Here is a 62,232-nt window from a genome sequence, read left to right on the forward strand (position 1 = left end):
AGTTGATAGCTCTTCCTTGGTATACATAAGACCTTGCTCCATATCTTTTTTTTAAATTTATTTATTTTATTTATTTATTTTTGGCTGCATTGGGTCTTTGTTGCTGTGCTCAGGCTTTCTCTAGTTGCGGCGAGTGGGGGTACTCTTCGTTGCAGTGTGCGGGCTTCTCATTGCTATGGCTTCTCTTGTTGCGGAGCATGGGCTCTAGGTGTGTGGGCTTCAGTAGTGGTGGTGTGTGAGCTCAGTAGTTGTGGCTCACAGGCTTTAGAGTGCAGGCTCAGTAGTTGTGGTGCACAGGCTTAGTTGCTCTGCAGCATGTGGGATCTTCCCAGACCAGGGCTTGAACCCGTGTCCCCTGCGTTGGATTCTTAACCACTGTGCCACCAGGAAAGCCCTCCATATCTTTTTTTTTTTTTTTTTTTTTCGGTACGCGGGCCTCTCACTGTTGTGGCCTCTCCCATTGGGGAGCACAGGCTCCGGGCGCGCAGGCTCAGTGGCCGTGGCTCATGGGCCTAGCCGCTCCGCGGCATGTGGGATCTTCCCTGGACCGGGGCATGAACCCGTGTCCCCTGCATCGGCAGGCGGACTCTCAGCCGCTGCACCACCGGGGAAGCCCCATATCTTTTTTATATGAAATAATTTGAATTTATTAATCCCATCCTCCTAATTAATCCCTGACCCCTTCTGTCCACTTTGGTAACCATATATTTTCTTTTTAAATCCCTGAGTGTGTTTATATTTTCTCAGTTATTTCAATGGTGTTTATTTTTAGATTCCATTTATAAGTGATATCATGATATTTATCTTTCTGATTCTGACTTACTTTATATAATATGATTACCTCTAGGTTTATCTATGTTCCAGCAAATGGCATTATCTCATTCTTTTACATGGCGGAACGATACCATTGTGTACATGTATCACATCTTTTTTATCTGTTCATCTGTCCGTGGACATTTTGTATGTCTCCACATGTTTGGTATTGTAAATGGTGTTGCAGTGCATGCTTGGGTGCATGTGTCTTTTTGATTTCCAGTATTCTCTGCATATAGTCTTAGAGGCAGCACTGCCAGATCATATGGTAGCACTATTTTTACTTTTTAAACGCAGTTCCATAATGTTCTCTGTAGTGACTGTTACCATTTACGTCCCACCATCACCATAAAAGGCTTTCCTTTTCTCCATACCCTCTACACCATTGATTCATTGTCAGTTTTTGATAATGGTTATTTACACCGGTGCCAGTGATCCCTCGTGTAGTTTTGATTTGCATGTCTCTGCTAATTGCTATGTAGAGCATGTTCTGATGGGCTGTTTTGATTCATAATCAGTGTTGAGTAGAATTTACCTGTCGAAATTGCCTTCTGGAAAGAGTGCCATGTCTTCAATTATTTTCGAACTTTTAGGCCTGGATCTTTTAGGAGGGCAAGTATCATTTAGAGCCCAGCAGTCGCTGTGAATATTAAGTGCCCATAAGCAGTCATTCTGAGGTTGCTTTTGAGGGAAACGGCCACAAGGCAGCAGAATTTCTGGGGCCCAACTCTGGTTGCCCTTGCAACCAGAGCCTTAGCGGAAACCCTGTTTGTGGCTTGTAAATTGGAGAGGAATGTGCCAGAACAAACACCCAAATCTTGTGTCTCATTACCAATTCTTTAATTTGATTAATCTTTACTTTTTATTGGAGTAACAATGATATACACTGTTGTGTACGTTGCAGGTTGACAGAATCATTTTCATTTATACATATACGTGTATCAATGTATGTTCGGCTTCTTTTCCCATATAGGTTATTAGAGAATGTTGATGACCCTTACTTGGTATACATAGATCCTTGTAGAATATCTGTTTTATATGTAATAGTTTGTATTTGTTAATCCCGTCCTCCGAATTTATCCCTTGTCCCCTTCTGTCCCCTTTGGTAACCATATGTTTGCTTTTTAAGTCCCTGAGTCTGTTTATGTTTTCTAAATTATTTCAGTGATATGTATTTTTAGATTCCAACTATAAGTGGTATCATATAATATGTCTTTCTGATTCTGACTGACTTCACTTAGTATGATTATCTCTAGTTTTCTCTATGTTCCTGCAAAAGGTGTTATTTCACTCTTTTACATGGCAGAGTCATATACCATTGTGTGCATGTATCATGTCTTTTTTATCTGTGCATGTGTCCATGGACATTTTGTATGTCTCCACATCTTGGGTATTGTAACTGGTGCTGCAGTGCACGCTTGCGTGCACGTGTCTTTTGGAATTCCGTTTCTTTCTGTGTATATTCTTAGGGGTAGCAATACTGGATCATATGGTAGATTTTTTTTTTTTACATTTTAAAGGCACTTCCATAATGTTCTCTACAGTGGCTGTTACCGTTTACATCCCACCAGCACCATAAAATGATTTCCTATTCTCCATGACCTCTCCACCATTTATTCATTGGAAAGTTTGGTGATGGTGTTTTAGACCAGTGGAAGCAGAGCCCTCGTTGTAGTTTTGATTTGCATGTGTCTGCTAACTGCTATGTTGAGCATATTTTCATGGGCTTTTTTTCTTCAAAAACAGTGCGAGGGCTTCCCTGGTGGTGCAGTGGTTGAGAGTCCGCCTGCCGATGCAGGGGACACGGGTTCGTGCCCCGGTCCGGGAAGATCCCACATGCCGTGGAGCGGCTGGGCCCGTAAGCCATGGCCACTGAGCCTGCGCGTCCAGAGCCTGTGCTCCGCAACGGGAGAGACCACAACAGTGAGAGGCCCACGTACCGCAAAAGAAAAAAAACAGTGTGAGTAGAATTTACCTTTTGAAATTGCCTTTTTGATAGTCTGCCCTGTTTTCAATCATTTTGAACACTTACCCCTGGACATTTCTTAGGGAAGGTATCATTTAGAGCCCAGCAGTCCTTGTGAATATCATTACCCATAAACAATCTTTTTGAGGTTGCTTTTGTGGGAAACGGCCACAAATAGCAGGATTTCCTCAGGCCCAACTGTGTTTATCCCGGCAACCAGAGCCTTAGGAAACATCCTCTTTGGCCCTTGTAAGTTAGAGTGGAATGTACCAGAACATGCACCCAAATCGTCTCTCTCATTATCATTTTTAAATTAGATTAATTTTTATTTTATTTGGAGTAACATTGATATACAATGTTGTGTATTTTGTAGGAAAGAGAATCTTCTCTGTTATGCACGTACATATATCTATGCATCTTTTGCTTCTTTTCCCATGTAGGTTATTAGAGAGCATTGATAGCCCTTACTTTGTGTATATAGATACTTGTTGAATATCTGTTTTATATGAAATAGTTTGTATTTGTTAATCCCATCATCCTAATTTATCCCTTGGCTTCTTTTTTTTTTTACGGTTTTCTTGGAAAGGTTTTTTACTGTATTTTTATTTAAGGTATGTATAACTCTAAATTATATAATTATAAATTTCACCTATTCTATTACATGGTTCTACCTATTTTGACAAATGTATATAGTTATGTAAAAACCACCACAATCAAGATATAGAACAATTGCATTATGCTAGGAAATTCTCCCATACTCACTTGTAGTCAGTCCCTCCCCCACTTCTTAGCCACTGATCTATTTTCTGTCCCTATAGTCTTATCTTTACAAGAATATTATATAAATGGAGTCATACAGTATGCATCCTTTTGAGCCTGGCTTCTTTCACTTAGGATACTATGTTAGAGAATCATTGTGTGCCCTTTGGTAACCATATGTTTGGTTTTTTTTTTTTTTTATTCAAGACCCATTTATTTTCTAGTTCTGCCACAGGGAGACACCCTCCTTGAAAAGGCGTTAAATCCTTCCGTTCACTTTAACACCTTGTGCTGAAAACACGTGTTCCAAGTTTTCAACTATGAGATCCACATTCTTAAAGCACTAATTCTTAAACCTCATCTAGATTTCTCCCCTTGGATGGGGGGAGATGACCCAAACACAGCAAAGAACAGCTCAGAACTGTGAGCCCTGCTCGCCCAGAAGACTTTGCAGCTCCCCTGACCACCCGGCTGGAGCCAGGATTAGGGCCTTGAGACGAGGAGCACCTGCTGGGCTGCCGCCACTGGCACCAGCCCCCTAACTCCTGTCCTCTTCACTGGCTTGCTGTCACCTCTAGTTTCCCTGGAGCTTGGGGATTCCAGACGGTCTCTGCTCACACTTCTGCATCACACCTGCTGCCTCAGCACTGCTGATCCACACCAAGGGGGAAAAGCACACAGAACTGCTTTTCAGCACACCAACGTTCCACATAAAAGTTATTTTATAAGCCTGCAGGTTCTTTTTCATCAGAGGACATTCCCAAGGCCATGACTTCCCCCAGCTCCCCACTGCCCTTGCCGGCAGACTGGGCATGCTTGCTGAGTCGGGCACACACCCCGGCTCCACTCAGGCGCACTCTCCTGGAGAACTGAGGGCAGTGCCCTGGGCTCATCAGCAGGATCTGTCCTGAAGCCAGTCCGAGAGTGACAAGAGCCACACCTGCAGGTCTGTTCCACTGACCAGCCGCACAGGACCGAGCTGGGACCACGGACCTTGGTCTGGATTATGTTGACTGGTCATTCTTGCCTAGGTTCACAGACCAACAGCCAGTGTCCTTCCTTTCCTGCTCATCACTGCACCAGCGGCTCACTCCTACCTGCTGCCGTCACACGCCTGGCAACCTCGTGTTCCGGGGCCAGCCAAGAACTGAGACCCCAGCAGGCCCCTAGTTCCCAGCAGGCAAATTCCCCACTAAACTACTGCTGCCTAGCCGTGTTCTCGAGGCTTCAGAGCCGGGAAAGTGCGGAGAGCGTAGCAAGCCGCGGCGCCCCCATCCCCGGACCTGCGATGCACCGCGCAGGCGCCGGAACCTCGTCGCACCGCACTCCCCGCCCCAACACAAGCGACATCAGCGCCCACCTGTCCCGGGGACCTGGGCGCACCTCCGGCCACCGCGACCCTGGACGGAGACGCGGGCGCAGCGCTCGGTCGGCGGCGGGCGCTGGGGCGGGCGCTGGGGCCGGCGGGGATCCCGGCTCTGGCCCCGGCCCCAAGGCTTTGCGGACCCGCCAAGCCCACCTCCGTCCCCGCCGCCCGGGAAGCTATATGTAACTTTTTAATACCATTTTCTAGTAAAAGGAACCAGAGCTCTTCGAAGAAATGGCTGACACTAGGACTGAGACAGTAAATATATGAGCCAGGCCAATCTTGAATCTTGTATCAGAAAAGAATTACCAAGAAAACAAATCCACAGGATGAAATGATGTCAAAGGAAAACAATGGAAAGAGCTCTCAATAGCCAAAGTGGGAATGAACTTAGCAACCAAATCTGGATTGCTGGATAATAACACAAAGTTTAAAAAATAAAAATAAAAAAACTATCCATAGGTGTCCATGTTGGTAAAAATAAGTAACTGCATAGGGTTTTTTATGAATGGGGTTGAATAGAAATCTCCTATGTAGAAGAATTCCAAATAATTGATGTAGACACTCAGCCATCCACGGAGTGTGGAGGTGGAGCTAACTCCTGCCTCCATAGGTGCTGGTTCCCAGTGTGACTTCCTCCTAAGGAAGACACACAGTATGGAAATGGGAAAAAAATTAACTTCATTGTGGGGAAATCTGACAAGCACTACCTCAGGCAGGTAACCAAAGTTAATATTAACAGTGATAAGTTGCCTTGAGAGCCTGTTCCCTTGATATAAAGTGATGAGAAATCACTTTACCTCTGTGATCTGCTTACTCAAAACCCATAACTCAAGCCTAATCATGAGAAAAACACCAAGTAAATCCCAGCACAGGACAGTCTACAAAATACCTGACCAGACCTCCTTACCAATGTCAGTGTCATAGAAACAAGGAGAGTCTGAGAAACTGTGAAAGCCCAGAAGGGCCTAAACAGACATGATGAGTAAATGTCACGTGATACCCTGGATGGCATCCCGGAAGACAAAAAGTTAGAATGAAGGAAACCTAAATGAAATATGGACTTCAGTTAATAATAAGGTATCGATATTTGTTCATTAATTGTGACAATTCTGTAGAAAACACTCTCTTGCAGTGTGATCTGGTCTCTCGCCAATCCTTTGTCCTGCTTTGGGGTGGCCCCATTCACAGGAACAGTCTCTCTCACTGCATCCAGGGCCTCCTGGAGCAACTCCAGGCTGATACCACTCAATGTCCATTTTACCAGAAAGGGTCTCTCCTTCCCATGAAAAGCCATGGTCTAAAATGCCTTTGGCTTGGGTCACATTCTCATTCTTGAACCCATCAGAGCACCAAGAGGATAGAACATAGGATTGGCTAGATGTGGATCAGAAGCCCATCTTCAATGTGGGTGGAATGTGGGGTCTGCCCTCTGGAAATGTTTGGATTGAAAGCGGGTAACAAGCAGTTCCCCCAAGGAAAGCTGAGCTGCTGGACTTGGCCATGAGAACAAATACCCCGTCGGGGAAAGCAGCTGCTTCTGTATCACTGACAGATCACTGCACAGCTGTGGAATCTGAAGCCCAAAGAAGGAAGGGGTTCAGTTAGGGTCAGGGGCTGCAGCCACCCATCCACGGCTCTTGCTGTCCTCCCTTGATGGCAAGAAGCTCTTCTACTTGCTAAAATAGCAACTTTGCTGTTGGTGGTAAACTCCAGGCTCTTGCTTTGGGCATCGGGTCCTCACATCAGAGACTGGCCCTGATTGCCCGTGTGCCTCAAAAGGCACACAGACTTCATTCACGTCCCTGGTGGTGGGAGCCCAGGAGTCACACCTGCCTCCTGGCCACATTAGTCACCCATTCCTGAAGAACAAAATTGCTAATGTTCCAGTCTCTTCTCTCTCCTTTACAAAGAGCTGAGACCAAATGCTGGGTGGTAAGTAAACTCTTGCTCAGTGAAGCAGTGGGAGCTTCAAGGGTTATTCCATGCCACACAATCCACAGTTGGCAAGCTTTCTGGAGGACACAGGGGCTGAGCCCTAAACTTACATGGCTCACTGAGACCATGTGGCCTCAGTGAGAAACTGCCCATTGGGAGGCCCAGTGGCCCTCATATCTTTGAGTCTTAACGAGTATGAGTGTCAAAGTTTATTACAACTGGAAAGCCAAATAATTTTAGGGTAATAGTCTGCTGTTTGGATGTTGTGACCAGGGCCACACTCCATGTTCGGAGGGTTATTACCTCTCTTGGCCGGCTACGAGGCTGTGAGGGAAGAGACACTTCTCTCAATCACATGCATGTAGGGAACGGAAACATCCAGGGGGATGTCTACGCTGCCCAGGTAGCTGTTCAGTTGCACAGCTGCATGGTCAGCTCAGTAATTGGCAACAAGAGCTTGACAGGGCCCAGGCTGGCCTGAGCTGGAGAACCACAGATGCCTGCCTGGATGCTCAGAGGTCAAGGGCTATCCTGTCTGAGACTTGATTTTCTACTGATGCCCACTCAGATGGGACAAAAGATTCATCAAGTCCCAGGAGGGCCTCAGTAGCCCTCAAAAAGGCAGCACCTGAGGGCCAGCCAGTCACTGCACCCAGTCCTGAATAAATCCACACATGTCTTCTGAGTGCCCTCACGTCAGAGCTGTGCTGGAACCTAGGTCTGCCCAGGCAGAGTGGGGCCAGCACCATCCTTTCCAGGCAGGAGGGAAGGCTGACAGAAACTGCTTGATTTCTGATGCCCTCCACAACCCTTGACTGAGGTTGAGTTGGATTCGAAACAGAGACAAGTACAGACATTCATTCTTCTCTCAGAGCCCAAGACTGGGGGGCAGAAACACAATGATACAGCTCACCTACCTGACTAATGTGTGACCTTGGGTGAATAATGTCCATCCTGGAAGCCTCAGAGAAGGAGAAGGGGGATGAGGGTGGGTTATGCTTAAACCTAAATCTAACCCTAACACCACAGCCTATAACCCTAACCCCTAACCTATAACCCTAAACCTAACAACCCTAACCTTGGACTCTAGACCCTCGATCCTGATACCTAAACTCTAATCTCTGACCCTGACCCTTTAACCATCACCCTCTATCCTGATTCTCCAACTCTGACCATAATCCTAACCCTAACCCTGACCCCTAAGCCCTGACACTGACTCTGACCACAGACCTAAACCCTAGCAAAGTGGATACCGAGGGATGTCTCTATAATCTCTCAAATAAACCAAGGGAATAAATCTTTATCATCTTACATTTAGTAATAGTTTCTTAGATCTGACACGAAAGTACAAGCAATGAAAGAAAAAAATAGATACATAGGATTTCCTCAAAGTTAAAAACTTTATCATATCAAAAATGCTATCCAGAAAGTGAAGACAGCCCACAGAATGGAAGGAAATGTTTGCACATTTTATATCTAATAAAAGTCTATTTTTAGAATGTATCAAGAAACTTACCAGGGACTTCCCTCCTGGCACAGTTGTTAAGAATCTGCCTGCCAATGCAGCGGACACAGGTTCGAACCCTGGTCCGGGAAGATCCCGCATGCTGCAGAGCAACTAAACCCGCGTGCCACAACTACTGAAGCCCTCGCGCCTAGAGCCTGGGTTCCGCAGTAACAGAAGCCACCACAATGAGAAGCCCGCACACTGCAACGAAGAGTAGCCCCCGCTCACGGCAACTAGAGAGAGCTTGCGTGCAGCAACAAAGACCCAACACAAGCCAAAAGAACCTAATTAATTAATTAATTAACTTTTTAAAAAGAAACTTAACAACAAAAACACAAAGAACTCAATTTTTACAACGCACAAAGGACTTGACCTGACTCTTCTCCAGACAAGATATACAAATGGTCAGCAAGGACATGAAAAGATGTCAAACATCAGTAGTCATGATGGAAATGCAAATGAGTACCACGATGTAATACCCCTTCAAACACACTAGAATTGTTATTGTCAAGAAAAATAAAAAATAATGAATATTGGCAACAAGGTAGAGCAAATGGAATTTTTTTTTTTTTTTTTGCTGTACGCGGGCCTCTCACTGTTGTGGCCTCTCCCGTTGCGGAGCACAGGCTCCGGACGCGTAGGCTCAGTGGCCATGGCTCACGGGCCCAGCCGCTCCACGGCACGTGGGATCTTCCCGGAACGGCGCACAAACCCGTGTCCCCTGCATCGGCAGGAGGACTCTCAACCACTGCGCCACCAGGGAAGCCCATTTTTTTTTTTTGCAAATGGAAGTTTTAACCATTACTTGTGGAAATGTAAAATGGTGCAGGCTATATGTATAATATTTTGATATTTCCCCAAAAAGGTAAATGTACAGTACGATATGGTGCAACAATGTAACTCCTAGTTATAGACACCAAGGTATTGAAAACAAGGGTTCAAACAAAAACTTGCACATCCATGTTAAGGGAGTGGAATATGACACCCCATATATGCCTCTTTGGCATAAGGATTATTTTGAACCAATTAATTTTAAAAAACAGACACAGGAGAATCTCTGAAATTCGAGTAGAAGTTACCCTTTTGGGGAGGGAAATTTACATTTATAATGGAAATCTACATTTATAAAGGTGTCTCCCTCTCAGTACCAGGAATAGAAGGGTGACTATCTCAAGAAACTCTTATCAGTGGAGAAGGCCCGGACTTAAATCTGCATAACAACCATACTCTTTTTTTACTGTGCTTTGCCTGATAACCTCCTTTAACCGGGTTCCCCCCTCGCCTAACACCTTTCTTTTGCTTTTAGCGGAGGATGGCATTTGAGGAGCTGGCTTGGGCCATTTCAGGGACTTACTCAGTTTTCCTGGGTATCTCCCAAATTCACAGGATGTATGTACGTTATTAAGCTTCTGATTGTTTTTCTTTTGTTAATGTATCTTATAGGAGTGATCTCAACTAAGAACACAGAAGTATAGAAGTAAAATTATTTTTCCTCCCATACACATGCAATTAAATACTATTTAGCAATGGAAAGAAATGAACCATCACCCTATGCAAAGACATGGATGAATCTTACATGTATAATGCTAAGTGTGACAACCAAAAAAAAAAAAATTGCAGGAAACTGCAAACAGGAAAAGGGTTTATTTGGGATCTTAAGAATTGTGTTTGGGAGTGTCCACTGGAAAAAAAAAAAAAGCACAACGTGAGAGTTGTGAGTTATGTTTTATTTGGGGGCAAAATGAGGACTATAGCCTGGGAGACAGCCTCTGAGATAGCCCTGAGGAACTGCTCTGAAGAGGTTGGTGTGGGGGTGGGGTCAGTATATATGTGATTTTGGTGAAGGGAGATACGTGCAATCAAGCACACATGTTGGCAGAAGATTGCAGCTGGTCGTGAGGCGGTTGCTGCTAGTCACAAGGAGCGGATGTCTCAGTTAATGATTTTAGTGCTTTTCTTTTTTTTTAATTAATTAATTAGGCTGCATGGGGTCTTAGTTGCAGCACGTAGGATCTTTCATTTACAGCATGTGGGCTCTTCGTTGCAGCACACGGGCTTCTCTAGTTGCAGAGCAGGGGCTCGGTAATTGCGGCGCGTGGGCTTAGTTGCCCTGTAGCGTGTGGGGGTCTTAGTTCCCCGACCAGGGAATTGAACCCGTGTCCCTTGCATTGGAAGGTGGATTATTAACCACTGGACCACCAGGGAAGTCCCCTTCTCTCGATATGAGAAAATGCAAGAAATTGGGCTCATAAAATCTCCTGTCTGAAGACCTGTTCTGCGAGTTTTCCCAGAGCAGAGTGCCTCATTCCTGATCTCTACCCTGAACTCCTTTCAGGGTGTGTTTTGAGACTGCAGTGGCTGGTGACCTCATCCTTGCAGAGCCAGATGGCGAGTGACAATTTTTAGTTGGCAGGAGACACAGATTCAGGTAACCCTTAAAAAGTGTTCTAGGGAGAGAAAGGGTCAGGGGCTTATAAAGACAAAAAGACACAAGGTTGTTAAAAGTTGCCTGGCAATAATTGTTATTGACTCTGGCGGGAGTAAGAAAATATTTGTCCTTAAGAAATCACGAGTCTTGGGGACTTCCCTGGTGGCGCAGTGGTTAAGAATCCGCCTGCCAATGCAGGGGACAAGGGTTCGAGCCCTGGTCCGGGAAGATCCCACATGCTGCGGAGCAACGAAGCCCGTGCGCCACAACTACTGAAGCCTACGCGCCTAGAGCCTGTGCTCCACAACAAGAGAAGCCACCACAATGAGAAGCCCGCGCACTGCGACCAAGAGTAGCCCCTGCTCGCGCAACTAGAGAAAGCCTGCACGCAGCAACGAAGACCCAACACAGCCAAAAATAAAAAATAATTAAAAATAAATAAATAAATTTAAGAAAAAAGACATCATGAGGTTTTTTTTAGGGTAAGGATTGTTGCAGCAAAACTAAAAATGAAGTTTTCCCTCTCCTAAGAACAAGGAAAATAAAGGGAACAGTGAACAGGCTAGAGAAGAAACATAACCTGGCCTGAAAGAGTTAATCCTAGTTTTATTTTAACTGTTACTAATCTGTAGTGTCTGTAGTTAGAATTGTCCTTCACAAAGCTAACCTGTCACCCCAATCCTTTGTAATTTACATTCTGCACCTGGTATTTGCTCCCCCTGTAACCTCTTGTAGCAAATCACCCCTTGTAGTTGTTTGCATTTCAGAAAGGAGGTCGCAGACCGATAACCCGGGCTGGGGGATGCAGTTACCGGGTTGCTTGACTCCAGCGGTGACTGTTTTGAAATAATGCAAGAAGAATGTATGACCTTCACCATTTTGATCCTTGTCACTTACTTCGGATTGCGAACTCCCCTATAAGAATCCCTGTAATTCCCCAGGAAGGTTGGTGGGATGGGGCACAGTTCTTGAGGCACTAGCCTACTGTCTTCCCTTTGCCTGGCAAAGAAAATTAAGCCTCGCTACTTCCTAACTTCCAAACCTCTGTCTCCATATTTTTATTTGGCATCGGTGCACAGGGAGCCAAGATTTTTGCAACAGGCTTGGGATTTAATCCTTGTGGAGGTAGATGGCAAGTGCCAATTTTTAGTTGGCGGGTTTACTGTTACCATTTTACTCTAGCCTTTGTGTAAAATTGAAAAGTCTGAAAAGAACCAATGTTTTAGAAGAAGCAGTGTCACTTGTAAACATCCTGCCACCTAACAGGACAGCCTCTTCTTCTCCACCCATGACTTGATAAAACAGGAAGCTCTCAACACAGGCCTGAAGAAGGTGGATTTCACAAGTCACTGTGAATTAAAACTGTTCTAATGCAATGGAGCTACTAAATACATATGCTTGTTCTTAAGAAAAATTATAAAACTAACAAATCCTTTACTCCAGATATAAAAAATAAAATCTATTAATCACTACTGTAATTTGATTCCAGAAAAATAGCCAACTGAAGCAAAAAAAAGCACAGGCTGCCCATAGCACGGTCTACAATGTAGGGCGGGGGTGGGGGCGGGGCGTAGGTCCACGCCCACCGCGCGGGCGGGGGAGAATTCTCAGAAATCTCGCGATTTTGAGGCTGTGGAGTAACGCCTCCGAGGTCGCGTGGGCGGGGAGGCAGGGTAAGGGGCGGGGACAATGCGGGACGCTCCCCGGTGGGGCAGAGACAGCCTCCTTCTGGGTGACGCAAAGGCGGGCCGCGCTGTGCTCAGAACTGTCGTGAAAGGGGGCGGGGCGCGCCGCTCTGTGGAGTGACGTAGAGGCGCGCGTCGCTTCGGCGGCGGCTGGCGGGGTGCGGGCGCCATGGAGCGGTACTCCGGCGCCTTGGAGGAGGCAGTGGACGGAGCCCGGCAGCAGGAGCGGCACTACCAGTTGCTGTCGGCACTGCAGGGCCTGGTCAAGGAGCTGCCCAGGTGCGCGGCCTCGGGGCACGCGGGGTGGGCGGGGCCGCGGACAGGCGGCTCGGCCCCGCCCCGCTCACCGCGCCCTCCTCCCGCAGCTCCTTCCAGCAGCGCCTGTCCTACACCACGCTCAGTGACCTGGCCCTGGCGCTCCTCGACGGCACCGTCTTCGAGATCGTGCAGGGGCTGCTGGACATCCAGCACCTCACCGAGAAGAGCCTGTACAACCAGCGTCTGCGGCTGCAGAACGAGCACCGAGGTGCGCGGGGGCGACGGGACGACCCAGCTCCCCGCGCGAGAGCTCGGCCTGCCCGGGCAGTTCCGGTCTCTGCGGGCGGAGGCCTTCCGCGGATACCGTTCGAAAGAAGCCCTTGAAATTGACCGGATTGAGGGCGCGGGGCCATTGATGACAAATGGGTCAAGTCGGTTTTACTTTGTCAGTTGCAAAGTCATATTTTCGCAGGACATCCAGAAACTCCCTGCTCGCGCTCCCGCGTGCCCTCACTCCCCTTCCAGGCAGGATGGCCCAAGGCCTCTGTGCTTGGTCAGCCCACTGGCAGGTCTGGTGTTGGCGGTTGGCCGCCCGCAGTGATGCCCCGCAGTGTTGACAGCTCTGCAGCGCCCTTTAGTGTCAGTTTCCTTTCCGCAGCGCATCAAGTTCCCTTGCACTGATCCCTGAGGCACCCTCCAGAATCCAAAAACTTTTCCACTTGAGCCACGCGTTTGGCCAAAGGCTTGGGAGCCCTGGCCCCTCCCAGGCATCCCTACTGGGAATGGGAGGGGCCTCCGGAGCCCCTTCCTGCGAGGTATGCTGGTCAGCTCTTCCCGCCCCCTCAGATTTCCCACCTTTCTTATTTTATTTTTTCCCAACTTTTTATTTATTTGAAAAAGGTTAAGTATTTAGAAAAGTTGGAAGTATAATATAATGAATACTTATACGTTCTCCAGCTACACTCAGTAACTGAAGTTTTGACAAAGTTCTTTGTGTCCGTAAGTATGTGCAACACCACAGGGCTTCACCAGGGGTCCTCAGCATTCCTCTAGACCAGGGTTTTCAACAGCAGCGCTGTTAGCATTTGTGGCTGGACAGGTTTTTTTTTCTTCTTCTTTATTTATTTATTTTTGGCTGCATTGGGTCTTCGTTGCAGTGCGCGGGCTTCTCATTGCGGTGGCTTCTCTTGTGGAGCGTGGGCTCTAGGCGCACGGGCTTCAGTAGTTGTGGCACGCGGGCTCAGTACTTGTGGCTCGCAGGCTCTAGAGCACAGGCTCAGTAGTTGTGGTGCACGGGCGCCGCGGCATGCGGGATCTTCCCGGACCAGGGCTTGAACCCATGTCCCCTGCTTTGGCAGGTGGATTCTTAACCACTGCGCCAGTCCTTGGACAAGTCTTAATGGTTCTTTGCTGAATGTTTAAAAGCATCCTTGGCTTCTAACTACTAGATTATAGTGGCACCTTCCCCCAATAATGACAGCCAGAAATGTCTCCAGACATCCTTGGGGGTCAGCCTTGGTCCAGTACTGAGAACCAGCGATCTAGAACAAGAACGCTCTCCTCTGTAACCACAATGGATAGAAATGAATCATTCCAGGGTGTGTTCTGACATTGAGTCCACGGTCACATACCGAAACTTGTCTCAAATTGTCAGTCCCTTTATAAGGATCCAGTGTGTGGTCATGCATTGCCATTGGTTACTTTGGTCTCTGCTTCTGAAACAGTTCCCAACATTTATTGTGGCGCTGACTTTTTGAAGAGTCCAGGGTATTCTGCCTTAGAACGTCCCCACTGTGGATCTGTTGGATTGCCTCCTCGTGTTGACATTTTACCTCTTCCTCCACTTTCTGTGTTTTCTGTAAACTGGACAACATGACGATACACACATTAAGCGTTTGTGGCAAAAATTCCTCCTAGTGATGTGAGGTCCCTTTCCTGTGGGGGCAGATGATAGACATCTGCCCCAGGATTAGTGTGTTTCTATCAGGAATGGATGTTGGGATTTGTCAAATCTTTTTTCTGCATCTATTGAGATGATCAAGTGGCTTTTTGGTTACGACGGTGAATTACATTGATTTTTTAAATTCCTGGGATAAACCGCATTCCTGGGATAAACCTTACTCAGTCATGATGAACTATTATTTTTGTCTGTGTTGGTTTGATTTGCTAAAATCTTAAGAATTTTTACTTCTATGCTAGTGATGGACATTGGCCTGTAGTTCTCTTGTAACATTTTTGTCTGGTTTGAGTATCAGGGTGATACTCGCTTCACAGGATGAGTTGGGAAGTGTTCTCTTTGGTTTTCCAGAAGAATTTGTGTATAATTGGTAATACTTCTTCCCTAAATGTTTGGATGGTTGTCTTTGTACATGTTTTTTTAATATAATTATATTTTATTTATTTATTTTTGGCTGCGTTGGGTCTTCGTTGCTGGGCACGGGCTTTCTCTAGCTGCAGTGAGCTGGGGCTGCTCTTCGTTGTGGTGCCTTTGCTTCTCATTGTGGTGGCTTCTCGTTGTAGAGCACGGGCTCTAGGTGCGCGAGCTTCAGTAGTTGTGGCACGAGGGCTTAGTAGTTGTGGTTCGTGGGCTCTAGAGCACAGGCTCAGTAGTTGTGGCGCACGAGCTTCATTGCTCCGCGGCATGTGGGATCTTCCCAGACCAGGGATCAAACCTGTATCCCCTGCATTGGCAGGCAGATTCTTAACCACTGCGCCACCAGGGAAGTCCCTGTACACATTGTTATTGAGGAATGAGATGCATACTCACAAATCCAAAGTACATAGCTGATGCCTTTTAACGCTCAAATCATGCCACATTTGGCCAGTGGAAGAACAGTGGGCTGGCTCCTGTGTCCTTTTGATGTGTCCCCCTCATTCTTGGAGCACTTCTTGCTTTCTGGTACAGGAAGGTGTTCAGGCTCATCTTTTCTTGTTCTTTCCCAGCCTCAGCCCCTCTTCTGACGGCCTACTTCCAGCTTCCCCACACCAACAACCTTCCATCAGGATGGACCTTTCCCCTTTGCCACCGTAAAACTTTCCCACTCCTCCTGCCTTTGACTGGGTCTGTGCCAAATGCAGGCTGTCAGTAAGTAGTATTTGCTCTCGTTTTGGTGATTTTTGTTTATCTTCAGAGCTTAGTAGCTCAGGGAGCAAATCAGGCGCTCAGAATAATTTTTTTAAAGGGAGAGGGGGCAGCAAGGGAAAAAGCCATGTCTCCATGGAGCCCTGGTTCCTTTTAGTGTGGAGTTTTGATAACTCTTCAGACACTTCGCTTCTTGTCCTTTGGAAGGTTTTGTGCTGTCAGCAGCGGGAAAGTGCCTGTGACTTTCTGCTTTTCCTTCCTCTGGCTTAGCAGGTGGTGGTTGGCTGCCATTGCTTTCCTTGGTCATTGCAAAGGCCAGGCCCCCGCCCGGGCAGTGGGTGCAGCTCTCTTTTTGCCTCTGGTTGCTTGCCCTGTGGAATCTGGAAGTTGACCTGAGATTTGTAGCGACGTTGATAAATGGGGTGAAGATGACATTTCCCTGCATTTATCTGTTTTCTTGCATCCTGCCTCCACACGTTGTAAATGTTAACTGGGGAGTGTCTTTCTCATCTCTTTGTTTATGGAAATGTCTTGAGGGTGGCCCTCAGCTTCAGACTCACTTAGTGTGATAAATGCCATAGTCGAGATGTGCACGCACTGCGAAGAAACAGGAGATTGGGGAACCTCAGGGGTCCTCCAGAGAAGGGCTGTAACGTGAGGTCTCTGCCGAGGACCGAGTGGTGGCCTTGTGTCTTATAGCCGGGACCCCTCCTCACAGGGGAGATCTGGCCACTTGACACTTACTAGTCTAGGATTTTGGCTGCATAGTGTTGAGTGTTCTGTTTTGTGATTGGTTTCTTTCCATCCCATGCTACCTTTCTCTTCTGTCCAGTCCTGTACAATTAGTGGGGACTGTGGAAGCTTTCCTTGGTGGTCGTGGTGGCCCCTCTTGGAGCAACACAGACTCCCTGGCACATGGCCTCTGCCGGCTCATGCCATCTATTGAAAAATTAATCAATAGTCAATCTAAGAAAGAAATGGAAAATTATAGTCGATCCAACCTGAGGATTCTAACCTGGAGACAGTCTTTCCGAAAGCTCTGAGGACTGTTCCAAAGAGGTGAGGAGGGAGGCCAGTATATATGTGATTTTGGTGAAGGGGTACATGTAACCAAGCATGCAGCTTGGTAGAAGGTTACTGCTATTCACGAGGAACAGATAGCTTAGTTAATGGTTTTAGTGCATTTCTAAGTATGGGAAGATGCAACAAACTGTATTCATAAAATTTTCTCCTGAAAATATCCAAGTGTCTGAGGGCCAGTTCTGCCAGTTTTCCCAGAGCACAAAGTGCCTCATCCCGATCTTCACCCTGAATTCCTTTCAGGTAGGTCAGCGACTGCAGTGGTTAATGACTTGATTCCTGTAGAACTGGGTGTTGGGCAACATTCTCTCTGTTACAGTCCCTTCTCTTTCAGTCTTTTTTTTTTTAAAATCAGTGTTACTTTATTCTTTTTTTACAATTAATTAATTTATTTTTGGCTCTGTTGGGTCTTCGTTTCTGTGCGAGGGCTTTCTCTAGTTGCGGCGAGCGGGGGCCACTCTTCATCGCGGTGCGCGGGCCTCTCACTGTCGTGGCCTCTCTTGTTGCGGAGCACAAGCTCCAGACGCGCACGCTCAGTAGCTGTGGCTAACGGGCCTAGTTGCTCCGCGGCATGTGGGATCTTCCCAGACCAGGGCTCGAACCCGTGTCCCCTGCATTGGCAGGCAGATTCTCAACTACTGCGCCACCAGGGAAGCCCCTCTTTCAGTCTTAATTTCGACCAAGGTTTGGGAGGCATTTCATGACCAATTTGTCCCACGGTGTTAGGAATGCTCATTCCCAGGTCAGGCGAGGATTTCCTTGATAGGCCACTCAATGTGCTGTTACCAGACTAGACCCCGTTAACTAACAGTAGCCCAAGGCCTCCAGGCTGCCTGTCCTACTAGTCTGTTATTGCCCTGTTGTTGCTTCTTCCCACATCTAGAGCTACACTATTACAATCCTTGATCTTACAGAACTATATATTTGGTCAGTTGTTTCAGGTCTTATAGTCATCATTATCTTTATTGGAGGCTCAGCCACACATTTGGTCATTAAAGAAACAATAATCTTGTAAAATAGGCAGAAATATAGCTAGTGACATTAATAAGGTCATCAGTAAATATTTAAGCTGAGAACTCCAGCCCAGTGTCTCCCCAGGTCGTCTGACCAGTCTGTTCTGCACCAATCGCTGTCTTTAAGAGAAATGATATTGTGGCCTTGTCCATAAAGTCCACCAAAGACATCTGCACGTACAAGGCCAGTGGTGGGTCATCATGACCCCTTAGAGGACTGAGAAAGGAATGTTACCTCCTAAGGAGTTACATGGCTGGCACCAGAAGGAGAAAAATTGATCTTTGTGGTTGAGCAGGTATTTCTGCCATTGGGGAGTCTGGTTCATGCTTAATGCAGATGCACAATGTTCAGTGGAGGGAAGGGAGGAGGCTCAAATGAGCAGAGAAAAAATTTTATTTAAATGTTGCGTGTCTTAACTTAAAATATGAATTTTATTTCATCACATCCTTGGGCCCCTCAGGGTCTGTGCTCAGGGTCTGTACTCCCTCTAGGAGCTGTGGATAGGGTACAGGGTGGCTCTGCACCCCTCACCACCACCAAGGGCAGCACTGAGGGGGAGTGACTGCCACACCCCAGGGCAGAGGCCACTCTCCTCGTCCTCCTTTCCCAGGCCTTTGCCTGGGTGGTCTTTTGGATGTCTCAGTGGATGTCCCTTGGATGATGGCAGGTCACGCTGGACTCCTGGCCTGTAGCCAGCATCTGAGCCTAGAAACCTCTAGACCGCAGTCTCCTCCCTCCCTATCCACAATTCTCTGAGCTCAGGCTGCAGCCCTGGCTCCACCCCCATAACCATACACTTGGCCTCACCCTTCTCTAGTGCCCTGGAGCCCTGCTGCTGGAGAAGGGCCGTACCCTGGGTGAGGGCCCGCCTGAGTGGGCTGGGGGCTGGGTGTCCAGAGCTCCACCCAGCTCCCAGTGCAGGCCTCCCTCACGTCCACGCCTCTGCCCTGCTTCCCTGTGGTGGTGGGACAGCTGGAGCAGGCCCCCTCCTTACCCCTCTGCCACCTGCTGATAACCCCTCTGGTCTCGTCCCCTTCCAGTGCTCAGGCAGGCGCTGCGGCAGAAACACCAGGAAGCCCAGCAGGCCTGCCGGCCCCACAACCTGCCTGTGCTCCAGGCGGCCCAGCAGCGCGAGCTAGAGGTAGGGGTGTGGGCAGGGTGGGCACCACCTGAGCTCTGCTGAGAGGGCCGTAGAGGAGGGGCTCCGGGTGGCTTGGGAGCCACTGGCCAGCCTGGGCCTCAGCCTGGGGTGGGCCGCGAAGGCTCCATGTGCCCACATGTGGCTCTTCACTGTCGGGGGTTGGGGTGTGCTTGGAGTGGATGGAGAGTGTGTGATCCCCCCACTCCCCTCCTCCTGCTCCTCGAGACAGCAGCTCCTAATGGGCTGGGCCTGTACAGGGCAGGTGTGAGTGGGGGCCATTGTGCCCCATGGCCTTGGGGATGAGGGCAGTGGTGGGATGATGGAGCCAGCAAGTCCTGCTCCCACGTTGCCTGGGAACAACGCAGAGGCCCACCCATAACCAAGAAGCCACCAGTGGTGGGGTGCATGTGGAGGCGTGTGCAGGGTCCCAAGGCAGCCCCAGGCCAGGGCATGCAGGGAGGAGGTGCTGAGCCGGGCTTGGCCGCAGCTCCAGTGGGGAGGAAACATACGCAAAGGCCCAGAGATGGTGGCCAGCTTGACAGTCAGCAGAGGTGGAGCCAGCATCTGGCCAGCTCATGGTGGTCCCGAGCTGTCAGGGCTGGGCGAGGCCTGGCACAGCAAAGGGAGGACACCTGACAGGAGGTGCTGGAGGAAGGGCATTTGGGGCAGGTCATCTGAGCCCCTCTGCAGGGTTCTGTGTGGCTAAGGAGGGACGGACCTGGGTGCAGTACGGGATCCATCCATAGTCTGGGAGCTGGATCCACTGGGAGGTGGGGAGGGGCCAGAGGAGGTGACAGGCCAGGAATGTGTGTGTGAGGCACTGATGGGCAGGAGGCTGAGCCCCTGAGCTGCCTTCACCGTGGCAGGCGGTGGAGCACCGGATCCGTGAGGAGCAGCGGGCGATGGACCAGAAGATTGTCCTGGAGCTGGACCGGAAGGTGGCGGACCAGCAGAGCACACTGGAGAAGGCAGGGGTCGCCGGCTTCTATGTGACCACCAACCCGCAGGTCAGTGGCACAGGCCTGCCCCGGCACAGCCCAGGGGATGTTGGTCCCCAAGGCTAGATTCCATATGGGGTTTTAGCTGGTCGCTGGGAGCCCAGGCCCAGGGTGTGTGGACACAGGGGACATGGTGAGTTAGGGAGGCTCCAGGAAGGGTTTCTGCGTTGTGCTCAGCATGGAGGCTGGTCACACTGCCTCCGCCACAGGAGGGTAAGCCACGTGACTACAGGGCATTGCCCACCTTCCCCGGGTGCGCTATGCCCTACAGGGCCTCGTGTGCAGTTCCCCTACATCCCTGCACACACCTCCACTTACGCCAAGCCAGGGCAACTGCAGGCCCTGCCACAGGTGGAGTCCCAACACCTGCCCCTTTCTGGCAGGCGGTAGCCAGGCTTCACTGGAAGTCAGCCCCATGGGCTCAAGCCTGGTGCTCTCTAGGTCCTGGTATCTGCCCTGGGTCCTTGGGTAAAGGAGGCTGCTTCCTGGGGCCTATGCCAGGGCTAAAGGGGACCTCACAGTGGCCCCTCTGCATCCCAGGAGCTGACGCTACAGATGAACCTATTGGAACTCATCCGGAAGCTGCAGCAGAGGGGCTGCCAGGTGGGGAAGGCGGCACTATGAGCAGGCAGGGTTCTTGCCAGTGACCCGCTGCCCATCTTGGCTGGGAAGACAACCCTGTTCCACAGTCACCAAAGGCAGCAGAAAGCTGAGTGGCGCTCATCTTCCTGAAGTCTGGCCACCACCCTCCCAGCTGCTTGCAGGAGGGGCACCCCGTGAGGAGAAGCTAGGTGGACCTGGGCTGCGTCTGCCACCCACCTTCACCTGGGCTTTTTTATCCAAAGCTAGGGTGGGAAGGTAAAGGGAAGAGTGGGCCCAGCCTTCCGGCTGTCTGCCCCAGGCTTCCGATGTGTTCTGCTTTCGGCCCCTCCCTTGGCAGGTGCAGCCCCCGAGTAGGAAAGGCTCATGAGCTGCATGTGACCCCGAGAAATAAAGACACCTCAGCATGGCCTGCACGTGGCTTGCATGACAGCTCTGTGGTGCCTGTCGTGACCAGGGCCTAGCTAGGGCCCTTGCCTGTGGGCTCCGTGGCCTACAGGGGAATCAGCAGAAGATGGCCCCACCCCCATGTCACAGAGCCCCCTCCCTGGGGCAAGTCTGAGGGCACTAGGGCCACATCCAGTCTGCTCTGTGGGGCGGTCAGAGCAGCCAGAGCCTGGTGTGGGTCACTGGGGCCGCTGGGGTGAAGGGCACAGAGCAGCAGGAAGGGTCTGAGGGAGGAAGAGACTGAGGATGGGGAAGCACCAAGCCCACTCTGGGGAGTGCGCTGTCTGCATTGGTCTGAGCCCCAGCTGTGGGGTTGGAGGTGAGGGTATCCAGTGCCCTGCGCGGCTGGGTCTGCAATACAGCTTGAAGGCAGGTGTTGGTGGGTCCACCCTGCCCAAGGTGTGCCGGGGGCGCGTGACACAGGAGAGGCTGAGCATGAGGCTTCTCGGGCCATCGGAGCCACTCCCTCTGCCACTGACTGCACATGAGGGCTCTGCAGGGAAGAACATCGTGGGCCTGGAGTCAAGGGCTCTTAGCTGCAGAAACAGTGGTTTATTGACAGGCCACCTTTCCCAGCCAGCCACTGCCCACCTGTGGGGCTCAGGGCCCATGGGTTGAACCCTGCAGTAGGTGGTTCTTCAGGCCCAAGGTCGTGGGGGTGGGCAGAGATGCAGCCATGCTCGCTCACTGGAGGGCGGTTTCTGACAGTTCCCAGCAGCACTGGCAGGTAACGGAAATAGCCCACACCTGGGTGCCCACGGGCAGGGGCCAGCGGGGTCTCACAGTTTGGGATGTAAAAGGTGTTGTGTGTGAGGTTGGGGTCGGGCTGTAGCCCTGGGTGGTCGCAGCCCAGGTGAGGATGCGTTGGGACGCAGCCACAGCACTAGGCCGGGCGGTGGAAGAGGCTGCCCGTGCGGAGCCTCCGCTTGAGCTCCTGCCAAAGCAGCTGCCACTCCCTCTGGGCACCCTTCATGACTCCGCTGTTCTCTAGGGCTCGGCGGGACAGGTAGGGCAGCACCTCCATCACAGGGCCGTAAGGCACGTACTTGTACACGGGGTAGCCTGCCTGTCCTGCACACAGGGGTGGAGGCGGTGAGTCCCAGCACCTCCGCCCCTGCCCCCCGCCCCCCCACCGGAAGCCCAGCTCACCTAGCGGGAAGCTTATCTGGTCGCACATACCCAGAAGCTGTCCAAAGTACACCTGGCAATCGGCGGGGTGCAGGCCCAGTTCCTCCATCCTGTGAACAGGCAGGGTGGTGGGTAAGACCCTCCCTCCACCCCCAGATCCCCACCCACAGGGTAGGGCGTGGGCATAGGCTGTCTCCTGCATAGACCAGGCCTCTTCCCTGCTGCTGCTGCCGCTGCCTCAACCCAAGGCCACCAAGTGCCCCCCTTCCCCAGCCAGCCTCCCTCTTGCTGTGCTTGCTCCCTGATGGCCCCTTCCCTGCTACCCACTATGACCCAGCAAGGCAGATTCACCCAGTGGCCAGCCCTTGGTGTGGCCTGGGAAGCTCTCAGCCCTCCCACCATCCCGTTCTCAAACCCCTCAGAGTTACGTTGCCTCTGTTTCCAGCCCTGCGACCCCACCTCCAGCTTCTCATCCTCCCCTTGCTGCCTGCCCTGTCCGTAAGGCAGTCACCAGGTACTGGTGGCAACTGAGCCTTTGGAAGGCGGGTGGTCTGAATTGAGGTGCACTGCAAGTGTCAAACATATGGGCTTTTGAAGACAGTGTGAAAACTGAATGTAAAATATCTCACTGTTTTTCTGAAAACATGTTTAAATGGTACTATTTTGGATATGTGGGGTTAATTAAAATGTATATCAAAATTAACTTCATTTTTTTTAACGTGGCTATGAAACATTTGGGGTTAATGTGGCTCGAATTTCTATTAGTGCTACTCAGACGTTGAGGTGGGGGCCCCCAAATCTGTCCACACCCTCTCCTATCCTCACACCTCCCCTCGTAGGATCTTTAAAAAATTCCCAGGGTTTGAAATATCTGTGCATTAATGATTCCCACGTTTTTACCTCTGGCTTCCTGCACGTGCAGATACAGACTCAGCCTATCAGCACCAGCAGTCTATAGCCTGCCCCCATCCTTCCACCCCACAGGGGCGTGTTCCACCTGGGTCCTCACACTCACCCAGGCTACAGGCTGGGCCTGCTGGTCCCCATCCCTGCCCTTGGAGCCCCCCTCCCTTCTCACTGTCTCAGGACCCCACCCCAGGCTTCCAGAGCACTTAGCGCCTCTTACCCTGGGCCTCCACGTGAGGGGCATCCCAGACCGTTTCTCTCCTTCCCCCAGGGCTAGGCTCCAAGGTTGGGGCCCCAGTCTGCACAGTGTTGCCCAGTGTTGCCCAGCTTACATGTCTCTGTCCCCCGTGAGAGCAGGGCTGCCACTGTGTTGCTGCCTGATGGTGGTGGGAACACTCATGTGGCGTCCTGCAAAAACTGACTCCTCCCCTGCTGCTGCCCCTTCCCTGCCAGTGTCCATGCCTGCTGCCATGTGACTGTAGCTTTGCCCAGCACAGAAAGAGGTTCTCTCCATCTGGACGGCAATATCTGGGCTGAGCATGACTTCCTTTAGCCAACAGAACGATAGCAAATGTGACATGGGCAGAGGCTTGCCCCCTCCAGGGCTTCTGGTAGTCTGAGACCACCTGTGGAGAAGCCTAACCTGGCCTGTAGGACAGTGCGCTTTGCTGTCCCAGCCACAAATGAGGCCATTTAGGGCCAACCAGACACCATGTGACCACGGATGCAGGATAGGCCCCAGGCAAGGCCAGCAGAAGCAGCCCGAAGCACAGCCCAGCCCACACTGCTGGCTCACAGAACATACTGTGTTCAGGCGTCTGAATTTTGGGTTGGTTTGTTAACTCAGCCAAAGCTAATCTGACTGACGTCTCTAATGTGTGGCATCAGAGGCCCACACTGCTGCCCCTGGGAAGACCAGCCCAAGGTGTTCAAGGCTCTGTGGCCCCTGAAGCAGGTGCACAGGACCTTGGCCTGGCGTGGGCCGCGGAGCCTGTGAGACGGGCAAGCGCTCAGCTGGCACTCAGCATGGCGGGAGCCGTGTCTAGGGCAGGAGGCCACCGCAGCCAAGATGGGGAGGCCACACATGCTCCCAGTGGCAAGATCCAGAAATCAGGTGAAAGGAAGCCCTTCTGAGGGCAGGTTATACCTTTAGACGTTTCACTGTCCTCGCCTAGTCAGGCTGAGTGGACTAGCCTGTGACAAAAACCTAAAACGGGGCAACCACAGGCTGCTGAGATGGTGATGGAAACCTCAGGAGGTCGGCACTGCCAGGCAGGAGCCAGGGCCTCTCTGTGCACATCGTCTTGGGGTGCACCCTGGTGCCGCACGGACCACTTCTGATCACAGTTCCATCACAGAATTGTACTTTTAAGCCTAAGTGAGAGCCAGCTTTTAAAATTTTCAACTCAGCCCTGTGTTCCTTCAAAAGTCAAAGAAGCCAGAACTGGGGTTTCCCTGGTGATGCAATGGTTAAGAATCTGCCTGCCAATGCAGGGGACACAGGTTCGAGCCCTGGTCCAGGAAGACCCCACATGCCGCTGAGCAACTAAGCCCGTGCGCCGTAACTACTGAGCCCGCACGCCTAGAGCCTATGCTCCACAACAAGAGAAGCCACCGCAGTGAGAAGCCCGTGCACTGCAACGAAGAATAGCTCCCACTCGCTGCAACTAGAGAAAGCCTGCACGCAGCACCGAAGACCCAACGCACACAGCCAAAAATTTTAAAAATAAATTAAAAAAAAAAAAAAAAGAAACCAAAACTAATCTTCCCCAAGCACAAAAGGTGTCCCTGGCCATCCCACGTCCAGGGGTAGGATGGGGCGTCCAAGGAGGCCCCAGGGATGGAGGGAAGAAAGCGAAACAGTCCACCCGGCTAGGACGCCAGTCAGAGCCAACCACCAGCAAGGAAACAGCCTGACCCCAGCCTAGCAGGACTCCAGAGGGAGCCTGGACACAGTCTGACCTCCACCTGGCAGCCCTGCTGGCCTCAGCGCTCCTGTTCACAACCAAGCAGCTGCAAATGCAGAGCATTAGAAATCGTGGCCTTTAGTTGCAGTTTCACACCATGAAAAAGCAGCCCCAGCATGAGAAGGACAAGCACGACATTAATGAATGGTTTAAGACGACCAGAGTCACCCTCCAGGCAGAGCCTGCAAGTGCCTCTGGGTGCACGCCCTGCACCTTCACTACTCGGCCCAAGCCTTGGGCTTGGGGTGCCCACTGTAGGAGGGGGGCCCCTGCCTTGCTCCTGGGGAAGGCAAGGGCCAGCAAGGCCACTGCCCGCCCAGCTTCCTGTGGCGGGGGGTGGGGGGCGGGGGGGGGGAGCTAGGACCCCTGCTGTGGTCCAGTTTGGGTTAAGATATGAGATAAAAGAACGTGGTGATTGGAAATTCCCTGGCAGTCCAGTGATTAGGACTAGGCGCTTTCACTGCCTGGGGCCTGGGTTTGATCCCTGGTCGGGGAAATCCCAGAACACGGCCAAAAGAAAAAAATGTATATTTATTTCACCTCATTCCTATAACTGACTTATAAGGATGCTCCATGGGACAGGCATTTAAAGAGAAAACAGACTATCTTAAATTCTAAACAGTTTAAAGTGTTGAGAAATTGTTTATAAATGAGGCAACACATCTGAGGGCTCCAACATTTCACATTTAAATTTCACCTAATGAAATTTATTTTTTAATTTGAAACTTTAGTAAGTCTGGTATTAATGTTAAAAACCCAAGTAACTGCAAACAGCCTTTTGGCTACTGCAGCACAACGCCCAGCCAGCCTCAGGGGGTCTGGGGGCCCTAAAGCCGCCACTTCAGCTCGTTCCACAGATGTCCCCCCAAAACCCACTGCCTGCCCACGCTTCCTGCCCAGCAGGAGCGCCCAGCGGGAAGGGGGTGGGGCCAACCTGCACAGCGTGAAGCGCACGGTGTCCTCATTGTGCGAGGCCACCATCACTGCAGCCCTGGCGTTGTGCTTCAGCTCCTCCAGGACGTAGTTGAGGCACCTGGGGAGGGTGACGCGTGAGTCAGGCCTGCACAGCCCCTGCAGGGGCAGAGGCAGAAGCAGGTGCAAAACAGTAGACGATCCTGGCGTGGAATTAAAAAGCAAACAGGGGCTTCCCTGGTGGCGCAGTGGTTGGGAGTCCGCCTGCCGATGCAGGGGACGCGGGTTCGTGCCCCGGTCCGGGAGGATCCTACGTGCCGCAGAGCAGCTAGGCCCGTGAGCCATGGCCGCTGAGCCCGCGCGTCCGGAGCCTGTGCTCCACAACAGGACAGGCCACAACAGTGAGAGGCCCGCGTACCACAAAAAAAAAAAAAAAAAGCAAACAGGCCTTGTGTCATTTGGGGAGGGCTGCCGGGGTACAGCTTTCATCTTTATTAACCCAGGCAGTTCAGTAAGTAGACTTTTATATTAAAAAAAAGAAAACCTTAATGGTTTTGGAAAAAGTAAAACAAAGGCAGAGGAGGTATTGGTTCTGACCCCCGGGTTGCTCCCACGTTGGACAGGGTCACGTCGGGTCAGCTCCAGCCCCTTCCCGATTTCTCCTCCCACCCCCCCGGGAAGCTCTGAGGCTCCAGGAGCCAAAGAGGGCAGCGCACCTGTGGTACATGGCGTTGGTGGCCTCATAGGTGGGGTTGATAGGGTCCTCATACCCAATCTCCAGGGCGCGGGCACGTTCCTGGGCCATGTATGCACCACGCACCAGCTTGGCCCCGAAACACCAGCCCTCTCGGCGAGCCAGCTCCACATCCAGGGTGACATTGTCGTAGGTGTCCTGTGGGCCAGAGCCGAAAGTTGAGGATGACCAGGATGGGCCCCCCTCCAGCCTGCGTCCCATAGGGCCTCCCTGGGGCCTGGGTGCCCCCCAGTGTGTAGTCAGCAGGGGCACTGGGGCCAGCAGCTGTGGTGACTTGGGGGCTGTCAGCACCTGCCTGGACCCCACGCACCCACTTCCCCTTGTCCCCGCAGCCCCTACACCCACCCTACCCTGAGTCCTCCAAACACCTGGCTGGTCCCTGAGCAGCCGCCAGAGTTTGTGCTCAAGGGTCCCTGAGGCACACGCACGAGGCTGGGGAGGGGCCCAGAGCCTTCATCAGACCCTTAGAGGGAACCAAGCTAAAAAGGGCGGGAGTAAACAGTCACTCGAAATCTGGCGATTAAGGCACGTTACATGGACTCCAAAAGCTCCTTCAGCACCCTGTCTGGGGTCTGAGGCCCAGGGGACGGGTCCGCTGGCAGCTGGTCCTGGGGGCCTGTCTCCCCACAGCAGACGCTGGGCGCACCTTGAGGTAGCACTGGTACGTGTTGAAGATGAGTGGCCTCTCCACATTGAACCTGCGCTGCATCTCCAGTGTCAGGCGGCTGATGGCCGGCTGGAAGTAGGTCTGCTCGGCATCCACCATCAGCCGCACGCCCACCTCGCTGGCTTTCTGAGGGGCACAGCGGGGAGAGAGGGTCTGTCTGGGGCCCGGGTGACACGGGTGCCCCCCCACCCCGGCACATCCCAGGGTCCTCGACCTTGGCCAGGACGTCCATCCTCTGCAGCATCCTCGTCATCTGCCGTTCCTCCTCCTCAGTGAACCGCGACAGCAGAGGCTCCAGCTGTCCTGTCTGAGGGGGCAGCGCAGTCAGGCCATGGCACGGCTCCAGACCTGGGCTCTCGAGGCCAGCGCTCCCCCCACTCCCGTGGGCAGCCTCTCGCCCCTGGTGCAGGGCCTACCGATACCCAGTGCCTGGTACCCGGGACCAGTGGGCCTCATCCCCGCGCCCCCTTCTCCACCTGCCACCCTGTTTGTGCATTAAGGTCAGTGTCCTGTCCAGGGTCCCGCCGGCCACACAGCGTCCCATAACCGCGCTGCCCACCAGCACACCCTTCCCCACAGGGCTGGCTGCCCCAGGTCAAGCCTGCACCCAAGGAGTCGGCTCCCACGGCCTGCACAGGATCCTCACGATGGGTCCCCCTTCTGTTCCTGTGCAAAGTTCAGGAAGTGACCCTTGACCCACCCAATCACCTGGAAAGACTCAGCCCCTAGCAGGCAGAGGACATGGAAGAAGAACTGTGCCTACAGGCAGACTTGGCTGGCCACACATCACAGACTGACATGCAACAGGGGGACGGAGGCATCGGCCCCAGATGGTGGCACTCAGGGCGCTGGGCAGGTCAGCAGTAGGTCAGCAGTACCCTGCAGGTCCGTGAAGCACGGGGGACCCTCTGCTCGCCCCGCTTGCCCACTAACACTGCCCAGGGCACTCCCGGCGAGGCCTCAGGCACACCCCTCCTGGGCCCTCCATCGCCAGGCTGGAGCTTGTTAAAGGCAGCGTCTGTGCGGTGTTTCCCAAGGCACCTCTGCTGCTTCCTCCCATCCCAGCTCAGTGGTGCGTTCAAGCACGGCCACAAATGCCCGATCACCCTCCCAGGGGCAGGTGGAGTCTCATTTTTCTCCCCCTAACACAGGCCAGTCCCTTTTAACAAACAACAGCGACTCCCTTTTAACAAACAACACTGGGCAGAAGGGACGGTGTGGGTCTCCTGAGGCTCGACTAGAATAGGTAACAGCTTCCGCCTGGCTTGTGGGGACACTCATCCTGGGGACCCAGCGCCACTCTGAGGAAGCCCTGGCGGTGTGAGCGGGGACCCTCCGTGACGACCCTGCGAGAACGGTGAGGTGGGGGGCACAGACGTGCACAGCGTCACCTGCATGTTGGGGACCACCAGGTGCCTGGAGAGCTCGGTCCTGCTGTCAATGAGGCTGCCCCAGTCCAGCAGGTCCAGGGTGCTGTGGGAGAAGGTGCGTCAGCATGTGGACACACGGCCTCACCACGGCCCCAAACCAGCCCCCTCCCTGCAGGAGCACCCCCAAACCCAACCCCACAGAACCTGCCTCAGTGCTCAGTTTTGAAAGACTGGTAAAATGTAAACATGGTCCTCTGTTTAAAAAACAGAAACCAAAACATGAATATTCTTACATGAGGGCCGAGACCACCCAGGCCACATCAGGCTCGCGGAAGAGCTGGACACGGGAGACCAGGCAGGAGGGGACGGCACACTGCCGCCAGCCCCCAGCTCCTCACAATGAGGCTTGGGACCCTCCGGGATCTCAGCTGCCCTCACCCTTCACCCGCCTGCCAGATGGGTCCTGGGACGGCTGGGTGTGGCACCCTCACTCCACAGCCCAAATAATTCTGTAAGAAGCCCTAGGGTTCAAGGGGGCCCATGCCCTGGAAGAGGGCGACCAGGATTGGAGGAAGGCGTTGGGGCTAAGCCAGAACCTTGGCTGAACCAGGGCAGCTGCTCCCGAAATCTCAGCCTGGGGGCTACTCTTACCCAGACACGCCAAGGGTCTCCACAGTGAACCAGTTCTCAATCTCCATCCGGGACGCGATGCCCATCTTCACCACGCTTTCCTTCAGAAGCAAGAGGGTGTTGGTCCCACTGCCATCTCCCAGGCCTGCTCACGAACATCTCCTGCCCCTGCCTGCTGGCCTGTGATGCTAGGCTGACTTTATTATGCCAGTACTGAGACTGGCTACACTTCTGCCTTGGGTTTCTGCTCCAGAGATAGTCTCTCCCCGCTGCCCACCCCCCCACACCTGCCCATCCCTGCAGGTCCACAGAGCTCGGCTACTGGCAGGGCCAGCCCCGCTCCAAGCCTCCCACCCAGCACATCCTCCATCTCTGCTCAGATTCCCTCCCCACCGACCCAGCAGCTGGGGGCTGGGCAGCAGGCCCTGGGAACCCACCTCGGACACTGCCTGGCCAATGCCTTCTGGGCAGGGCTCCTCCCTGGCCCACCTTCTCACACCCACCATGGAGCGGCGGCCTCACCTGCAGTGCAGCCACCTCCAGCTTCGTGTCCACGGCAGCCAGCCCGGCCTTGCCCTGCTCTGCGGCCATTTGGTGGAAGAACCGTCTCCACTTGGTCAGCACATCTGAGAACTGCAGCTGCGGATGCGGGCCTGAGCTGCCATCCCAGGTGCACATCCAGCCCCCTCCCAGGACCCCCACGTAGCCCGAGCCACCCCATGCCACCCGTGTGCCTGGCTCCCAGGGCCAAGGCACCAGCACACGAGCTTTCACTTAACGCTCACGGCAGCCCCAAGTTCTTACAAACTCCCTGTGGGTGGAAGGTTTTGACACTTACCAGAAACTGGGGTCTCCCCAGTGCAGTGAGCTTAATGGCTGAGAAGCCATCCTCGCTGGCACCACCTATGAGAAGCCGCAGGAAGAGCCGTCAGTGCTGGGGGGTGTGGGGGGGGGACCCTGAGCCTGCGCCCGGAATCTGTGCCACTCAAGAGTTAGGACACTTCTTGGGACGTCCTGGTGGCACAGTGGTTAAGAATCCGCCTGCCAGTGCAAGGGATGCAGGTTCAAGCCCTGGTCCGGGAAGATCCCACATGCCGCAGAGCAACTTTGGCCCGTGCGCCACAACTACTGAGCCTGCACTCTAGAGCCCGCAAGCCACGACTACTGAGCCCGTGTGCCACAACTACTGAAGCCCGCGCGCCTAGAGCCCGTGCTCCGCAACAAGAGAAGCCACTGCAATGAGAAGCCTGCGCACTGCAACGACGAGCAGCCCCTGCTCGCTGCAACTAGAGAAAGCCCGCATGCAGCAACGAAGACCCAACGGAGCCAAAAAGAGAAAAAGAAAAAAAAAAAAGAAAAAAAGTTAGGATACTTCTCATCCACATATGACAGACTTCAGGAGGCAGGCGGTGGCCGTTCTTCCTATTAGTTACCTACAACACATGGTACTGGGTCTACTGCACCTGGGCCCTGAGACCCCCCCAGAGCACGAACAATCCAGCCACCCGATGAGACGGTGCAGTGGCACCAGCGCATCTTTCCTCCCTTGCCCACCAGGCCCAAGCAGGCCCACAGTGGCCATGCTTCCCGGGCAGGCTGCCTGGCCGCCAGAAGCAGCTCTGGTGGCTGCCTGGCAATCTCAGGCCGAGGGGCGTGGCAACAGGAGGGGAGAGCCCACCGAGGACCCAGACGCCTGGGCTGGCTGACCACCCATGGCAGAAGAACAACGACCCTACGCAGCCCGCAAACACCCTACACTCGGCTGCTCCAGATGCCCCACCATGCAGGTGGGAACTGGTGACTCAGCAGGGTTTGAGTTTGCCACGTGGGTCCAGGAATGCAGTGGGCAAAGGAGCTGGTGATGCCTGCCCACTCAATCCCTGCCTGTTTCCTCTCCAATACCCTCGGCACCCGGGGCTGCCCCTAGGGGTTCACCGAACACAGACACGCCCAGCAGAGCACAAGCTGGAGGCAGGAGGCACTCAACCACCACCGCCATTCTCTCCTCTGGCTTCCAGAAGCCCACGACACATATCTTTGCTTCTGTGGGGCCCTCCCCGTCTGTCTGCCCCCAGACAGAGTGGGCAGGGAACCAAGAAGACGCCCCTGGCACTGGACACTGGGCAGCCGGGTGTCTGCCTGACCGCCCGGGGTGCCCAGCGCTGCTCCTAGGAGGCTGCCTCTGGGCGTTGCTCACTCCCACTCCTTAAAGTGTTCAGAAGGTGTGGGACCTACTAACAGGAGGGCTGCTGGGGACCTGATGGACGCTGAGGGCTCTGTGACCTCGCGGCTTAACTCACCTCCGTAGCAGGTGTTCCCACCCAGAGGCCACGCGGGGAAGAATTCTCTGTTAAAGAGGACGTGGCACCAGCTACCGGAATGGTGTGGCCCTCGGCAGAGCCAGGGGTCATGTGACAAGAGTCAAGCCCCTGCCTGGGACTGGGGGCCACTTGGCCCGCTGACAGGCCCACATCTGGACACCTGGTACCCAGGAGAGGGGAGGCGCCCTCCTGTAGGCAGCCAGGCTCCTCAGGAAGGGGCTGGACTCAGGTGTGAGCCCAGGTCATCCTCAGGACCGAGGCCACAGAGATGGGAACGGAGCCCTGAGCAAACACTCCAGGCCCGGCCTTGTGTTCCCACACCAGCATCTCCTCGAGTGGAGGTCAGCCCAGGCTGGGCCTGGCGGGTGGCAGGCCAGCGACAAGCAGGACCCCACCTGAAGCCTCGATGCAGCGCAGGAATGTCTCCATGTGGCTGTCACACTTGGCCTCGCTGGCGTAGAAGTAGGTGCGGGTGCTGACAACGCCATCCCTGCGGTCTCCGAATGCCCGGTGGGCCTGGAACTGCTTCTCCCTCTTACTGGTGCCTGGAGAGGTGGGCATCCGGCCTGAGCCACCTCCCCACACCCCCAAGCCCGCATCCCGCCACCAGCGCCGCACTCCAGCTCCAGCCCCATCCCACCCCGAGCCCACGGCCCCCTGCCTGTGCTGCTCCCCAAACCCGCCCATCCTGGCGCCCACTCTTCCTTCTCCTTGGGTCACCCTAGTCATGTGGCAAACCCAGGGCAGGAAGGCAAAGCCCAGACCCACCGAGGGCCGAGTGCACCGGCCCCCCAGGTGGGCCGTAAGGATGTGTCAGCCACTCATAATGACGGCCTGGGTGCCCAGGGACACGGGGAGGAGCCGGGGGTGTGTGCAGGTGGGGAGCGGGCTCGTTCCTGAATGGCTGCCTCCCACTCACCATGGCCGTCCCTCTCCGATGCTGAGGTACAGGACCTGCAGGAGGGAAGAGAGGGAGAGGGTCGCGGTCACGCCACCTCAGGTACAAGTGACAAACGCGTCCCATTGAGGAGGCACAGGTGGGAGGAAGTAGAGGCTGAGCCCTGACCCTGACCCAGGAGGGTTGAAGAGGAAGGCAGGGTCACCTGGCCAGGTAAGAGTGACTCATGCCACCCCACCCGCCCCCAGCCTCCGGGGTCACCTTCTCTGAGCCTGGCAGCCTACAAGCCCTGCTCCGGAGGAACCTGGGTCTCCCCCTGGGTGAGGCCGCCTCCCTACACTGGGTGAGGAGGAAATAAAGCAATACACAGCCCAGGGTGTGGGTAGGTCCTTGAGGCCGGCTAGCCATGGGGTACTCCTTCCTGTGAGGAAAAGGCGGGGCGCGGGCCAGTCAGGGCTGAGGATGGTGGAGAGAGGGAAACCACCAGCTTCCTTATCCCCAGAGCCAAGGAGCGGGTCCCCTTGCTCTGCCCTCTGCCCACAGCCGGCCCCACCTCCACCCGCGCTCCTCAGGGTTATTTTCAAACCAGCAACCACAATTTATTTTTTTAATGCAAACCCTCCCCTGGCCTCCCCTGGCCATCATACCTGAATATACCCAGTCCTCATGAGGACAGGACAGAGAGGGCACCTGTAAGGCCCAACGCAGGCCGCCCTGCAGCTGTGGCCCACTGAGGTGGAGGCATGACATGGCACCCACCATCTGCACCAAGGCAGGGGCCTCATCCCGAGGTTGGCAGCTGAGGAAGGCTCGGACCTGCTCTGTCACCACACAGCCCATAACCTGCAGGTATCCACCTTCTAGGCAGACTGCCCTCCACTGAGGGGACACCACTACCCAGAGGCCCCCAGGGGCCCGGGGCCGTGTGACGGTCCCAATTAGCATTTCCACAGCTGGCCTTCTACCCTCCAAGCCCCAGCCTAGCTCCAAAGGCACAGGGGAGCCAGCCGGCCACACAGCCACGTGATCAGGGGCAGTGGCCTATCCCAGAGCAGACAGCACTTAGCATGGGCGGGGCTGCACTCTTGACCAGGCCCGGTGAGTGGATCACGAGGAGACAAAGATGGCAGTTACCAGGCTGGGGGGAAGGGGAGTGTCGTGTCACCATGAAGAGAAGAGCATGCTCTGTACACACACACACACACGTGCAGACACATGTGCACACATGCACACACGTGCAGACACATGCGTGCACATGTAAGTGCACGGGCCAAGATGTGGAGGAGGGAATGGAGTGCCCCCGGGGGCAGGGGGTTAGGAGAGGACCGCAGGAGCGACCCAGGGGCTTGCAGGAGTGGCAGGAAGACCCCAACCATCCCCTCAGCCACCTCCAAGCTCAGCTCTGCATCAGGTAATTTGTTGGCTGGACACCTTTTAGAAAAAAGTGAAAAGTGAGGGGAGACCACGCCGGCCGCCCTCACACCAGCTCTCCCCTAGTGAAACGCAGGAGGCAAGAGAAGAACACAGAAAAGCCTGTGGTACCCCAGGCCCTGGCTCCAGGCAGCACCCAAGACGCTGCGCACACCAGTCCCAAGGAGCGGCCTCCACCCTGGGGACCAAGGCCCAGGCCTCGCCCCCAGCCAGCCCTGGGTTTGCACAGCCAGGACACACACACCTGCTGGCCACACTGTCCCCAGCCATCCTCATCACAACCTCATCACAGCCAATCATTGAGAGGAACCCAGCCCTGCGCCCTCTCCCCACGGCCCTCAGCCTGCTGGGGGGACCCTGCGAGGCTCCTCTCCTAGAGTTAGGTTCCTGGCCTCTGCCTTCTAACAAGTGTTCTGGGAATCACCATCCCACCCCCTCCCTGGATGGCTATTCTCCCTCCTGCGCCTCTGGCCTCCTACCTCCAGCTTCCTAACCTGGGGAAGCCCCACGGACCCCCTCCTCCCAGGGCCACGTCCTCAGGGCACCTGCTGGGCCTCTTGCATGTTCAGACGCCCCCATCTTTTCTGTGCCTCTTATGGTTATGCCTGGGGCAGGGCCCCACCGCCTGTGCTCGCTCCCCGCCCCACCCCACTCCACTCCTGTGGCTTTAACTTGGGGCAGTGGCCTCTACATCATTCCCCAGAGCAGGGTCTAGGGGCTCCGCTCCCCACACAGGGGCTCCTGATGGAGAATGTGTGGCATCTCGACGGCGTGGATGTTCGATCAGTGCCTATGAGCCTGGTTCTGCACCCTCAGCCAGGCTCCACGGAGCACACAGGGCTGCCTAGCAGCAGCCCTGCCACTGGCATCGGACGGCGGCCACCAAATTAGGACAGGAAGGGACTGCCGTTCACGTCCCAAAGCCCACAAAGCAGGGCTCCTGCAAGACAAGGGGCACCAACAGCAGAGTGGCCCAGGGTCACAGGTTCCAGTGCCCATGGTAGGGCGAAGCCGGCCCTCCTCCCAGTGCTCCCCTGCAGGGCAGGGAGGAAGCCAGGCGGATCGCCCTGGGAAGGAAGTCTTTTCATACCAGAGAGAGAAAATCCCACTGTGAAACCACCAGCCCTCACCCAGACCCAGCGGGGATACAGCCCATTAGTTATTCAACAGGCAGCCTCAGTGCAGGCTGCAGCCCCAGCCCACAGCCCCCCTAGGAACACCGGGGCGCTGAGCTGGAGAACCCTGCCTTCAAGACAGCAAATCACAAGGCAGGGGCTTGGCTCCCCAGGCCAATCCACCAGCAGCTCAGCTCGGACATTCGGACATTCCGTTCCCAGGGCAGGAGCCTCATGTGACGCCTTCCCCTCCCCTCCGTGCCCCTCCCCTCCCCTTCCCTCCCCAGGCCAGAGCAAACACCAGAGCTTGAGACAGGGCAGGTTACTCAGCAAGCCTCCCAAGCCTCACACGGTCAGGCGCGGCTGCTGTCAGGACTTAGAGGCCCAGATGCCAGTGAAGGGTGGAGGGGTGCAGGCACCAGCCCAGGAACTGGGCGTTTTGCAAAGAAAGGGCTGGTTCTGCCTGGATCTCCCATAAGGCTCCTACTTCAGGAAGCAGAGGGTGAAATGGTCCTCGAGTTCTGTCCTATGGCCCAGGAGGGTGGGTCGGGGGATGCCCATCTGTCCCCATACTCACTGCCCAGAGAACGGGCCCTGCAGCCAGTTGGTGACCTCGGCAGGAGCCGCTGGGCTCGCCTGCCACACGTGTGCTCCTGGCAGCACATTCCCTTTTCCTCGGACCCCCAGGCAGTCTCCACACCCACCAGGTGGGGCCCACCTGCTAATCAGGAAATCATCTCAGGGGCCAGGCAAGGGTGGGACCGTGGGACCTGCCCAGTAGGTCAGAATCCCCAGAAGAGATGCTGCAGGAGAGCAGGAAGCCAGAGCACCTCCAACACCAGTGTCAGCAATCCTATTTTGTAAACTGCTGGGTAGCACCCAGCGGCCACCATTGAGTCACGGACACTCAATTCTGCCCCTGTAGGGTGAGAGCACTTTGAATTTCACATAATTTTCACGTGTCACAAAACATTACTCTTGCTTTGTTTCAACCATTTAAAAATACAACAATGATTCTTAGCTTGCAGACTGTACAAAACCAGGCTGATCGGGCAGGGGACCAGAGTCTGCTGACCCCATCCTCGCCCCTCCTCCAGCTTCGGCACACAAGGCCTCGGTGGAAGCCCAGAGCTGTCATCCTCACGGGGCAAGAACACAACCCCAGGCAGACCCAGGAGGGCTGCCGTTAGTCAGGTGGACAGAGCTCTCCCAGCCAGGCCCAGCCCAGCCCCGGTGTGCTGGGGCTGCCAGCAGGTGCCACGTGGGCCTTACTCCATCTCCTCGCGTTCGGCCTCCTCGGGGGTCAGGTCCTCCTCCACACCATAGTCCAGGATAGAGCCCACGCCGAAGGCCCTGTTGTGCTGGATCAGGGGCCGGATGGACTCCTGGTCCTCACCAGCCACAAACTGCCCGTAGAAGGTCATCTTCATCAGCCTGTCGAACAACCTTTGCCCCAGAAGTCTCCTGGCAAGACGGAGCAACTGAAAGGTAAAGGGCAGCGGCTATCCTGGGCCACCTGGCCTCCCATGTCCCCAGCAGGACACTCCTGCTCCCCCGCCCGCCCGTCACAAAGCCTTGACGTGCTCTCCCCAGGGCCAAACTCGGCTCATGGCCTTGGTTTTACGGTGACACCACCCGAAGCAGACTGCTTCTCTGCTCACAGTGACTGTCCATGCCCCACTCCTCATGCAGGGTGGCCGGTCCTAGGCGCTGCTCTTGCCTCCCTGCCCTCACGCTCATGGGTGACCCCAGTGGCACATGGCAGTCGCCTGACTACCGCTCGGTGGATAAAGAAGTGAACGGCAGCTCTCTCTGGGAACAGCAGTGGGCGTGTTCATAACATTCTCTGTATCCACACCTCTGCAGGTTATGCTGGGGAAGAGGGGGATTTGGTGTGAGTTTCTAGAAGGTGAGAACCCACATTTTTCAATGTTTTGTTCACTGCTTATTCCAAGTCCCTAAAACAGTGCCTGGCAAGGGGCCGGCCCTCCAGTGGGTGCTGAACAGATGAACACACAAAACTCTGAGTGAGTATGAGTTCTGCCGGAGAAAGCATAGGCTAAAAGTGAGCCAGGTAACCACCCACAAAGGTCTGGGAGATGACCATCCACCCGGGACCAGCGGGGACTCAGCACACTCATCCAGGCCGCAGCAGGCCGGCAGCCCGAGAGTACGTCCCCCAGGGGAAGACAGCCTCCCAAACGACTCAGCTTTCTCCTCCAATCATATCTCGCCACACCCCAAATTTCTGCCATCATCATTCAAATGTCCCAAGCAACTGCCTCCTGCCCGACACAATTTTAGGGTGAACAAAACAGATGACAGGGCTCCCATCCTAGTGGCAAGGAGACCCAGAAGGAGGGAGGGGCAAGGTACCTCCATGGAATTCAGAATGGGGGTGAGGGAGTGCCGGCCAGGGCAAGGGCGGGAGGTGTTTGCTAACTTAGATCCAGGGTGCAGGGCTTGCCTGGCTAGGAGGTGACGCGGTGCTCCTGCACTGGGGACAGTGGTGGGAAGGAATGAGGTCAAGGAGGGGCAGGGGGATGACCACTGGGAGGACACACCCACCATCTGTCTGGGAATTCCCGTGTGTCTACTATCCCCGGCTCCAGCTCCAAGGCAGGAACAGTCTAAGGTTTCTCAAACCCAGTGAATAACAGAACCCCACTTTTTTGTGAGGAACATCTCTTGGGATCAGGGTCTCAGGGAGCAATCACTAGTCTAAGCAAAAGCATGAGTCAGTCACACACCTTCATCCACAAACCAGTCCCAAACAGCCCAAGCCTCTCAAAGGCCGACACACCTGAACCGTGGCTGGCACCCAGACGGAAATTCTTAAGGAGCCATGCGGCAACACGAGGGAGGGTGAAGGTTTCCAGGCCATCACCTGTCTGTGCCGTGTCTGATTTTATTGCATCTCATCATTTTTATAAAGAAGAAGAGAAATGGAAAGTGGAAGTGTCAACCCGGGAGACGGGCAGGCCTCCTCCACCTCACAAGAGCCCTAGCCAGCAGTCACGAGTCTGTGGGTCAGAGCACCCTAGCAGGAGGAAAAGCCAGGTCTTGGATATATCAAAGTTCACCCCAGAGGCAGGCGAGGCAGAAACAGGGACCTGAAAACCAGCATTCAGCTCTGGAAAAACCCGGACATCATACACGTCAATTCTGAGGACTGTCAGAAACACAGTGTGTGTGGAAGTGGGCCAACTGTCTACTCTAGGGCTGGCAAACTTTCCCGCCCAGGAACACGTGGTAAATAATTTAGGCTGTGCGGGCCACCCAGTTTCTGTCATAACTACCCAACTAGCATGAAAACAGCTCCAGCCAATGTTCATAGAAGGAGCAGGAGCAAGGCTGATGCTGAGATGTGGTCCAGGGGTCATGGGCTGGTGACCTCCCGCTCCCCTCCTGTTCCCCTATTGTCAGAGGGAACAACAGTGAAGGCCACCCAGGTAACCTGAGCTGGTCACCGACCCTCTCACCCTGGCAAAGGGGAGGCCAGCCTGTCACAGAGGGCTATGGAAGCACATGGTGCAGGGCTGGCAGTTTTAAGCCAACTCCAGAGCAAAACAGCCCCTTTAAAACCATCCTGGCATCAGGCGTGCCCTGGGGTGCCACTACCTGAGAGCCCCACCTCTTCCCCAGGTAGGAACATCCTTCGTGGATTTAGAAACTTGCACCAGTAACACAAACACCGTAAAAGACTCAAAGACATGTCTGCAGAGCGAGGACAGGTAAAGCCGGTTCTCTCCCCTCCCTGACTGCCCCTTCCCCCACATTCTCCTGCACTGGCTCACACCCAAGCACAGAGGCTTTCATCATGGAAGACCTTACTTTTCTAAACCCTTCTCAAAAAGGCCTGCCTTCGGGCAAGTGCAGGCCCCCACTGGGTCCTGAGCCAATGCCACAGCTCAAACTGGGCTCCTGCAGGCTGACACTCCCTGGGGCATGAGCTGCACAGACCTGCACTGGCTCAGCAGGAGGAATTTTTGCTGCAGGCCAGAGCACAAGAAGGACCAGGTTCTGGTGAGCGGCCCACTACTCTGAAGTCTGGCCTCTGCCCCGTCTCCTCCAGCACCAGGCACCAAGGCCACTGTCACCAGTGGGACCACCAGCAATGATGACAGGGGGAACAGGTCCCACGGAAGACAGGCAGAGCACACCACACAGTTACCGGGCTCCTTAAGGATGTCCCCAGGGCACAGGTAGAACACGAGGGGAGCGTGGGAGAAGCCTCCTTGCTCCTCCAGGCACCCACAGCACAGTCACAGTGCACTGGCACTTGCCCCAGGCAGGCACCCAAGGGACGGTGGAGCTGACATGTCCCTCCCATTGCTGCCCATAGTACCCGAAGACCCACAGCTCTGCTGGCTTCTCTGCTGGTTTTGAACCTAGCCCCTTCAGAGCCACCCAACTCTAACTCTGCCCTCATCACCCACCCATCTTTGGTGTCCTCACCTTCATGTATGCCCAAGGTGTGGCTTGGTGCTCCTCCTGGGTCCAGTCTCCCTAGCCTCTGCCCGGAGCTAAGGTGCGCTCAGCACAGTCTCACTGAGAAGTCCACACCACCTGCTTGAAGCGCCTTCAGGACCCTCAGCACCAACTGGACCCTTGCTTTTAAACTGTTCCCAGGATCACCTTGACCAAGAGCGGCTAAGACACTTCTGCTTTTCACTTCCCCAAAGCCCTCACACTTTTCAATGTAACTGTGTTAAAGTTTCAAAAGTCGGAAATTTGAGCAGCAAGCGTCCCATTCTCCCTCAACATTGTCTGTTCAGAGTGACCATGTCTGGGGATCCCCTGGGTCACAGCGTCCAAGAACTCCGGGGTCCCAGGCTATGAGCCGCTCAGTACGGCCAGGCTTCCCTTTGGGCAACATAGACGACACTCAATTTTAAATTTCGGGTGAACACTGTGTATTACTGCAAGCAGCATATAGCTTAATATTTAAACTAATCTTTGTTTTTAGCTTCCAGTAACTGACACGTAGTAAAATTCACGGGCCCGAAAGGGCGTGCAGGATACACCTTCCTTCCTGACTTCCCGGCCACAGGCGATGCTCCAGAGGCCCCGCTTTCCACTTTGAAACTTCATAACGGCTCCCAGGACCGGCGAAGGCCCGCGGGGCCCTGGCCGCACCCCACCCCCAGCGTCCCCGAGCCCCAGCACACCTGCTCGTGGCGCGCCAGCAGCGCGGGCGAGGCGCAAAGGCGCAGCACCAAAAGGCTGCGCACCAGCTCCCAGCTGCGCCGGCTCCGGTATGCCTCCTGCGTGTTGCCGAAGTCCACAGCTGGCACTGGCGGCCGCGCGTCTTCGGCCGCCCCGCGCCCCCGCACGGCTTCCAGGCCCGCGGCGTGCTGCTCGCGGGTCGCCGGCGCTGTAGACAGAGGGGCTCGGCGGGAGAGGGCGGAGCGTAGCACGGGGAAGGCTCGCCTAAGACTCATGGCTGTTGTGCACCTGCCCCTGGGCTGATTAAGTACGCGCCGCCAGCCCCGCCCCGCGCTCGGCCCCGCCTTTTCCCGAGAGGCCCTGCCCCGCGCTTGGCCCCGCCCTCGGTCGCGCCCCACCGCACCCCGAGCTCGAGCCTCGCCCTCTCCCCCGGAGGCTCCGACCCGCGAGTTCCTGAAAAGTGTGGGTCCCCTGGAAGGCCCCGCCCACCGAGCGGCGCCACGTGCGCCTGAACCCCGCCTTCTCAGCTAGTGGCCGCCCCCCCCGACCCCGAGGAGACCCCGCCTACTTGGCTGACCACCCTAGCTCCGCCTGCTCCGCTGGAGGCCCCACCCTCCCCGCCCCCCGCACACCTGTACACCTGGGCGCCTCCCTGGGCGTTGAGCTGCAGGAACTCACAGCTGAGGCCGGGCTGCGGAGAATCCGGGAAGGCCGAGCTCGATGCTGCTCCTTTCGTGTAAAGGGGCTTTGGGAAGCCCTCCGTCCTCTCCCCTTCCACCGGCCTCCCTTCACTCCTAAGGACCTTCAGGGCCTTCCCACCCTCTGTCCCTCTGCCTTGGATTCCCTTCCTTCCAATATCATGCTAGGCCTGCTGTCCCACCCCCAGATTTCACCTCCTGGGAGGAGCATGTCTTGACCACCCTCCCCATCACTCCCCCTCCCCACACCTGCATCTCCTCAGGATGTTCCTGCACACCCACGGGTGCTGGGTCTGACTGTGTGTGGCAGCCTCACGCCATACTTTGCCCACCTGTTTCACCTGGTTCTCTGGGTGCTCCACGCATCTTGGTGCATTGGACACCCTGACCTGTTTGGCACTTGGGACTGAATAATTGTGCGTTGAAGGATGTTTATCAGCATCCCAGTCTTCTACCTGCCAGATGGCAGTAGCACGCCTCCCCCAGACCTTGCTCATGTCTCCTGGGGGTTACCATCACCACGCCCTATATTGAGGGAGGCTTCTTGACATTGTCATGGGCCTCTTGCCCCCCTGCCCCCTATTGGAGTTGAAGAGAAAAAGGGAGAGACACAGGGGGCAGGTGAGTCAAGGCCCAGGGACAGGAACTTGGGGGTCCCTCCAGCAGCTCAGAAACTTAGCTCCCCAAGAGTAGGCCAGCCTTGACAGCTGGCCATGGCCACCAGACTCTCCCATTTTCCTGTCATGGATAAACTTCCCTCCTCCTGAAAACCCTTCAGGGACTCCCCGCTGCCATCTGGACAAGGCTGCTGGTTCAGCCTGGCTCATCGGGCCCTCAGTGGCCAGGCCCCGCCTACACCCACCTTACCTCTCACCGTGCTAGTCAATCTGCTGGCCCCTCCTCTGAGCTCCAGGTCATTTGCACACTGCTCGCTGCTCTGGGGCACCTGTCCCTCCCCTTGCACCCCAGCCCCCACCCTCCTCCTCCTCCTCAGGGTCGGCTTGGTGGGCACATTCCCAGCTGGGCACCAGCTTGACCACAGCTCCCTCTTCTTGCACTTGACTCCCAGCCACCTGCTGTGTCCCTCCCCAACTGCCTCTTGATGTGTCTTTATTGAATGAAGAAAGGAAGGAACACATTCGATGTGGGAAGTTCGATGCCAAGCTCTAGGCTGGTGACTGGGTTGGAGACGTCCTCCAGGCCCCGCCCTGAATCCTGAGTCGCCCTGGACCACACCCAGCCCTTGCCTAGCACCCTGGCTCCTGCTTTACAGGCAGACACCCTGTTGGTGCCATGTCTCTCCTCTGCTGGGCACACAAAGCTGGCCTGGGTTGCGTTCCCCCAAGAGCGTCTGCACCTGGTTACCAGGATTGGACCCAGATTCCCAGCCCTCAGCATCATGTGTCAGGACAAAGTGCAGTTCTGTGGGCACCTGGTGACGCACACGCCAATCGGTGTTGGTACTTGGTCCCAGCTGACACACAGCGCTGGAGCTGACCCTAACCCCAACCCTTCCCACCAGCAGCCAGTACTGCGCTTGGCCCATCTTCAGGATAATCTTGTTGATCTCATCTGCCCCTGCCAGTGATCTCCCTCTAATGCACTCGTATAAGAGGCCAGGGTGGGGGGTACCACAGCAGCCCCAGCTGTGCCACGGCTCACTGCACTGATAGTGAAGAATGCTGGTAATCATCCACGTCACACACACTTTTGGCAAAATGATTGTGCATGTGAAATGCCAGGTCAGCTTGTGGGCTGACCTTCCCACGCACCTGTCCTCCGACATCTCCAGCCCTGCTCTGACTCAGGGAATAGAGGGTGGAGTCTAAGCCAAAACACAGCTGACAAGGTCAAGGCAAGGTCCAGGCAAATCTCACAGACCAAGCAGCACAGTCGTGGTCAGTGCTGAGCCCAGGCTGGTACCGCACTCCAGCCAGGGACAGTCCCCAGGGGCATGTTCAGCCCTGCCTCCTGTGTGGGAGGTCACACTGGGTTCCTTGCCTCACATCAGCGCTGGATTCCTGTCCTCCAGCTCAGGAGACTGAGACAGATCTGAGAAGGCCAGACCTCTGGAGTCTTTGCCATGTGGCAGTCACCTGCTGGTCACACCTGGATGACGGCGAGTCAGCAAGGGCTCCGAGGAGGAAGCAGCTGAGCGGCAGACACGAGTGGACGGGTCTGTCCCACTCAGTGGACTGACCCATCTCAAAACAGTCACTGACCCACTTTTGCCACAGTCGTGTGGCCCGGTTCTTCCCAGAGAGCACACCCTCTGAGTTCCCCCTGCACCTCGTCTCCTACGGATACCCGGTAAAATGTTTGTTTTCACCTCATTGGTGAGCATGACATTGGAACTCTGTCAAAGTTATTATTTTGCCATGGGCCGTATTTCCTGAAATATTTGTCTGTCCGAATCGTGGCTCCCTGTCAGAACACATTCTAATTTATTACAGTTTGCTGCTTGCTCTATACCCATTTTCACTGATATATTTGCTCTGTCTACACACAGAGGAATTCATTCACATTTGTTTAATTTGGGGATTGTCTTCCTTTTATCAGCCTGCACCAAACACAGGCCAGTATTTGCCCCCCCGGAGCGTAAATTCCCTCATGGGCACATCATCCCCTTATCCACTCCCTGCCAGTGTTCATAGACTCTGCCCGAGCTCTGTTTAACTCTGTGATCTTAGTCATTGTTTTTCAGAGCTAGTAAAATATGATTGCATTCCCTGACATTAAGGTTGTCTGCTCGATCGCAGAACACGCTGCTGTGTTTACGTGGATGCCATCACTCTTCACCACACAGGCCGCTTTGTCTGGTGACTTTCAATACATGTGAGGAAAGGCATTCAGATTTCCCCCCCAATTCTTTCTCTGTAAAATCAAAGTGTCCTCTGTGTGCTGACAAGCGTGGCTGTCACAACCTTCCCCCTCGGGAGCTATGATTGCTGACCCGGTTTATGCAGGAGAAACTGAGGCCCAGAGGGGAGGAACAACCTGCCCAGGGCCCACTACAGGATTGGAAGCCTGGGTCACTGTCCCCAGAGCCTTCTTCCACCTTTTCTGGTTGTCAGGCGTGCACTAGGTCTGCGGAGCACACGACCCCCGGTGACGCACGTGGCCGGCACCGGGCTGGGGACCTGCAGGCCAAGGAGGCAGGAATGTGGGGACCCCGGCCTGGGCTCAGGCCTTGAAAAGGGGCCAAGCCCAAGGGACCCGCAGCCCCTGGTGACAGAAGGGAGGGCACGACAGCAGAGTCGAGGCTAAATAAGCCTGTGCATCTGAGGTTAGTGGAGTGGAATCCTGCCCACGAAGAGGGCAGTTGGCTGGGGGCTCCAGACGCCTTTAACGGGACGGAGCAGGCACATGTCATGTGAAGGCCAGAATGACACAACAACAGGAACAGCAGCCCACGGCAACCCAGTTCAGGTTGTGTCCTGGGCACACCCACCCCTGGAGTGCAGGGACTGCAGAGGGAGGCCGCAGACTGTGGCTCTGGGCCAGAGAGAGTTCTGGACCTCTTCCATGGGGAGATGAGAACAACAGTAATCGCCCCCAGGGGTAACTGCCAACAATCAATGGGCACCGAAGGCGTTTAGCACGAGCCCTGGCACCCACCAAACTCCTGACAAACCAGAGCTCTGCTCTCGCCAGCTGCGCGGGGCACCTGAGAGGTGCGGGGAAGCCTCAGGAGACCAGGTTTCCCACAGGCTGGAAGGGGGCCCCAGGGGACCGCAGGACTTGACAATGAGCAGGTTGCAGGCAAGGATCCCGTGTGGAAGCGGATACCCTGCTGGCATCTGTCCTGGGGACACAGACATGGCAGTCCCCTCACACAGAGCTTCCTGCATGATGGTTGTTCCCTCGGGGGGCGGTGGCAGGTCACCAGGGCCCTGGACATTGAGGATGGCCAACGGGTCCTGCGCCAAGTCTCAGAAGCAAGGCCATCCTGGGAAGCTGTGACTTTGGTCCTCCTGCCCACAGCCCTCCCTGGGTGACCCACACACACCCTGTGAGTCTGGGTGGGATGTGAGAGACATGTCACCCATGGTCCTCTGCAGGCAACTAGAAGCCAGGACTCTTGGTGACACTGGGCCAGCCATACCCTCTCTGCTCCAGCCTGGTGATGGTGGTACCCCAGCCCAGGTGGAAACCTCCCCGGGGAGCAGGAGCCAGCTGCCCCATGTGGCTCCTTTGGGGCAACCACCTGGCTTCTCCCTGAGGCCATGGGGCATGATGCAGGGTGATGCCTGTGGTCTCTGCACATGCCACGGGCCCAGCAGGGCCTCCCAGGAGAGTGCGGTGGGACAGACACAGTCACTCGTTCCTTTACACACCTGTCTACTTTGAGCTTTTTAATCCCGACAAGCAGGTGTGACTTCTGTAATTAAAAAAATATTTTTAAAGTGTGTAAATAATAGCCATAGAAAGAAAAGGCAAAGCAGGGTCTCTGGCTGAAGCCCTGGATGTTCGTGAGGAGCTGGCTCAAGGCAGGGTTACACGACTGGCCTTTCATGCCTTTGGACACAGGTGGAAATGGCCCTGGCCCTGCCAGGTGCCTCGCACACGTGGGACTTGCACAGCTCCCTGTCCCTGGCGGTGTCTCTCCCAAGGTGGGGGGCCCTGGTATGCAGGGATGAGCTTGTCCAGAGTCCCCAGGGCTTGGCCTGGCTACGTGTGCCAACCCGGCCACCAGCAACGGCCTCAGCGCTGGCCATGCTTCCTGGGCACCCACGCAATGACTGGTTGGCTTCCTGGAGGAGGTGACAGCTAAGTTGGAACAAGGAGGACGCTGGATTGGTAAGGGAGAGCTGGGGGCTTCAGGGGGTCACAGTGAGACTTGGCCCGAGATGCGGAGGCTTGCAGTCCTCCTCTACCAGCTGGATGCACCCTGAGCATCCTCCAGCCTGCGGGGCTCCTGGGGTCGGCTTGTAGCCTTTGCTTCTGACTTCTGACCCTTCACCACGGGTGCCCCCACGCCCCTTTGTCTGCCTTCAGCAGTACTGGGATGAGCCCCCGCCACCAGCTCCCATCAGTCCCAGCTCCCGAATTAGTGCCAAACCACAGCCTCTCCTGGGGGTCTCGGCACGGGGGGAGGTCGGGGGTTCCCTGCCCTGCCCCTCCCCCAACAGTAGCTACATCAGAACTTGCACCGGGGTCCCCAAGATGGGTTCCCTTCGGTAGGGGTCGGGGACAGATGGGGGCTTCACAAAGCATGACTGAGGGCCCCAGTTCCTCCTGCTGCCCCAGCACCTCTCGGGGACTTCAGGCCTCCTGCAGAGCCATCTCCTTGGGCTGCATGGAGGCATTTCGGCCCAAGGTCTTGCTGGGGGTTGCTTGGCGGCAGGGGCAGGGCCGGCCTGGCACACTGGGTCCTGGATGAGGTCTTGGGCTGGGATTTCTCACAGAGCCCCCTGATAAAGAAGGTTTGGGACATCCTTAAATGTCACCACAGGGGTTGAAGGGCTGGGAGCACCTTGGGGCATCCACATGATGATAAATGAGTGTCCTCTGTGTGTTGGCCACAGTGACACATGTCCCTAGTACACGGGGGTGAGGAAGGCCTGCACAGGTGAGGCTGCGTGCCCACAAAGGCCGCAGAAGGGGGTGGGAGTGGGGCAAGAACAGGTGAGTCGAGGAGGCCAAGACTCAGTGACTCTTGTCTTTTACAGTAATGTTTTTGTATCAACTGCTCTTTTATAAAGAGTTGCCATCATTCTTTTTCAAAAGTTATAACGTCGTAAAATAACCTTACAGTTTACTTTGTAACGTGTAATAATCAGGGCCAGTCAGAGACGGAGACGAGGCCCCCAGGCTGACCCCTCACCAGTGTCCTTCACCCAGTCCAGGCTTGCCGGGACTTTTTGGAGATTGGTTCAGCTGGTGTGGCTGGAGCTGGCCTAGGGCGTCTCTGGATCGCTGTTCAAGGCCCTCGGCTTCTCTCCAGATCCGCCCCAGTGCGTGGTCAGCAGTTCTGCTCCAGCTGGGCCAAGAGCCCGACCACCCCCAGGGGATATCCAGGGCCCAGGTGGACGGGCTCCCGGAGTGCTGTTCACCTGGCCGCCCCTTCCCCGGGTTCCCATGGGAAGTGGAAAGGCACAGGGGCCTGTGGAGCCGGGGTGGATCTGGCGCCCCCAGCCCTACCCCCAACCCTGTCCCCATTCCGCCCCCACCCCCATCCCTGCAGCTGCGAATAGTCCCTCAGCCCAACATTGATTTTCCTTCCTTGCTCCGGCCACACTTTGAAGTTGGTACGAGCTGTACCTCCAGGTGCTCAGTGATGCTGACCTTGGCCTCCCTGCCCCTCAGCAGAGCATGCTGACCTTGGCCTGCCCCTCAGCAGAGCACGCTGCTTTGTGCATCCTTTCGTCCTCCTGGAGAGGCAAGGCACGGACGACGCGGCCCCCTGGCAGTACACGTTAGACCCCGTATTGCAGAGAGCAGCGCAGACGGGCCTCCCCCTCCTCTGATTAATGTTTAAACACACGTGTGGGGGAATGTGGTGCAGGGCAGGGGGCCAAGGGGGAGAAGAGCTGTGTCCTCTGTCCACTCAGATGCTGCTGCCTGCTGAGACTGAAGGGGAAGCAGGAGGCCGTGGGCATTGGGGGTTACATGCCTTCTCTGGGGACTGAGCCTGGGGAACGAGGGTGCCCATCCCAGGCGAGCTCCAGCAAGTTCCCTGAGGGCCAGGGGTGGGTCTGGAAGGACTAGGTTGGGCGCCCTGGGGCAGAGCAGACTGTGGGGCACAGTGGGAAGGCCCCACCTCCAGGCCATAAGGACATCAGCCAGGCGGGCCTGGTGAGGACAGGGCCCAGAGGTGCAGGGTGGCTGGTGAGAAATGCAGCACACAGGGCTTCCCTGGTGGCACAGTGGTTAAAACTCTGCCTGCCGATGCAGGGAACACGGGTTCGAGCCCCAGTCCGGGAAGATCCCACATGCCGCGGAGCAACTAAGCCCATGTGCCACAGCTACTGAGCCTGTGCTCTAGAGCCCGCGAGCCTAGAGCCTGTGCTCCACAACAAGAGAAGCCACCGCAATGAGAAGCCCATGCACTGCAACAAAGAGTAAGTAGCCCCTGCTCGCCGCAACCAGAGAAAAGCCTGCGTGCAGCAATGAAGAGCCAACGCAGCCAAGAATACATAAATAAATAAATAAATAAAAATAGAAAGAAATGCAACCCCCCCACACACAAACACACACACATAAACGATACTAAAACAGAGCCCTGTGGGTCCCCCAAGTCCCAGTGCAGCCCCGCTTCTGCCTTAGCTGCCCTGCCAGGTTCCTGGAGCCTCTCTCTGGACCACCTGACCTTACCCTTAGCCTCTCAGAGAACTTCATGTGCTTTGAACACTGCCTGATGTTTTGAAAAAGCTGGTTTCCTTTCTGATTATAGAGCTAGCCTGTGCTTTCTGTAGACATCTTGATAAACACATGGAAGGTCAACAGACAGAACAGCACTGTCTGAGACCCCAAACCCAGGGCCGGAAGCCAGGGCTGAAATTCAGGCCTGTCTCTCTCCAATCTCTTCTTTGCAGGTGTGACACGTGTGCACACGTGCACCTGTACCCGAGGCACACTGGCCCCACCCCACGCATGTGTTCATGTGTGCACACCCACCCTCCCTTCTGGAACTTCCTGTCCCGCAGGGCTCGGGGCTCCCGTGCTCCCGGTGCTCTCAGAGTGTCCGTGTCCACACAGGGACCTGCCACGTAGTGCCTCAGGACGAGTTCTCTAGGCGCCCAACGGCCCTGCACCAGCTCACAGCAGCTCAGTGGGTGTAGAGGCCCCACAGAAGCCGAGAGACGCCTTCAGCTCTGTCCCCCCAGCAGTCTGCGAGGGTGGGTGGACTCAGGAGCAGCAGCACTGAGGACACGAGACTTGTCACCCCCACCCCCCGAAGAGCAGGGCAGGTTCTGAGTGATGTCCCGGGGGAGCGGAGCCTCGGGGGCGCTGAAGGAAGGGGGCTGTGTAGGGGGAGGCCCCGGGGCACTGAGGGCTCTTAGCAAACGGAATCGGCCCTGAGCCCTTCACAGCCCCCGGTGATCACAGGTGAAGACCTGGCCTCAGCTCAGCCCTGGGCTGGGCACAGGGTCAGCACCAAAGTCACTGTCCATCCAGAACAGTCCACTGGCCTGTTTTAACCACGTATCAAACTCCATTAGGATTGATGGAATTCATTACCTGTGTACAGAGCTCTGGGGCACACAGAGGAAGGTCTGCCATGAAGAGCGTCTGGGTGGTGAGCGCCCTCTGGGAGGGGCTGGGGGAGTCAGGCCACGTTCAGGGTGATGTTAGGGGCAGAAGGGGTGGATCCCCTGCCCTTAGCCTCTCCTTAGATCTCCCACCAAGGGCCCAGATGGGGAGCCACAGTGCCAGGTGCTTGGGGTGGGGCTTCCGGTCCTCCTCCTGGTGGCAGGGCACCTGTCAAGCTGGCCCCTGCTGTCCTGAGACCTTGGGTGGCAGCCCAGCCTTTCTGAGCCCTTTCCTCTCGAGCCACTGTGGGACAGTGGTGGCGGACCCCAGGCTGTCCCATGGAGTCCCCCAGGACCTCCTGCCCCAGCTGACGCTGGGCACAGGGGTCGGCACAGGCTCCCAGCCCCCTCAGACCTCAGCAAGTCAACCCCGTGCCTGCCCCTGGCACCGCCTGGCCTGGTCTCTTGGGGTCCATGCCCTTGGGGGTGTTGGGGAGCTGAGGGGCTAGGCCCGCAGTGACAGAGCTGGCCAGCAGAGGGCAGCAGAGGGCCATGGAGCCCCCTCTATAGAGCACCCCGCCCCCCCAAGGGGCCTTATCCCGCCTCTAGAACACCCAGACCCTGACCCTCATCTGCAGAGGGAGATCAGGCCTCACCCCTCCCCCACCCCAGGCCACCTCTCCTTCAGGCCTCTATCCTACCGCCTGCCCCCAGCACAGAGCTCTCCCCCACTGCTCTCACCAGCCCCCACGCACGGGTCACCCACAGAAACTGTCCTGGCCCATCCCAGAGCCCAGCACAGTGTTTGCCTCCTGTACCCCTGGGCCCCCAAGGACCGGGTGAGGCCCCAGAACATTCCAGGCCGCAGCCCAGGGGCCATAAAGCACGTTTGTGTTGCCTCTGCACCACGCATCCTGAAAAACCCACCTCCCAGCAGGTCAGAGACCCCACGTGCACCCAGCTGCTGAGGCCACAGATAGGGAGCACCTCCAGGGAGCGAGACTGGGCCTCCAGGGTCTGGCCAAGCATCTTCAGGGGCCAACTTCTCCCACTGGGGGTCCCGACAGAGGTGGCTGTACCCTGCAGCAACGTGAGGCTCCCTGGACCCAGCATCTTGAAGGCTGCAGAGCCTTGTTGCCTCAGTGGGTGGTCAGTCTCTTTGTGTCCTCCAGTGACAGGGAGCTCACCCCTTCACGGCTGCTGGTTCCAGAACCTCCACAGCTCCTTCCCATAAGCTCAGGTTTGGTGGTATCAACACCCTCGGCCCCATGGGTGATGTTCTGAATTTGCCATCAAGCCCTCCTCCTCCCACTGCTAGATCCGGCCTCTGGCCTGGGACCCTCCCTTCACTGTCCACCTTCTTTCTCAGGTGAATGCATTGGTGTCTTGGCTGTAACTACAGTCCACAATGGTCCTCCCACCAGCCCAGCCACTCCCAGGACCCACCCATGGGCCCAGGCTCCCACTGTAGGCTCCACACAACTGACCCTCCTCAAACAAGCCCCGACCCCATCCCCCCAGCCACCACATGGCACCACTGGCCCTAGGACATCGAGCCCCCCATTCTTCTTCACTCACCCCAACTTCTGTCTCCCTCTCCCTCCTTCCCCAGCCCACTTGCTTGGCCCCATCCTGGACAGAAGCTCCTAACTGCCCTCCTGCCCCCAGCCATGCCTGAGAAACCTCCCACGGCTGTTCCATGCACTCAGAACCAGTCTGGGCTACCCTCCACCCCCACCCCTCCCCAGCCACACTGGCAAGAATCCCACCCCACCCCACCCCCGGCAGTTGTGACCTGGCTGGGCCTGGCCCATTCCCACTGTGAAAACTGGGGCCTGGCTGGCTCAGATTGTCAGCACAGACTTGTATCTGCCACAGAGGTTGATCTGGACCAGGCTGTGGCCTGCCCTGAGCATGGAAATGGGGCAATGAGGGTGGAGCCAAGGGTGGCTGCTGGACAGCTGAGGTGAGAAGTGCACTGTGGGCTTCCAGGAAGGTAAGCAGGCACACAGGGCAGCATGGCCGAGGGAACCTCTAGGAGCAGAGCGGCACCTGAAGCTTACATCGCTGCAAATCTTCTCAGTTACACAAGCCCATGAGTTCCCTTCACAGTCCAGCCCAGTTTGCAGTGGGTTTTCTGTTCTTTGAAGCCAAAGGCTCACTGTGGGTGTATCACCACTGTCTATCCCACCTCGCCCCCACTGCAGCCCAGAGTTTCTCCCCACAGTCTTCCAGGTATGTGTGGCCGGCTCGCCTGGGGATGATTGGGTCCCCACAGCAGCCCCTCTTCAGGCCCTCCGCCTCCAGAGGAAGCCGGCAAGGAGCAGGCTGGGTGGCACCTACCGCAGAGTAGTCACGCTGGCCCACAGTGAGCCCCAGAGACAGAGATACCCGGTGGCCCCCAAGGGCCAAGGGCGAGCCAACCAGAATGCCCATCTGGAGGGGCAGACAGGTGGAGGGCATGCTCCCTGGAGGTCACTGTGCCAAGGAGGAGAGTGCCCCCAACCAGGACACTCTGGTCTGAACTCTGGGGGGCTGTCTCCACAACCCACCCCAACACCCCTAGGCCTGCAGCCTCTCCAAACCCCACACCATGTCCACACACAGGGTCTCCTGCCCCAGCCCTGCCCACTGCCCCACACGGTTCCACACCCTCACCCTCTGGGGCCTGCAGTCCCCCAGTGCCCGCAGCCCCACGGTGCCCTTTGTCCAGCCCCCCGAGCCCACACTGAAAGTCGCAGCCTCCTACCTGACACAGAGGCACCAGGAAGATGGGCTAGGTCTGACGTGCCCTATGTGCAGAGCCGGGTGTGTGGCCGTGGCCTTGGCCGGGCGAGAAGCTGGTGAGACCTATGAGCTCCCGCTGGGAACGGGCCCAGACTCCAAAGCTCGTCTCCCTCTTCAGAGTGTCGGGACAGACACCTGCCCAGGGTACCAGCTCGGGTGCTGAGTGAGTGACAGCCTGAACCAGCGAATGAGCCTTGAGCTGCCCCTCGTGGGGGCTCAGCCTGGAGCCCTGGGCCTGGTGACCGCAGGCCCCGTGTAGGCCAGGGGGCGGCCCAATTCTGGGCACTGTTTTCAAGGAGCAGCCCCAGGGGCTGAGGGCTGGCCGGGTGGGTGTCTTAGGCCCACTCCACCGAGGACAGACTTGAACCTGCCTCACGTTTCTCCTCCCGAAGCACATTGTCTTCGAGGATGGGGCATTTTGTAACGAAAGGGTTTGATGATCAATGGGAGCAACTTCCCCCTCACAAAATGTTGAATGGATTGTCACAGCGTTGTTAACTGTCTATACTCCAATATAAAATAAAAAGTTAAAAAAAAAATTGAGGGACTTCCCTGGTGGCACAGTGGTTAAGAATCTGCCTGCCAGTGCAGGGGACACGGGTTCAAGCCCTGGTCCGGGAAGATCTCACATGCCACGGAGCAACTAAGCCCGCACACCACAACTACTAAGCCTACATTCTAGAGCCCGCAAGCCACAACTACTGAGCCCACGTGCTGCAACTACTGAAGCCCGCGCGCCTAGAGCCCATGCTCCACAACAAGAGAAGCCACCGCAGTGAGAAGTCCATGCACCGCAATGAAGAGTAGCCCCCACTCGACGCAACCAGAGAAAAACCCGCGCGCAGCAACGAAGACCCAAAGTAGCCAAAAATAAATAAATAAAAATTTTAAAAAAACATTGAATAGAGCCACTTCCCCAGGCCACAGCCCCTAGCTCCTTCCCATTCAGAACAGAGGCCTCCTACCTGGCCCAGCTCTCTGGCAGGGGTAACCCTGCCATTGCCCCATCTGGCTATGTGTCCCCCATACCACCAGTGCCAGCCTGGGATCTCCCATCCTGTGACTGGGTTTCCTCGATGTCTTCACCTCCAGCGTCCCCGGGAGTGGCTCCCGCTGTGCCCTGCTCCATGGCACCCACTGATTCAGGCTGCCAAGGGGGCACTGGGGTCTCCAGTAGCCTTGTGCCCTTTCTCATCAAGGTGTAGGACAGGGGTCACTACTCCCAGCCTCTGAGGGAGGAAAAGAAGCATGTGGGGGCCTGAAGCTGTGTCCGGGGAGAGTCTGGCCACACAAAGGTCGGCGGGGGTGTGGCAGGCCCTGGGTGGCCTGGCCTGAGCTCCGTCTCCCCCCGCCCAAACTTCGCTTTGCTGCCCCTCATCTCTGCAGGGGAGCTGATGTGGATGAAATGGGAGCGTGAGACACGTCTGGGGAGAGGACGTCCCCAGTGGGGTCGGAGAGGGTCGATGGGGATGGGGGGAGCAGGTGGCAGCCCCCAGCCCTTTTTCTGAGCATCAGGAGGAGCTGGGGCTTGTCTGGGCTGGAGCCCCACAGCGGTGGGCAGTGGCCGCAGCGGAACATGCCATTTGTTGCCCCTGACAACGTGGTCTTGGAGGGGGTGGTGGTTTGAGGAACAAGCTCATCCGGGCTCCCTGAGCTGGAGGGTCATCTTTGGAATGGGGGGTCCGGGGCTGTTCCAGACATGGTTCCCCTGGGGAGAATGAGCTCTGAGCCGGCCACCTGCTCCCCCCGGGCCCCCTTCCTCCCACTGTGTGTGGCTCTGTGCTGGTCCAGCCCTTGTCCCCTCCCTTTACCCTCAGTCCTACCTGGTTCCCTGGAGCCCTCACTCTCCTGTCTCTGGGCTCAGAACCCAAAGTTGAACTTGGGGGAGACAAAACTGAGCCAGACCCCACCAGGAGAGAGGCAGCCTGGCTCCGGACAGAGGTGGCTGTGACGGGGTGTTGTCTTAAGATGTGATGGGAGGAAACAGCACCAACTACCCTAAATTGCTCTGAGGCTTGAGCACGGGGTGCCAGGAGCTGTGGGAACGTGCAGGGGACAAAAACGCAGACGTACAGTGTGGGTCTCGGGACGGGCCCCAGGCTCCTGGGGACAGAGGGCTTGCAGCTTCCCAGGCAGGCCCGCCCAGATCTCGGGTGGAGGGAACGCGGCATTTCCCACAAGCCCCCTCAGCCCGCGGTTTGGCTGCTCGTTAACATCTGAGGACTGCGGTCGTGGGCACTCCAGCATCCCTCCCTTGCCTCAGAGGACATGCGGGCGACTCGTTGAACATACTGGGTTTGAATTTCCAGTTCGATTCTCCCAGTTTCATAAAATATTGACCCAATCTCAACATTTACAAGGAAAGGGCGTGCTGCTGGGAGGCGCGACGGGCTGTTGTGGGATGGGTCTGGGGGAAGTAACCGCAGGGCTCTGACATTCACGCCCGTCTCTCTCTCTCTTCAATCTGGCTCAGATATTTTAAAAAGGGAAATAAAATCTCTGCTTCACGATGGTGGTTTCTGCACTGCTTCCAGGTCTCTGGGGTCAGACTCCCCCTCGTGCACCCTGGGTGCAGTTCCCTGCATTTGGGGACTCAAGGAACAGGGTGTCAGCACTGAGGGGAGGAGCTCGGGAGAGACGGGGCTGGTGGCTGGAAGCCAGGAGTGGACGGTGGCGGCACCAGAAGCAGGCAGAACGTATGCCTGGCGGCCCCAGCCAGCGTCAGAGGCCTGGCGCCCATGGCCAGGTGGGTGGGGGGAGAGGCTGCAGGGGGCCGGTCTGCCCCCTCAGGCTCCTGGCTTCCTGCCTACCCTTAGATTCCCGCAGGTCTGTCTTGCCTCAGGGCCTTCGCACTGATGGTTCTTTCTGCACATGCCTGGCTGTTTCTGGTCTCCTCTTCTGAGAGGACCTTTGGTAGCACCTGAGTTCGGCCACATTTCCTCACTGCCTGCACCTGCCCTAGCACCTGGCATGCACCTGTCCTAGCAAGTGTGCCATACAGGCTGGGGTGCAGGGGAAGGAGGAGGCTCCCTCACCCCTGGGGGCCTCTGGGGTTGCTTCTCAGGCTGGATGTGTGCTGGACTCTCTCCAGCCTTGCTCTCGATTTGCCCACGCTCCATCCTCCCAGACTGACCACGTTGCTCGGGGGTGCCGGGCAGGTGCTGGCTCAGGGGCCCTGGCTATGGGGCAGAGGGCAGAGGCCTCAAGACCTCGGTCTGGCCACAGGCATGGGCGCAGCCCAGCTCCCCGACGCCCTGTCCCCACAAATAAAAGATTCCCTTCCTCCTCCCAGCCTTGCACAGCCGCCTGCAGCCTGCTCAGGCCCGGCCCTTTGTGCCCACACGTTGCCATGGAGACGGCGATTCAAAGGCCTGGCACTTCAAGGCTTCCCTCCTCTCTTGGCGGGCTGGGCGGGGGTAGCTGGGACGGTTGGTGGCAGGTGCTGCCTCCTCTCTCCGTCCAACTAAACGCCAGGCTCAGCCAGGACTGGCACCCACTCCCTCTCACCCAGGGACAGGTGCACTCTTACTGGGATCTTATTTGAAGTTGTATATAATGAGGGAAACTGAGGCCTGGTGGCCCCTGGCTCCTTTGGTCTCTCTGCAGCCCAGTGTGGTGCTGGGTACATGAGGGCTGCAGCGTACTACACGGCGGCCACAAGACTCTGCATGTGCCTTCTCCACTCCCCGGCCAAAATCACCATCTGTGCAGTGGGCTGTTCTCAGCCTGAGTGCCCACAGGGCGTCTGAGCCTCTGGGACCCAGGCCCAGGCAGATGCTGCCCCTCCCTCCATACCCACAGCACCTGATGGCCCTGGGACTGACAGGCAGGGGGTGCTGCAGGGGGCTCCTGATCCAGTACTACTCCATCCTCTCCTTGTCTCCACATCCGCCGTCTGGTGTCTGTCTCTGAGTCACCCCACTGGGGGTGTCGCGGAGTTTTTGAGGCTCTTGCGCTTTCTCTATGCCCTGTGCACTACTCACGCTTTTTATCTCCCCATAATCCACCCTTTAATCATCTCAGACTCATGCAACTAAAAAAGTCTACAGCAGAATCTTCTGGTTGCAGCCACTGCCCTCCCACCCCGTGGTGTGGCAGAGGAGGGATGACCATTTGGGGTGTCACCCACTCACTGTGGCACGTGGGGGCGTGTGGAACAACTTTGAGCCTCAGTTTCCTCTCCTGCCTAGCCACTGCCCTCCCACCCCGTGGTGTGGCAGAGGAGAGATGACCATTTGGGGTGTCACCCACTCACTGTGGCGCGTGGAACAACTTTGAGCCTCAGTTTCCTCTCCTGCCTAATGGAAGCAGCCACCTGCTCTTTAACACGTGTCCCCAGATGTCTGGGGGGCTGGGCTCTTTGGGGGCCTCATTTCTTTGGGGGAGACCCTTTGTTCCAATCCAGGAACTCTGGTGAGGGCAGCCCATCCAGACCTCACTCCCCTGCCCACGTTTCAGAGCAGGCCGGGCCAGTGAGGGACTTCCTGGGAGTTTCCTGATGGAGGGACGGAAGCCAGGGAGAGGCAGCAGGACTGGCTGCACCCCAGGCTGGCTCCATGAGGCCCAGGCTTTGCACCTGCCTTCCTTGGCCTGGACCCCTTTTCACCTGAGCAGCTTGGCCCAGGGCAGCCCTCACCCTCACGGGCTGTGCCCATGGAGCCATGGTCCTGGTTTCTGGAGCAGGCAAGTGTTGTGAACACAAAGAAAGAGTATACAGGCCAGGGCCCTGTGACAGGGCACAGCAGGAGCCGGACAGCTTCACTAGGTGTTGCCCCAGCACAGCATCTAGGTGTCCCTCTATGTTTTACGTTAAACTCCTGGGAGCGGGTACTCCCTTCTGGAAAGATGCTGGCGATGGTCTGGTGTCCCTTTTCAGTAGAGAGGTTCCCATGACCAGTCAGCGTCCTCACACCCCATGAGAAGCTATGAGACGCAAGTTTGCGGGATCTAGTGACATATCTGGACCAAATCTTAGCAGAGGAGGGGCCATGGCCACCCCTAGGTGCTGCCCCTTAGTGTCCCCAAATGGGAGGTTTTAGTGGATGTGTGTGCCTTGGGGCTGGGTCAGGGCTCCAGGCTCCCAGATGAGCCCCGGGTGAGTCCTTGGGCTGCGTAAGGAGAAGGAGGGGCAGAGGCTGGAACTGATGGAGCCTCTGGCGTGGTGGGTGCAGGGCCTGGCACACAGAGGTCAGTAACAGAGCTGGGTCCTCCACCCCATCCCCAACCCCTCGTCGCTCCTGGAGATGCGCACATGGACATCACCTAATTTGGACTAATCTGGGCTCCCCAGCCCAGTAGAGGAAACACCTGCCACAGGCAGAGCCCTGCTTGGCCCCTCGTTGGGTGGGCACAGTTAGCTGAGGACTGCTGCCCATGTGCCACCTCCCCGGAGCTTAGCGGGAGCTAACTGGTCCCTGTTCTATCACAGGAGCCCCAGCCTGGCAATGAGGTCACTCAGCTAGGGAGGGATAGGGCTACAGGGGTTGGGGTTGAACCCCGCCTGTCTGACCCTCAGGCCTGGGCATCACCCACCACACTCTTTTCTGCAGAAGAAACTGAAGGGGGCCACAGCCTCACGGGAAAGGGCCAGCTGGGCCCCAGCCCATGGCCCCCACACCCTGTGAGCTCAGATGGGGCCACCCCCTCGTCCCACCTGGAAAGGTGGCAGGGCCAGGTCCTAAGTGCAGGGATACTCTCTGCAGAGTAAGAGCCTGCCTAATTCAGAACCCACTGCCACGTCCAACCGTGTGGGGTTCATGGATTACACCCATCAGGCCTCACACGGCCAGGAAGAGGGGTTCAGAGGGTGTCCCAGGCGGCAGCAGGCATCGGTGAGGGGAGAGCAGGGAAGGGCAGCACAGGACTGGCCCGACGGGGTGAAATGGGCACGCACGGCCTGGGTTGTCACTGGAGGGAGGGTGTCCTCCTGCTCCATTCTGTATATCCCAGACTTCTGCTGACAAATCCATCTCTTCTTCTCCTTTTTTTTTTTTTAAATAAACTTTAAAATTTTAGAACAGTTTTATATTTACAGAAAAATTGAGAGGATAACCTAGGGAGCTCCCATCCCAGTTTCCCCTATTGTTAACATTTTACTTAGTATGTGTAATTGATGAACCAATATTGATAAATTATTATTATCAACTAAAGCACATACTTTACTCCTCTTTCCTTCGTTTTTACCTGATGTCCTTTTTCTGTTGTAGGATCTGCTTTTTAGTCATTGAAACTTCCCAAGAACAAAGGGACACAGAGGTGTGGTTTGGCACCTGGGACCCAGCCCACCGGGCATCCAGGGGACTACCCAGGAGTCAGGCCTGGACAAGGTGGAGACAGTGACCCACCACATATCTGGCTGTGGCCCTTCCCCACTCCTTACTTCCTGTACCACAGAGACCCTCCTAGACTTCAGTCTCCTTATCTGTGACATGGGCCCAAGCTGTTGCCACGTCCACATCATGCTCCACACCCGACAAGCACATGGAAGAGCCTTTTCCCCAACTGTGGCCAGATGCTCTCGGGGCTGGACGCCCCCCTCTCAGGAGCCTGGGTCCCCCAGATGGGGTCTCCCTGTCCTAAGACCTGGGTGGGACAGGGGCAGCATAGCCTGCTCCCTGAGGGGCACACAGGAGGCGTTCCTGACCCAGCAGGCAGAGTGGCTGCTGGAGGTGCCTCCCCCCAGTTCTCACCCCCCAAGTCTCACTCCTCCGCACCCGGCCCTGCTGCCATCCTCCCACCTCCAGTCAGCCTCAGCTGAAAAGATGACCTTTTCCCCAGAAAGCTCTGCCAGGACAAGACAAGCTGGTGAGTTATGGGGCAGGAGAGACCCATGCTCTGTTTCAGTGAAAACAGCTTCCGCCTCACTCTGGTCCTTGAAGCCCAGCCCCGGGGGCTGCCCAGAGCCCAGGCTGGTCAAGCATCCCCTCTTTGGTCCAGGTGGGGGGCGGGGAGGCAAAACTAGGCAAGTGGGTCCCTAAGGAGTGGACAGTCAGCCTTGGTTGCCCTGGCCCAGCACTCAGGGACCAGCTATCTGCCTCTTCCAGGGAACCCTCCTGGATTACCCACCTCTTCTCCAAATGACTGTTGTCTTTGCACCTCCCACATGGACATGCCTAGGCAGGACCTGCAAACTCAGGGACCCCCAACCCACTTTGGGACCCTGGGAGGGATGCTCCTCCCATGTCCCACCACTCCTGCCTTCCCTATTCTTGTTAATTCTACCTCCTAAGAAGTAGGTCTTACCCCATTTCACCAACAGGGAAACTGAGGCTGGGAGGGGAAGGGACTGCCCAGGGACATGTGGCCAGTCTGTGAGAGGCCAAGGATCTGCTAGCGACCTGTGACAAGTGGGGATAGCTGGGGTATGATAAAGCAATGTGGGTGAAGCTGACTGGACCCATGAGGAGGGGCAGTGGAGCTTCTGGTGACGGGCTGCAGTGGGAGCCGGGGAGCAGGGCCCCTGTGCACCCCTGTTAATCTGGCACTGCTGCCGAGAAGCAGGACAGCTGGACGACAGACTAATTAAAGCAGGTCTTGGTAGCACAGCGTCAGTGAAAACGAGGGTGGGGGGAGGCTCTTCCAGGTGCCTGGTGGCAGCTCCGCACAGGTGGGCACCAGGAGAGTCCCTGCCTGCCACCTTGTCAGTGGTGGCAGCCAGGAGGGGATGGGGTCATTTGTTTTCTTTGTAAATAATGCTTTATTTCCTGTTTTGAGTGGATCCCCAACCTGTAATGTAGATAAAAGGGGCACAAGAGTGTGTCTCACTCTCACCCCATCTCCAGCCATCTGACAATACAGCCCTACCTGCAGGTGCCCTCCCTCACTCCCCATCCCTTCCTACAGATGTCCCCCCACCCTCCATCCCTACCTACAGGTGTCCCCCCATCCTCCATCTCTACCTTCATGTGTCCCCCTACCCCCATCCCTACCTGTGGGCCCCCCCAGCCCCCATCACTACCTGCAGGTGTCCCCTCTCTCGCAGAGTGAGTCCCCCAACCTTAATGAAATCTGTTGCCCTGTCAGGGGGTGGGGGTATTGCATCTTACAGCAATTTAAATTTGCATCTTTCTTATTTTGAGTGAAGTTGAGCCTGTTTTGATGGGTTCATTTCATATCTTGGTCATTTTTCTCTTGGTTTGTTGGTCTTTTTCTCACTGATTCGTAAGAATTTGTTATATGTAACAAGAAGTGGCCTTTTGTGAAATGTCTCCGATACTCCCACAGTATGTTGTTTATCTTTTTATTTTGTGCCCCCCTCTCACTGCCATGCATCTGCCTTTTATTTTTATGAGGTTGAATATATCCATCGTGTACTTCATGGCTTCTGGTTTTTGTATAATTCTTAGAATGATTCAAGTTTACAGTTTTTTTTTTCTTCTTCTAGTAGTTTTATGGTTTTTTACTTTTTAAAGCTTTAGTCCATTTGGAACTTATTTTAGTATCGGGAGTGAGGTAGGGAATCCAAAAATTTCCCCCAAACGTCTGTTTAGCTGTCCTAAGATGATGTATTTGTTATATATTTTGAATTATTTGTTGAATAATCCATTTTTCCTCCTGAATTTCACCTGCTCCCTTCTCATATTCGCATTGGAGTCTCTTTCTGGGTTTTCCTTCCCATCATCTGACTGCCCATGGGCTGTGTTAATTATTGTGGTTCTAGAATATATTTTAGGATCCCACATGGCCCGTCTCCCTCGGTATGCTTATTTTAAAATTTTGCCTGGGTTTCTTTGCTTGCTCAGAATTGCTTTGGCAAGGCCTCTTGATTTAGTCAGAGAACCACCACTCAGAACTCCAGCGAGGCCCAGGACGCGCCCCAGGGCCCAGCGCCCGGACCACCTCCTCTGACCTGCGCCCGCGGCCCCGCCCCATCCCGGCCCCGCCCTTGCGGCAGAGTGCGCAGGCGCGGCGCTGTCCAGCGTGCTGAACAGTGGTTCTGCCCCCTGGCCTTGGAAAGGGAGTGTGCCAAGGGAGTGGCCCAAGCGGAGGACATTCTTTCTGGGTGTCCTCACTTGTCTATGGGAAAGGAAGTGGTCCTGGCCGAGCCGGGATGCTCTGCAGGCCCAGCTGTGGGCCCTTCTGCTCATATGCAGAGCCAGCCCACCCTGTAGGACGGGCTGAAGAGACCCAGTGGCCAGAGCAGGTGGAGAGCACTGGGCAGGGATGGCCGGGAGAGGAGCTAGGCCAGGGGCAGGTGGCTATGGCCACTCTGCTGACCAGTCATTCCAGAGGAGGCCTGCAGGCAGGTGGGAAGCAGCAGACAGTGGGCCCTCAGGCCGAACTTACACATCCTTAGCCCAGACCCTGGAGCCCAGACCCTGGGCATTGATTGGAGACGCCCAGAAACCCAGCTCTCAGTCTGGTCAAGAGTGGTGGCCGGGAGCCCAAGATTCAGCACATAGGCAGCCGATGGCTCTGCTCCCAGTCTCCCTTCACCAGTTCTCAGCTGCACCCTCAGGGCCCAGGCTCAGTTCCCAGAATGCCTGACCTGGGAGAGCCTCCCCTGGGAGAAACTAGCCACCTGACTGGGAAGGGCTGCAGCTGGATGGGCTGGTGGGGCGGGGGCCCTGAGCCGGGCTGGACTTGGATGGCAGACCCTGAATGTCCTGACGCAGGCTGGGAGAATTGCCTCTGTGGCTGGCAGCAAACCTCGGCCAGCCTGGCCTGTCAGCAGGAATCCTGGCTAAAAATACCCCAGTCTCAGAGGCCTGCCTGCTGCTGCAGCCGCCTCAGAGCCCCCTCCTCACTCCAGGCATTGCAAACGTGCCCTTCAACCCCTGTGAAAGAGGCTGGTGATAGGGCCCAATGAACAGATGAGAAAACTCAGAACCTGCACCTGGTGAGTCCCAGCCCAGGACACTAGTCCCCAGGACTGGCCACAGAGACCTCTGTCTCACTCAAAGGGCAGGTTTGACACCTGTCCTGCACCCTGCTTGGGACCCTGGACAGTGGTCAGGGTGAGGCTCAGTCCAGGATAAGCTGGGGAATGGGGCATGGCTCTCTGTCCCATGGCTCTTGGGGTGCAGAGCCACTTGCTGGGGGGTGGGGGAAGAGCCTCAAGACCTTGGACTGAGCCACCCCAGAAGAATGTGGGGCACCAGGTGAGTGCCAAGCCATCTCTGTCCCAATTGCCTGCCCCACTGTATCAGTCCCTGTGGGCTTCTTGGGGACCACTTGGCATGGGCACACCCTTTGTTTTGGGT

General features: G+C 55.8%; 2 protein-coding genes across 4 annotated transcripts; one reads left to right on the forward strand and one right to left on the reverse strand.

Moving 5' to 3' along the window:
• Nucleotides 1-12,573: 12,573 nt before the first annotated feature.
• Nucleotides 12,574-21,051, forward strand: DGCR6L (DiGeorge syndrome critical region gene 6 like). The gene is made up of 5 exons (XM_030836484.3): nucleotides 12,574-12,741; nucleotides 12,828-12,988; nucleotides 18,937-19,037; nucleotides 19,904-20,044; nucleotides 20,576-21,051. The coding sequence occupies exons 1-5, from the start codon at nucleotides 12,632-12,634 to the stop codon at nucleotides 20,657-20,659; spliced, it is 597 nt and encodes a 198-aa protein (XP_030692344.1). The 5' UTR covers nucleotides 12,574-12,631; the 3' UTR covers nucleotides 20,660-21,051.
• Nucleotides 17,773-40,635, reverse strand: PRODH (proline dehydrogenase 1). 3 transcript variants are annotated; one of them, XM_070043412.1, is made up of 14 exons: nucleotides 40,353-40,635; nucleotides 36,454-36,662; nucleotides 32,657-32,691; nucleotides 32,133-32,282; nucleotides 30,255-30,319; nucleotides 29,939-30,055; nucleotides 29,438-29,517; nucleotides 28,808-28,889; nucleotides 27,631-27,723; nucleotides 27,396-27,542; nucleotides 26,712-26,887; nucleotides 26,018-26,116; nucleotides 22,262-22,320; nucleotides 17,773-22,153 (listed from the first exon to the last, which is right to left on the reverse strand). In XM_070043412.1, exons 1-14 carry the CDS (start codon nucleotides 40,623-40,625, stop codon nucleotides 21,966-21,968), a joined length of 1,773 nt encoding a protein of 590 aa, XP_069899513.1. In that variant the 5' UTR covers nucleotides 40,626-40,635; the 3' UTR covers nucleotides 17,773-21,965. The 3 variants fall into 3 exon arrangements, with proteins under 3 accessions (XP_069899513.1, XP_060139192.1, XP_030692341.1); XM_030836481.3 differs by having other exon boundaries at nucleotides 17,775-22,153; nucleotides 22,232-22,320; XM_060283209.2 differs by having other exon boundaries at nucleotides 17,773-22,320.
• Between the last annotated feature and the right edge of the window lie 21,597 nt (nucleotides 40,636-62,232).

Source organism: Globicephala melas, chromosome 13 (genome assembly GCF_963455315.2).
Source record: "Globicephala melas chromosome 13, mGloMel1.2, whole genome shotgun sequence".
Lineage (NCBI taxonomy): Eukaryota > Metazoa > Chordata > Mammalia > Artiodactyla > Delphinidae > Globicephala > Globicephala melas.

Coding starts and splice junctions, on each gene's coding strand:
- DGCR6L (XM_030836484.3), top strand. CDS start 12,632: ATGGAGCGGTACTCCGGCGCCTTGGAGGAGGCAGTGGACGGAGCCCGG. Junction 12,989..18,936: donor GCTGCAGAACGAGCACCGAG/GTGCGCGGGGGC, acceptor GTCCCCTTCCAG/TGCTCAGGCAGGCGCTGCGG. Junction 20,045..20,575: donor ATGTGACCACCAACCCGCAG/GTCAGTGGCACA, acceptor TCTGCATCCCAG/GAGCTGACGCTACAGATGAA.
- PRODH (XM_060283209.2), bottom strand. CDS start 40,625: ATGAGTCTTAGGCGAGCCTTCCCCGTGCTACGCTCCGCCCTCTCCCGC. Junction 27,724..28,807: donor TGGTGGTCCCCAACATGCAG/GTGACGCTGTGC, acceptor CTGCCCCCTCAG/ACAGGACAGCTGGAGCCTCT. Junction 26,888..27,395: donor CGTACCAGTGCTACCTCAAG/GTGCGCCCAGCG, acceptor TCTGGCCCACAG/GACACCTACGACAATGTCAC.